Source organism: Chanos chanos, chromosome 5 (genome assembly GCF_902362185.1).
Source record: "Chanos chanos chromosome 5, fChaCha1.1, whole genome shotgun sequence".
Classification (NCBI taxonomy): domain Eukaryota; kingdom Metazoa; phylum Chordata; class Actinopteri; order Gonorynchiformes; family Chanidae; genus Chanos; species Chanos chanos.
In genome coordinates, this window is record NC_044499.1 from 40,524,620 (window position 1) to 40,593,314 (window position 68,695).

Sequence of the window (68,695 nt, forward strand, 5' to 3'; positions counted from 1 at the left end):
AAAGTTGAAGTGTGTGATCAGTCAAAGGGAGTTAGAGAGAGGGAGAAAGCATGCCAGAACTATACTTCAGAAGTCACAAACAAAAGAAAATAACAAGCGGCCATCGAATTGTGCGTGAAACACAGTGTACATTTAAATTACAAAACAACATACAACAGTAGGACTTAAGAATGCCCAGATGCCAGCTTTACTGTGAATCATTCTTGCGTGGCGACCGAAGATGCGTCTTTGGTGGCCCTATGAGCAGTACGATGCGCAGATCCAGGGAGAACTTCTTTTCGTTGTCGCTTTAAGATCTTCGGGACTTCGTCGCTTGTCCGATGATCTTGAAGGGTTCGTGATTTAGTTAATCGACGTTTTAAGTGAAAGGGGATCCGGTCGTCTTTTCTTCCGTCGAATACTGTGTGGGTTATAGTATATGTAACCGGTGAAGTTCAAGTTGCAACTGCGCGAGAGGTTAAAGCTTTGGCCAGAAGTTCGAAACAAATGTCTCGCTTAGTTGTTTCTTTGTTCTTGTTCTCTGCAGAGAAACGGTGTCTCTTTTTGCGGGCCTGGCAACCCCTACAACATAGTGGTTAGAATATAAATTGTTACGTTGTCTGCTGTGGCTAGTGTCCTGTAGTTACTACTATCAGCTGTTCAAATAAATTGCACAATATGTTTTCAACTTGGTAAAGAAAAACAAAAACTCAAGCAAATATTTGTAACATGCAATATCTTTATTGATAAGTATGAACATTTCAAAAGGCATTTTCATCACTAGAACCCTGATATAGGAATGTGCATTGTATGTTATGCCCAGAATATCGAAAATATTTGAATATTAATGATTGAAGTCATTTCACCCTAACTAATGATATTAAAATGTTCTGAATATCCAACAGAAACAAATGCACATTTGAATTAATCAAGAAGACACATTGTACACTTTACTCAAAAAGTTAAAACACACCCTACAATACATTTCAAGATACACAAGGCACTATCTTGGGTTAAATATTGTCGGTCTTGGTTTTAAAACACAAATTCTGATTGCACAAGACACAGTCAGACAAAAAGACAGACTGACTTAAGACCTAGTAATAATCCTGAATGCAGACGTAAAGGCTCCTTTAAAGTACAACATAAATTGAGCCAGCCCTGCCTCGAGGGTGTGTGCTAAATTAGTGCTCTGGTAAAGAGCACAGAGAGGAGCAGAACCATCAGAGATCCACCCAGACCAGATGCCTTGGATACTCGCACTAACTCTCGGACCTGGACATCCAAAACATCTGTAGAGGACACAAGAGGGATGAAGCTTAAAAAGAGAGATATAAAACTACATAAAATCTATTACACAGATTGTCAAGAATAGGTGAGTGTTAAGAAAAATGCTAAAAATAATATCTCTAGTAGTAACTTCAAAAGGAATAACAAATACTATACACTATACAAATAAAATTATATTCCATTATAGTTTAGTGACGTTAATTGATATATTGGCTTATCGGCATTATCCAGATCTGAGCTGAAATTACAAAGTCAAGTAAGAGGATGAAGGAAGGAGAGTGAGTCCTTACAAATATATATGTGTGTGTGTGTGTGACATTATGTTGTAGCCTAGGTTTGTTCAATCACAAATTAATTGTATTTTTTTTTTTCAGTATTGACAGACATATTTTCTTAGCTTAACTACAACTTGTACCTTGGTGACAGGCAGACACGGGTCTGTGTGGCTGTGAAGATTTTTATGATGCTGTAAGGCAGAGTGATACATATGGTAATACATCCAAGTGCTGTCTTACTGTATATATCAGCACTCATGGAATGCCTCTTATCTAGTCAACTAATACAACCAGAACTGTTTTACTATCTTTTGGTCCCTCTTGGGCTGCTACTTGACTTAACCTGATGTAGACTGAAGTAGCGCAAGTGAGTAGAGTGATGCTTATTAAACATTGATTTGACATTACAAGTCATTGATAAATCTATTTTGATAATGAAGTCAGTGCTATTGAAGTCTGAAATTCCTCCGTAAATGCTGGACATTGGAGCCAACTACACTAATCAGAATTTTTCCACAGCGTGTAATAATATCCTGGACAGAGCAGGATGCTAGTAGGGGCACTCTGTCTTGCATTAAGTGTGTCTCTGAAATTCAGATTTACCAAGAGAAACAAGACAGAGACATGACATACCAAATAGATTATTCTCGGTATGCTCTAAAGTGTCCAACTCCACTTTTACAGCCTTCCTGGTAGGTTACACAGTCAGTGGTATTATGCTACCCATTCCTCAAGCTCATTGTCTATCAGCAGAGTTGAATGTCACTAAGCAATATTCTGCTCTATTCTTTTTTTTTTAGTATGCTCTATCAGCTGTTGGGAAGTTAAACTCACGTATTTTCTGTACATTATCAGCTTTTTTTTTTTTTACATAATTTATTTTTAAATGCATTTCTAATCTCTGATAGCTCAGAGCCCTCAAATTTAGGGGATGGCGATGGTGGTTTGTAAGTGTGCATAGTTTCAATATCCCACGAGAATTTATACCTTTTTTAGCCTTGTTGTAACATGTTTGATGGTTACCTGTTTTTTCGTTTGACCATATCAGTGGTCCCATAGAAAGAGAAATACTGTCATGGATGTCCACAGATCTGCGCCCTCTCTGGTGGTATCCAGGATAACAGTGCTGAAAGTGACATTCATTAAAAACAGGTCACATTAAGTCCTCATTTGCCTGAGTACTGCCGTTCTTGTGTTTTAGTTGGTGAAGCTTATGACACCACTAGAGGGAAGCACAGCCTGTTTTTTTTTCAGGCATCCAAGCCAGCTTCAGGTTTTTACAAAGAGACCACAGTTATGATAAAGCTTGAACTGTATTCTGACATCTGCTGCATACTGAGCCCTTTGGTCTGATCACTGATTCATGCCCAGAGGTTCCTGCATACAAACATAGATCTGTCTGTGTGTGTGTGTATGTGTGTTTTAAGACAAAATACCAAAAAACTAAGTAATGCTAGAACAAATGTACATTTTTCTTTCGGTGCAGAAATGTGCTGACTGGCTTAGAACACCCAAACAACCTAGAACTCATTCTGCAGTGATATTCTTCTCATATATTCTAAAGTGCGATTTGTAAACCCACCGCTGTACAATCGTTGCCCTCCAGCAAACACAGGTGAATGTTACAGTGGAGGAAGACCTTGGAGGAGTTTGTAGTGAATGTGAACATCCTGAAGGAAAAACGACTTGTTGTGGAGACACCATTTTGCAACAGTTCCACTGTATTGTCAGCAGGATTTGGACACCTGACACAAATGAAAAAAACAAAGGATGAGGAAGCAGAAGAAGAGGAACTGCAAGTTGAACAATGGATGGATTAACAGTGAAAGGATTCAAGTCTTGACTGATAAGACACACAAGTGACTTGAGAATAGAAAGTCATGTTAGTGATAAAGACAGTCATATAAACCAATGGATATGGAATGGTATAACAGAGGGAGCAGGGATAAAAGGGTGTTGAGATAGAACATAGAAGGGAGAAGTCAAAAGCAAACATATAGTAGCGCTAAGCTCTAAACTCCAATCATCTTTCACACAGCTCCATTTAATAATCTACTCTTCAGATTAATATAAGTAATAAACACAAATTAGTCTGACAGCCCAAGCTTCACAAGAAGTAGACTGCTAAAAGTATGACATGTTGTCCTCACTCTCCAATGATGAGGTCCCAACGGATGTGGTAATTAGGGTCATTAACTGGGGTTGCCCAGCAGGTGTCCATCACTGTCGAAATCTGCCGACTATCCACCCCATCCACACGCACAGCTACGTAGATTCGCTGGTTCACCTCCACATTCACACTCCCAGTGAAAGGGTGAGAAAACCCTGCATCTTGATAGGGAATCATTCGCACCTGGTATCTCCCCTGGCCGCTTGGGAGTTTCTTGTGTATAATGCTGTGTTAAAGTATTTGACATAAAATGAGAATAGCGAGAAACAGAAGTCTAGCCTGCAGTAGTGTTCGATATAATTCGTAATTTGCACTAAAGGGTTTGTTTTTCACCTCTCCAGTGGGTTGATGTCTATGTTCATAGAGAGGGACTGGGTGAGCGGATATTCACAGCAGAAACGTAGATTTAAGCGTCTCTCTCTGCTGATAGGACCATCAGCTGAGTCTGCCACACCCTGGATGGAGTTCTTGTAGATGAAGTGGGTTCCATTGCTCTGTTTAGTAGGAAGAACACTTTTCAAATTTTCATTGACTAGTATACGACAATAACACAACAATGTTCAATTTTCAACATAAAGTGTTGTCTGTGCGAATGGTGTGTGGTGTACCATCAGGGTTGTCCCACAGATATTGGCATCGTTATCAAACTGGAATTCCACTCTGCCATCTCTGATGGTTCCTGTACAGGTAGGGTCATTGAGATGCAGAATGCTTGCTGGGAAACCAGCCTCAAAGAGCTGGCAGCGAGACAGAGACATTGAGCCTGAACTGCTGGCACAAGACTCAATGGAACCTGAAACATAGGGAAAAAGTAAGAACATAATAATAGCTTAATAATATGCCTAAGAGCTTAATATAAGCCTAAATAGCAGTAAGTCAGGCACACTGCTGGACAAATGTTACCATATGTTTCAGGGTCAGATCGCTCCAGGTCCTCATTACAGAAGCAGCCATAGACACCATTTTTCTCACCACACCACTCATCCTCTGTACAGTTCAGATCAGCACAAGGATCCAGAACAGCTACAGGGAGAGAGAGAGAGAGAGAGAGAGAGAAACAGGGAGAAATACACAAATAAATATACTGAGCTACAAACTATAGCAAGAAACAGACAGCAGACGACTTTTCAGAAGTTCAGCAGATGTGTGGAGCAGCAACGTTTGTGAATAAGACCGATGCATAAGTCTTAGGGAAAGAAAAGAGATAAGGATCGACTCAGTTGTAAAACCAGAGAAATTTCCAGGGCTTACAGCAGTGCAGATCAGCACGCCATTCTGGGATCTGGAGCCCTAAGACGGAACATGCTGCCTCATAGGCCTCCACAGCTGAGCAGAGCATGCCATTGGCAGGTGTGTAGAGGCACAGGTCATACACACAAGACATGAGGTACGGTGCAGGGTCAACATGCAGATGGCAGTTCTGGAAGGGCCCGCTAGTGTTGGTGATGATGGCACAGAGCTGGGTATACTCGTCCACAAAGGGGCATTCGTTGTCATCAGCAGTTCGGTCACTTGCCCCACAGCTGGAAAAGACAAAGTGTGTTCAGGGGTTTTAGGATGTGTTTTTGTGAAATCTATGAAATCACCTCAAAATTCAAGAAGCTGTATTATTTTTGTGATAGGACTCAGAAGATTAAGCACTACATGGAGAAATTTAAACCATTCATTCATTGATTCAACCAATCATTTGCCCATTTACATATTATGGGGGCTTTTATATTTACATACAAGTATTTTTTTTTTCATATATTGTGATTTGCATTTACATATTCTGATTTCCATTTATATATTCTGTGTCAGCTTTATATATTAAAAATTTATACTTATATATTCAGATACAATGTGTATACATGTATTCATTTACAGTATTTGCAGAGGAAAAGGAAACTCAAACTCTAAAGTGGGGTAAAAATGTGTTAAAGAAAGCCTTTCACCCTGGACTGCTGGTGTCCGATTTCCAGCTGTGACCAAAGGCAATATCACTCGATGCCTGGTCTCCATTGGGAAGAACCTTGTCATCTGTTGAGTTACCGTTGTAATTGCCACACATTCCACACACAGAACCACCATGATTTGCACTTAGTCTGACAAGGAGGGTGCTATGACCATCAAAGTGGACCATAAGCTCACTAGATGCATTCAGAATCACAAAGCCTCGCTCTTGGGACACCTCTACCAAAGAGCCCACCAGGAAGGAGGGTGAATCATTTGTATCTCCATTAACCTGGAGCAAGAAAACAAGAGACAGAGAACAAGAGAGAGAATGAGCAAAATTGTGCGCTTGTTAATGTAAAAATCCTGGAGATTTCCAACAAATCAAAAGTTTAAATATATGTCAGTCACTTTGGATGTATCAGTACCTTCACTTTCCGATTTTGTCCAATGGTGATATGCGTCTGCTCTGCACCATTAGAGAGCCACACATCCACCACAGACACAAAGGACACGACCATGTTCCCACGGTGCCTGTTGGTAGCCACTACACGGAATGCTAGTCCACTGTCGCTAGTGTTCCCACAGGTCTGAGCAATCTCATAGGAGCAAGTGCCCTGAAATATTTTTCTGACATGTAACTTCTCCCAGGCGCAAAACAGCAGACACCGCAATATGCTCCAATAACAGCCAAACACTTTTATATACTTTGCTCGTGCTTCCCTACCTGAAAATGAACCACAGCACCATCAAAGGTGATATAGTGAGGGTCTCCCCAGACTGTGCAGGTGGCCATGTTTCCATAGCAACCAAGCTTGCCATTTCTTATTGTGCACTCTTGTGCTGGGGAGCAGGATGAAGCTGAGCAGCGCAGGTCATTAGGGGCAAAGCACTCACAACGCTGAGAGCAGCCTGGAGTCCAAAACTGCTCCCCAATCTGAAAAACATAAAACAATTTTGGTGACCCCAACATTCATGACAGACGCATGAAGTTCATTTTTTTACTGGCCTGGATCTCTCCTAAACTTACATCAAAGTAGAATCCATCGTACAAACAGCCACACTGTTCCACTGGCACACAGCGTCCACCACTCCTCACATAGCCGTCATCACAGAAACAGCCCTCTGAGCATGTCCGCTCACAGCTGGCATCGATGCTGCTGGCACAAGTATGTCCACAATCTGTGCCACACACTTCATAATGGCTGTTTTCTGGACATTCCATTCCTGCAAACAGTCAGGCACTCTTGTCATGTACAAGAATAACGGGCTAACAGAGTACGTACGTATATGCATTTGATAAACCAAGTACACATAAGCAACAACTCTGGTGTTAAGTAAGCAACTCAAGGTGTCGTAAATTAAGCAAAAACTTACGGACTGCAAAATAAGAAACACCTCATGACTTGTAAAGACAGACAGAATTGCAAAGTCTGCTCTGGTTAAGTCCACTACAGACATCAGTAGATATCACTATCACTGCTGTTGTGATGAGTGAACACTCTCAGGTCACTTACTGCAAGTGGTGTTTTCTCTCCAAGAGTAGATCCTTGCATTCACAGACTGGCAGGCACTCACATATGTTTGAATTGAGCGGCAAAGGACATCTTCTCTGTTCCCAGAGAGACACACATCAAAGACACAGTCGTTGATGTAGGGCTGAGGATCTACATGGTCATGGCAGAAGCTCAAGGGCCCATTGTCAGCCCTGAGAATCTCACAATGGGTTTGTGCCCAGGTCTGGTCGTGGCATGATGGGCAGGAGTCTCCACATCCATCATTACATGGAATGCCATCATCAACCCTCCAGTCCTCTCCAAATTCATGAGCAGAGGAAGCAAGTTCACCAGATTGGGTGAGAAAATCATCATCCCGCTGGCCATTGAAGTTTCCGCACAAGCCACATGTGACCCCACTGTAGTTGGCAGGGACTGTGATCTGAACTGTCCATGAGCCATCATAGCTCACACTCAGGCCAAAGTCAGTTGAAACAAATGTGTTCTGTCCACTTGCATAAATAGATACACGACCACCATCTAACAGGACAGGCAGGTTCCTGGTCTCTCCGTCAACCTGTAGAACCAAATCAAAAATATTTGTTAACAGTGGATGACTTTATTAACAAGTTATTTTTTGCTGCTCTGAAATATTTAACGTATACAAACATCAGGTTTTTTATTACATTAATCGATTTATTTTATTCTATTTTCAAATTGAAAAGTAGACATTTTGGTCATACGCTAAGGAAATTCTCTTCATATTATGTACGTATGCAAAGTATGCAAATAGCATGCATAAGAAATTCTCTTCCCAGTATGCAAAGGCTGAAATGTTTGTGTCATCTAGTTTTAAACACTAATAAGGATAGATTTACTCCTTTTTGACAAGTCATTCCAAAGAGGAATTCTAGAAGCTGCCTGAAAAACCACACAATCTTTATCTGCACACAAATTGCTGATTCCCCCAACTTACCTCCACAGTGCCACGCATATCTCGGGTTACGTGTACTATGTGTCCTGAGACATTTACAAAAATCTCAACTGTGATGGACACTGGCAGCCCATGCCATGGCTCATTCTTTGCATCCACTTTGAAGAATGGTAGCAACCCAGTGTCATTACAAATGGTTGCTAGAACATAGCGGCATGTACCCTGGAAGTCAAACGCCCGCCCATCAAATGACGAGTAGTGGGGGTCTCCTGAGGCAGCGCAGGTGGCATGGGGACGAGGGTGACAGCCATAATCGCCCTCTTCAATACGACAGGTCTCCTGTTCACTGCAAGCAGAAGGACTGCAAGAAACATACCCTGTAGCTCCATTGCATTCACAAAGAGACTGGCACTCCTCACCATGCCAGAACCTTTCGCCTCCTTGCCGATAACGCCCAGCGTGGTGACAGCCGCAGCCCATGGGTGGCACACAACTGTCTCCATTCAGCAAGAGTCCATCATTACACTGACAGCCCTCTTGACAATCTTGTGTGCACTGGTATGGAAAGGATAGACTGGGGCAGGTGGCAGGGCAGGATGTCCCACACAATTCATAGTGACTGTTAGGTGGACACGTGGGCTCTGATTGTACACACAAAGAAAAAACAGGTTAAAGAGGGTTGTACCTCCCTTTGTGAATATTTCAGAAATATATAAACATGTCTAGCTTTTAATTTCATTAATAGAAGAATAGAAGAAACATAGATTTAAAAATTCCTACAAAATATTTCTACAGACCACAGTTGGTAATATTCCGCCACTCTCCCACTGGATGGGCATTTTGTTGGCAAAGTAGAGTATATCCATGCAAGGCTTCACACAGGGCCTCCTTGGCACCTCCTGTTTCTGCCAGAGCCTCAATGCACTCCTCAAACCGCTGCCAAGGGTCAAGTCTGCTATTACACTGCGAGAATGGCCCAATGGGTGAGATCATGATGCTGCAGAGTTCATGGAACTGGCTATTGTTCTGGAAATGTCCTGGCTCCCAGATGCCTCTCTGTTCTTCACAATGAGCTGAGAGGGAGCCGTCTCTCCAGCTGTTTCCAAACTCCCGTGAGTTGTTCATCAGAGCCCCATTTGGGCTGTAGAACTCATCCTCAATGTCCCCATTCAGATTCCCACATAGACCTCCCAGGGTGCCATTGTAGGTCCCCGGAGCAGTGATACGAACTATATGCGGCCAGTCAGCTCGCACAGTCACACCAAAAGTTGTCTCAACCACAACACCCCTCACACTGCTGTGGTAGATGCGAATCTGACCAGAGCCAATACTGAAGGGCAGACCAACCCACTGACCATCCACCTGCGAAGAAAACGCACAACAAAACTGCATTATGCACAAAATACAGCTTAACTAGGCAGTTTAAAGAGCAAGGCATGAACAAATATAATTCTTTTGCACATGAACATAAAGATGTCCTTTAATGAAATTTGTCTAGTTACTTACTCCTTCAGATTTATAAAATGTGAAAAAGAGATTAACTGCTCCTGACCTGTGTCCTCCCACCATCCTCCATCTCCACGGAAATCTGTGTACCTTCTGCCTCAAACCTCAATACCCTTGCAAAACCCTGGTTGCCTCTAGGAACTTTTTCCACGGTGAGCTGGAAGTGAGGCAGTGATGATGGGCCCATGACCCTGGCAAGAGTCAGGCTGCAAGCCCCAGGGTAACTGAAGGTCAGTCCATCAAATGTACGATATGAGCCCAGGCCCTCCACCCAGCAGGTAGAGTACATGATGGGTCTGCAGCTTCTTTCTCCGTCATAGATCACACACTGTTCCTGTGGGCTACACTGGTGAGCAGAACAACTCATCACCCCATGATTACAGACACAGAGTCTCCCACAGTCCTCGTCCAACAACACTGTTTGGCCTGCTGTGTAGTAAAGGCCCTCAAAGGTGCAACCACAAAGAGCTGAAGGAACACATTCCCCTGCACTCCGAACAAACCCCCCATCACAAACACAGCTCTCCTGGTTTGGTAGGGGGCAGTTAAGATGGGCAGTAGGGTTGTTACAGGTTGCAGGGCAGCCTGTGCCTTGGGACTCAAAGTGGCTGTTGGCAGGACAAGGGATTTCTGAGGAAGGCAGAGATAAAATGTTTAAATGCTTAGTATGTTGTGTTTGCAAAGTATTTTATTACTATATTTTCAAGAGTCTTGTCCAAGGTTGCGACTAAGATTAACAAACATCATTGCTGCTCCTCTCCTTTTTGGACAACATAAACAGATCATGTGCAAGGTGAGCAGTTCCAAATAGTGACTTCTTTAATTACTTCTGTCATCTTGCACCCCTGTTATGTAACAATAAAACAATAAGACATAATGTTCCAGCATTAACTTTAAGTACTTGCTGCAGTCATGTTTTGGAGAAACCACACAGCTCTGTCGGAGTACCCATACAATGCAACAGTGTTATTACTTTTATTACTCTAGTTGCAATCTTATTGACTACAGAATTTCACCCTCCATTTGCAGCTCTATTAATTTAGGCTTGCCATAATAAGAGTTGAAATATCTGATGAAACCATGGAATTCATATGGCGTAAATTTTTGTGATACATTTTTCGCATCTGTTTCTGATTATTCCGTCATCCATAGTTGATCAGTGGAAACATTTTTATGTGTGATTTTATTTTTTTGCACAGGAATATTCATTGCCATTTTTGGTGTTCTCTTAAGCACACCAAAATATAAGCACTACTTGTGCCAGTTTGACTGAGTGTAGTCTTCTTTCTTTAAACCACAAAACTCTCATTCCATACTTCTCTTTAACCTTCCATCCCTTCACAGATCTATCAATCTGTATTATAACAATTCTTAAATACTGTCATGTTTTTGGGAATGTAGTTCTTTTTTTGTCTATGTGGGGTCCTCAGTCTTAGTTTTGGTTCCTGTTTAGTTCATTATTGTTGTATTGTTTGCACCTGTTTCTTGTTCTGTCTGTCTATTTAAGCCCTCTTGTAAGCTCTGAGTATTTTTTTGTGTGTTTTCTTGGATTGCCTCCTGTTGCTGAACCTGTTTTTGCCTGTTTTGTTGGACAAAGATTCTGCCTGCCGTTTTCCCTAGGTTTGACATTGGTTTTCTCTGCTTACTGGTTTTGACTTCTGTCTGGATTTGTTTTCTGATTTTTGGCTGACCCCCTCGGATACCTCAGCCCAGATTTACCTAATAAAAGGAACCATGTTGCTGAATCACCTTTGTCTTGCTCTCTGTATTTGGGTCTACCACTTGGTGGCACAAGGGTAAGGCCCTGGGCTTCCATGCCAGAGCCTCAAGGTTTGATTCCCAGCTCAATTGTTACAAAATACTCTAAACTCAATAATTTCTTTTTATGCATGCTACAAAGCTCTAATCCATCCCCTTTTCTATACTTCCACTCTTCTGTCTACTGCATTATCTATAACATCCATTATTTACAATTTAATATACTACCAAAAGTGTTGCCATTACTTTACTAAAACAATGAGTATTTAATATATTCTTACATGTATCTATCACAACACCCTTCTTCTTCACCCACCTGCTCACTCACACCACTGCACTTTTTAAACTAATCCCTGCTGTCTATTCAACAATAAATGTGCATCACAAGTTGTTTACATTATTAACTTGTATTTGAATTTGGACTTTAACTAAAAGAGCACATACTCTTTGTGCATTTGATGTCAAAAGGACAGTCATCACCTACCACAGAAGCCTTGTCCTCTCCAAAGTTCTGGCTGAATGCCCAGCTGTTGGCACTGAGCAGAATATACACTGAGGGCTTGACACAGGATTGGCTGGTAACCACCACCCACACAAAGATCATATACACAGTTTTCAACAAAATTCTCTGGTGCCAGTTGAGAATGACATGGGCTGAATGGGCCTGAGGGGTCGCTAAGGATCCCACAGTGGGCTGCATTATTATACAGGCTTCTCTGGGCAGCACTGCAGGCTGCACAGGCCAGACCAGAACAACTGACGTCCTGGCAGTCAGGGTCTGTGTCTCCAGAAACTCTCCAACTATTGGCGAAGTCCACATCGGAGCTCAAGATTTCCCCGGCTCGTGTTCGAAAGTCATCTCCCGGGTTGTGGTTGAAGTTGCCACAGAGGCCACAAGTGGCATTCTGGTAGTCATAAGGTACAGAGATTCTCACGTAGTGATTTGCATCATATGTGACTACGAGGCCAAAATCTGTGCTTACAGCCAAGGAGAAACCAGACTGGTAAACCTGAACTGAGCCATTACGGAGGGTGAATGGAACTGAAGCAAAGCTCCCGTTTACCTGAAAGTAAATTTAATAATTTCAGACAAATTGACAGAAAATACATTTTTGACAGGTTGTCAGGTTTACTAGTTTTTAAATAATGTATTACATCTGACCTTAGCTTGATAACTGTAACCTTTGACCAGCTCAATGTTTTCACCGTAGACAAACACTCTGACCATTCGTGTCCATGATACATGTGTGCTACCACGATGCTCATTCTTGCCCTCAATTCGATAGTATGGAAGTCCACCACCACAAGCCTGTATGAAAACATGTTTTTGTTACATTTTTTAATCACAAACATATTGTAAGTCATGCACAGTAGGAAGACTGCAAAAAATCACTCTGACATTTTGGTGCAGTCTATACATAAAACTTAAAATGGCATTTCAGGGTAATCATGTTATAAATAAAATGCTATATTAGTGTTAATATAGCAACCAGAAAAAAATGGGAGATAACTATTACACTGCTGGGGAGGGGGAGCTATATAAATAAATGCTTTGTCTAAAGAACCAAGTAATGGAACACAGCTTACCTCAGACAGTATGTATGTGCAAGTGCCCTGGAAATGGAATATCCGGTTGTCGAACGTGTAGTAGTGAGGGTCACCAGATATGGTGCATGTTTTGCGTGGAATATTCTGGCAAGCGTACTGGAAAGCAGCTGGACGACATGCTTGGGAGAAAGTGCAGGGCTGATGGATGCACTGCAAGGCCCTGTTCATGCAGGTACACTTCTGCTGGCAGGTGGCATCACTCCAGAAGGAGTCTCCCTGCTGCACAGCTAAACCTGATGAAAGAGAAAGGAGTCCATTTTAGCTACGTTCAAGGTGAGCGTTTCTTAGACGGTAGGTTACTGTAAAGACGTTTTTACTGGTCTCTGTTTCCATTGTTTTAATGTACTGGAAACAATAGCAAGAAATAGAAGAAATTTTGATCTACAGGTCTTACACATATTTTTTTATTATATTACTCTTATTTTGCATTGAATTATTCTTCCTTTAGATCTCATGTCATAATACGTAAAGATTTTCATATATGGATAGTTTCTAGAATCATTAAACACCAAAAACATGTCTGTTCACATAAATGGAAATCAATTACCATTAAATACACAGCCCCTAGATCCATGATCTGTCCGAAAAGCCCATCTGCCGGGGACATTGACATTGCTGGTGTGCCTTAAATTTGTGAAATTGGTTTGAAATGGTCGAGTTATGACAAAGTGGTGTGCAGAGTCACGTGTGTCATAACCTGCCTAAAAATGTTGAACCAAAAACAATATTTAAGTTAAAACATTTTTCTTGGTCTTACTTTACATATCAAAACCTTCAGTTATCTGATACTGTGTGATACTTACTTCCACCAAATGATATGTTGGTGCAATCACACCATAGTTCATTAAGACAAAAGACAGATTACCACCTGAAATGAGAACAACTTGGAAGGAGGCTTCCTGCAAAACCAAGAACACAATGCAGAGACAAAACAGCTTAGACAGTTACATCTAAAATTTACATGGACATCTTTTGGAAGCTACCCTTTCACACAAACTAACATTATATGCTACTCCATCACAACAGAAGGCCATTTTGGCTTCAGCATCTGTTTGAATGGGCTGGTGTTTTTTGTGTTTCATGCCCCCCCCCCTTACTCCCACCTTATTTTCACCTTATTCTAAAACCATATATTTTGATTTTTAATAGAGCTTAAAAAGGGAATTCTCTAGTGGCATAATGAATTGTGTGAGGTTCATTAAATTCAATGATCTTTGCCATTTTCATCCCAACCAGAATACTTTAAATTTTATGGTATGGACATGACCACACTGGGAATACAGAGGTTTGTTTGTCTTAACTTGGTGATCTGCATGCGTTTTGGATTTAGTATTAGAATGGACATGCAAGTTTGTGATCTCCTGTGAGACTGTTGATTGTTATAGATAAGAGCATCAAAATCAGGGGTTGACAGTGCAAAAGAATTGGTTGGATGTACAGAAACATTAAATGTCATTCACGAAAGTTAATCAGCATTATGGAGGCAAAGTTTCATGGACTGTTTTCATGCTGAACATGGGTGCAAACTTTGATGCACCATATAAAGACTGCATTTATTGCAGTAGGAGAAAGACATCTCCATAATTTAAGAGCACAGTAGGAAAATGGGAGAAAGCTCTCCACATGTTTGGCTTTTTCAAACCCTAAAGTAAAATTAATATTGTAGAAATCCTCTTAGTGGGACACGGTCAGGGTTGCCCCTGACAACCTGTCCAAACAATATTATTATTTATTTGTTAGCATTATGTGTGGTATTTGAGGGTATGATCAACACAAACTTGATTACATCATTATCCTTTACATATAGGAGCAGATTAAGATCAAGGCCAACTAATGAAAGAACAGAAAATTAATATACACATGCACACAATCATTCAAGTTATACACAATTTTTAGATACATTTAAAGCCCAAAGTGGTAACTTGCCGTGTCAGTCGTGGGATAGTACGGTACCCTGTCCCATGTTGCAACAAAAACAAAAGAGGCATTGAAGCTCAGATCAGGAAAGTATTGGTTTATGTCTTCAGTAGCCTGTGTGAGAATGCTGCCAGATATATACTGTCGATAGGAAATTGTTCCTTTTTGACGGGTATCTATGTCTGCCCAGAACGGAGCAATGATATCCCTGTTGCCATTAGCTGGGAACTGATATGGAATCCAATAGCTAAAAGGATGATCAAAGGTCAGGTGTCCATTATTATTGACCTGAAATTGAGAAAATACTATTGGAGATTAAAATGCCTGAACTAAAATTTTACTAAAAATATCCAAATAGAAAAAGTGTAATATGGAAATAAATTTTGTCTGTAGTATAGCAAGATATGTCCACACATATATTTTCTTCTGTGCATGATCTCCTATTTTGTTGGAAGCATGGTGATTGATGTTGCCTTTGTTTGAAAAAAATATAACCAATAATAACGGCGATTACTTTATAATCTTAGTCATTCGCACAAAAAGTAGCATTGTGATGGCTGCATCTCAAGGTGACAGTGCCATGCCCAACCAAGTGGCCACAAACAACAAGCTTTGGCCTTCCAAAGCACCAACAAAGTCACATGGTGTTTGGTGAGAAATCTAGAGGAGGCAAGGCTGGCATCTCATCAGGAGGCTCATCAACTCCCAGCTAAAAGGACAAGTCTGAGAAGGGGTTCTGCCTCTTGTGCAGCATGCTGCTTGCCAGGTAGCACAGGGGAAGAGCTCTTACCTCCTGTACTAGAGCCTCAAGTTCAAGACCCCTACTGAATAGTCACCAAAACACAGTTGTCTGCCTGCCACACTCAAACCACCTGAGCACCATCCCCCTCACCCATTTGGCCTTGCACCAATTTTGAAATAAAGCAGCCCTCCCAAGGTTAAAAAAGAGAGCCTGTCTCCTCATTTTCCTGTGACAAGCATAAATATAATGGGTAGGATAAATCATGACTTGGCTTGAGAACCATGTTTATTCAAAGATTGAGTCTGTTTAAAAGCTTTAATGTTTTTAGTTATTCACACTGCAACACTGAGTCCCGGAACACTTATAGTAGGTCTGTGCATGAAATGGGCCTCTTTAATCAATAAGATATATTAGGTTATGTGTGACGTTGCAAATAATGTTTTAAAAGCTAACAACTTCATTTAGTCTTACTTTATAATTAGTTTTATCATGATTGTAAAAACTATGTCAAACAAATAAAATGTCTGGTAAACCCACAGCATAGTAACACTGTAGGTAATGTATGTTATTCTGTCAGGCTTAATTATTAAAATAAATTATATGACGAGTACTCACATATATCTGGTTGTATGTATGCCCGAAATAGACAAATGGCTGTAATAGGTGGATAAGGGATGAACTTCCATCAAGCATGCGAGTATTCTCTGTATCTCCAATACCAAATGGGTAAAACGTATCTGAAAGACAGAAGGAAAAATACCGCCACCCCCCCCCTCCATAAAAAAGGTTCACTTAATTTTTCACCAATCAGTGCTTAGTAACCTTTGCCAGGACTATGTGAGCGTATGCTACTGGTGATAGATAATGATACATCAAAATTGAAATCTCTTTCTTGAGGAAACTGCAATTGTGACAGACATTATTCAGAGCAAACATTGTCTTTGTTTGATTCCTAAGGACTAAAAGCATTTATGGATCAGGTTTTAAACCATATTCACAGCTGAGGATATTTCTTCACTGTTTCAGACCAGTTCTTCACAAACGCATCCAACAGTATTAAGTAAACAAAAGCTCAGTGATCTTGTCCTTCATTTCAGCCAGATGAGGACATGTAACATGTCACAAATAAGAATGCTGGTGACATTCAGCAGATAAATGGCACTGATGGTGATATATCAGATATCTTGCTCTGATGTGAAAATTTTTGAATTTGTCCATTATTTGCACAGCCACCCATAGGTTACTAGCTGAATTGTCTTTGATTTGACTATGTTCAATAATAGCTAATCTGGCTCTCATTGTACTGTGGAGAACAGATTGCAATACTCCTATGTATGATATGTATTCAGCTTGTTTTTGTTTGTTTGTTTGTTTGCTTGTTTGACCTACCAAAAGTTGTATTTGATGTTGTGAATGCCTGAGCTGTTGAAGCAGTGGCGCTGAGTGGTGGAACTGTAGAGGGGATGGCACTAACATCTGAAAACAGGGATGTGTATTATAACTAAGAAAAAATGCTGTTGGAAATCAATATCAGACTTATGAGGGCATTCGCCTTAGAAAGAAAAGATTTAGAGTAAAGAGATATTGATAACATCACAGATGTTTCTTAGCACAGCCAAGAACTGAAGGAATCATGCAAAATGAATCTGATGAAATGGGGAATTTTTTTTTAAAAAAAGGAAGTATGATCACAACAATATTCAGACATTACACTGTGAATTATTTTCTTTGCTTCAGTGAAAATACATTAAATCATGTTAAAGCCAACTTTGATGTGTGATTCCTATAGGAATGTGAGAGGTTACAGAATTGGAAAGAGTTCCAATACCTGATGCAAGGCGGGTTGCTACAGAGACAACAAAATTCTTTAATATATCAAGGGGAACATTGTCAAAAACATGACTGCATTTGCTAAAAAAAACAAACAAAAGAAATGGCACCAGGAAAGGACAGCAGTGCTTAAAATATTACGCCCACCAACAAACACAAATGGACATTTAAAAGGATAGATTCTAAAAAACACACACAACCTCAGAATGGCCCTTATCCCGAATATGTACCTCTGTCATTCAGTCTCAACAAAACAGTATGCTGTGAGCCTTACAAATTTGATATCAATGTCAGTGCTGTCATTTGGAAATGCTAAGTGGGGGATGTAAGATTCTGGTCCAATGAGCCTTCAATGCGCATTGCGTGTTTAACTGAACCGTTAAACATGGATCTGTTATGCTAAGAGTATCCATCTTGTATGCGTCATCATGTCTGGCTATAACTATGCATTGCAATATGGGATCCCCATTGAGGAAAAGATGTTTCTGGCAGGATTTAATTTGGAATCCAGGTCTTCCAAAGAATTTGAGGTAAAAATCTGGCATTAGGAGAATGTAATTGTATTGTAAATGTTTCCACATTTAAGGTAAGCATCAGCACTGACAGTGATACAAAATTGACATCATTAGTGTCAAACAACACAATGCAGAAGTGTGAAACACAGGAAACTCCCTCATATGAATCCCAGTGAGTATATTATATTTTAATACATTTTCTTTTATGACTATATTACAACTATGATGCACTAGTTAAATGGTTTCGCTTTCTCCTCAAAACTCCACTTGGAGATTTTTTATGTTATACGGCAATTTTGTCCTGGTCTCACTTTCAGTGTCTCCCTGTGTTTTCCTGACTTCCATCTTGTCATGATAATCTTTATTTTAAGCTAGATATTCTTTATATTTCGCTGTTATGGTGTGACCCAGCATTCAGTTACTCTGAAATAAAATCCAGAAAAGCAGCTGAGTTAGACTGCTATGGTAATTTCTTGCCAGATTTCCTCCATATGTAACAGTTCCAGAATTTTAGGTTAAAAATAAAAATAGCAGAAATGTAGTCTTTTAGTTTCGATTCTTGCTGTTCCAAAGAATCAGGAGAACATAATTATACTGGGAGTGTTTACGTATTTTAAGGTAAGCATCAATACTGATAGGGGACAACATCCTCCTATAAAAGTTTTAAAAAAATCCAGTTCTGCAAAACAAAAATACCTTAATCTACTTTATTTGAAGGTATGTCGGAGACGCTTCGATTTTGATTGCAGAAATGGTGCATTATTGCATTAAACTAAGAAGAAACTATAAGATTACCTGTACAGTATGCCAGCCAGCAGCCTACAGGTCTGACAAATTCGTAGACGTAGTAATTGCCAGGACAGGCTTTCACTCGAATAGGATAGGAGGCAAACTGACAACAGTTGTTGTTCCAGTGCCCACAGACCTGCCGAGTGACCACTCCATCTTGTATTTGTGGGTGAGGGCTTGTGATCCACAGAGGGGCATGGGTGCCACATCTGTTCATATCAACACACCATTCAGGCATCTGGACACTTATCCCATGATAAAAAAGCCGGTACCAGCCCCTCCAATTTCTGTTGTCACAATAGGGATTTGTGTTGTTGGTGTTGTTGGTTGCTCTCCATGGCTCATCAAGAGAGGTATAGTTCATGCATGGATCAGAACTCAAGCTGACAGTACCTTATACAAGATGAATGCAAAACATTATTGGTATCAGATTACACAGTGCAAAAGTGATGTGTTAATAGCTGAAACAACATGAGTCAGGGCTGATACATGATTGATGTGGATAGTATCAAACAACACAATGCAGAAGTGGGATGAATATAGGACAGTCCCTCATATGAATCCCAGTGTGAAAGAAATATGAAAGATAGCAATAATCTACCAGAATTAGTGGTGCTGTCTGTTGTGGGTGCCTCAGTAGTTGGCCTGCTGTCGAAAGCCAAAGTAGTTGGAGATGTGGAACTGGTAGCTACAAGAAAATATAATTGGAATTTGAAAGGAGTTCAAAATAACCACCACTCTTTATGTGTCATTGGTCTAAAAAACTCCAATACAACAAGCCATCAGCAGCTTTGACATTACTGTGATTTCATGAATTAAATCACAATAATGACAATAAGAGAACATGTTTCCAGATCAAGCAAAAGGTAAATGATTGAATCCATGATAATAACATGTTGTTCCCCCACAGGCGGGTAAGGTAGGATATCCATTTCAAGGCTTAAAGGAAATACTGACACTTGTGTTAATAGTTGAAGCAAAAATGTGTATGGGTCAGAACTGGAGCTGACAGTAAATGACCAGTAAAAGGCCTTATATCATTAGTGTCAAATAACACAATGGAAATGTGAAATAAACATGACAGTCCCTCATATGAATCCCAGTGTGAAAGAAATATGAAACATAGTAATAATCTACCAGAATCAGTGGTGCTGTCGGTTGTGAGTGCCTCAGCAGTTGGCCAGTTGTCAAAAGCCAAAGTAGTTGGAGATGTGGAACTGGTAGCTACAAGAAAATATAATTGGAATTTGAAAGGAGTTCAAAATAACCACCACTCTTTATGTGTCATTGGTCTAAAAAACTCCAATACAACAAGCCATCAGCAGCTTTGTCATTACTGTGATTTCATGAACTAAATCACAATAATGACAATAAGAGAACATGTTTCCAGATCAAGCAAAAGGTAAATGATTGACTCCATGATAACAGCATGTTGTTCCCCCACAGACGGATAAGGTAGGATATCCATTTCAAGACTTAAAGGAAATACTGACACTTGTGTTAATAGTTGAAGCAAAAATGTGTATGGGTCAGAACTGGAGCTGACAGTAAATGACCAGTAAAAGGCCTTATATCATTAGTGTCAAATAACACAATGGAAATGTGAAATAAACATAACAGTCCCTCGTATGAATCCCAGTGTGAAAGAAATATGAAAGATAGTAATAATCTACCAGAATCAGTGGTGCTGTCGGTTGTGAGTGCCTCAGCAGTTGGCCAGTTGTCAAAAGCTGAAGCAGTGGAAGATGTGGAACTGGTAGCTACAAGAAAATATAACATTTTCAGACAGATATAAATGGATTTTGAAAGGAATTCAAAACAACCACTTCTCTTTACATGTTAATGATTTAAAAAGTTCAGTTTTGTGAGACACTAACAGCTTTGTCATTGTGATTTCACATATGAAATGATAACATGTCAGAAACAATAAAAAAAGAAATGGTCATGTCCATGATAATGGCATGTTGTCTCCCTACAGGTGGGGAAGGGTGAATGGCAATTGAAAGATTTGAAGCATTAAGCAATGCTAAATCAGGCTAATGCAGTATAACCTCCTCAAGAATTTACTCCTTTACTCCTGTGACTGGACATGTGAATGACAAGTAGGAATGTTTCAAGTTTTCTATTGTCTGCTGCCAGTAAAGAGGTGCCCATCCCTGAATGCTGTTTGTGGAACAGGTTTTTTTGTGATTTCTCAGAAGTGGGAGCATATTGTTGTCAAACAACACTATGATTAGTTACAGGGTTATTGAGTAGAAAACATTGTCAAATGTTGTTGCACATTCCTTCCTCATAGTACTTTTTGAGAATCTTTGTTTATTTAGTTTGTATGTGTTTATTTAGAGTTGTAGGCTTATTATGAATGAGAGAGAAAATAGGTGACACAGAAAATATGGTACTGTACTTTAACCCAACTTCTGTTTGAAATAATCCTGTCGATATTTAAAGTGATTACATAATATACCAGGAGAAAAAATGGAAATTGTAACCATTGTCACACACAAGTGTATTTAGATGATGGATAGCATAAATGTTGTTGAATACTTAAATATGAATATGAATGATGGATGGCATAGATGTAATTTAATATTTGAACATGACTATAATTACCAGTTTGCCCACTGATCAGATCACCTATTGATGGAAGAGTGAAATTAGAACAGTGCAGTATTCACACAACACTGGACAAGCCCTGAAGCCATGGGATACGCACTATGCCTTTAGGCTGAAATATTTTTCATTGATTTTTGGTTATATTAGTTTAAACAGATAAATGAGAAGTTTAGTTTAAACAGATAAATGAGAACAACAAACAAACAAACAAACAAACAAAAACTTACCAGCCATTAGAAGCAATAATGGCAGCCAAAATGGGATTGCACACCCCATTGTGATGGCTGACGTTTTCACACTAAGTGAGAAAAAAAGAGACTCTGATGAAGATTATGATACAGACTAGACTATGACTATGATTTAACTGCTGAATCAGATATTTAAAGTGATCATTAAAAAACAATTTGCCAAAGGTAAAGTTTGTTAATATGATGCATCTAATCCGTGAATCATATACAGGCATGCAGTAATTATGAATTCTTAAGATAAACTACAGTCAAAGATAAAATGTCAACTGACAAGGCACAGTCGAAGAAATGGCATTTCACAAGATTACAGGGTAACTTAATTCTGATGCATAATGAACATTCATGCAAAGGCTTGCCATGAAGCAAAAAAGTGCAGTAAGGGTAAAATACACACCAATGTCATTAATCCCCAAACAAATGACTTTTAGTTTCTAATTAACAAGACCAATTTTTTTTACAAATGAATCGCAATGTAGATTTCTCTAGAGCAAAAAAGAAGGACTTACCTGATATTCAAGTGAAGCACTGTACCACTGCAACAGGAAACTGTATAGTTTCTGCTATGGTACCTGTATCTGCTTCTGCTGTCTCTGAGCTCAGCATCAGGTATTAACCTTTACTGATAAATGTGGGTGGAGCCTGCCTGTACTGATGTCATTGGTAAGTTGGTATGAAAGGGTATGTTTGGAATGTATTAATGTCTTTGTACTGGTGTCATAAAAGTAATTTGCTTAAAGAGTTTAGGGAATTTATTTGTCTCCACACAATGGAACTAACCAAGAGCTTGTTATTATGTGCTTGAAACATGAAACATGATGAATATAGCAGGCCTTGAATGGATCACTAACATTCATCTGAAAAGCCGCTGTATAACAGATTCAGCTTAATCCTTGTATTTAGTATATTTCTGTACTAGCGGTTTGTAGTTTGGAGTCCAAGTAGTGAAGCTGCAGGAACCCTCTATTTTTTTTTTTTTTTTTTGTATGATATTTTTTCTTCCCTAAAGCTACATGAGGAGCAATAATCCTAGCTGTTATCATTTTGAACGTACAAAAGAAACATAAATCAGATTCAGGATTTTGCCTTTGCAATGGCAGAAGTCACATGCTTTCAGATTTTTTTAACTAATGAAGCTAGTTCAGTGTATAGTTAGTACAGTGTATAGTAAAGACTATCCTCATTAAAATTTCAGAGAAAAATAAACTTCATAGACAAAAATAAATACATGTAAATTTAACACACTAATTTTAACACACTAATGTTAAAATATTGATAATATTACTGTTTTAACACCTCAAAGTCACAAAAATTGTCTCACCATACCGACAACACCTCCTACTGCAATTGAAAATTACTGTATGGAGGTCCAACCTCCTCAAGCCCCCTCAATGATGTCCATTATAAACGGTTGTTATGCCAGCAGCCCATGAGTCCTGGCTTTTAACATGGGGGTGAATGGCAGTAATGGAGGATGAATCTCCCTTTGGGTGGGTCTAGCCAGAGGCTCTGGACTTACCAGTTAACATCGGTGAATCAGCGGACTTGACTGTGCTGGTGAATACCCAGTCAGGGGGTTATTGGAGGGGGTTATTAATGATATCATGCAAGAATCTTGCCTTGTGTCATTAGTCATACAGCAAAGATAAGATTTGTCGTGTTTAGTTGAGAAGTTTCTTTCTGTTGAAAGCTAGCTTTGTTGATTGCTAATAAAGCCACAATGGAAATAGAGGATGTTGTCCATGTTATATTAAATACACCATTTCACTCGTTGGACTACCGTGAGAAGGTCAGGGTCAAAACAGCAGGGGAGATAAGTTCTAAAAATCACCCGATGAAGATGTAATAACCGCTTTCACACCACAGCTTGGCCACCTATATCCCAGTTACACCAGTTACAATGCTAGCAAGCTTCTATCAGTGCTTACTGTGCTGTTTTTTTTCTTTTTTCTTTTTTTGCATGTCTTTTAGGTAGTCAGCTCACTAGTTTTAGATCAAAACTCCTTACTGCTGCTTTAAATGTGTCTGGGTCAGTGTTAATTCTGGCAGGTGAATTTGATTTAGTCGTAGTTTTAGTCTTTTGACTAAAATACATTAGTTTTTGTCATATTTTAATCATTTGATCATTATTAGTTTTAGTCTAGTTTTAGTCAACGAAACTGGGCATGTTTTGGTCAAATTTTAGTCAAATGCATTTGTCACAGTTTTGTCAATTTGCATTTTTTTTTTAATTAAATCATAACAGTGATTTCATCAAGCACAGATATTCTTAGGCTTTCTATCTGTATGCAAGTCATAACTAAGGGAACAAATACATGTAAATGTGTAATTTCAGAAAACAAGCATTTACTGAGAGGAACGACTTTGCCTACAAGCCACATTGTTTAAAGACAAACTTTGCCTCTCTCCTGCCCTGACCTTCCTGTCCAGCACTCTTTTTTTTTTTTTTGGCTGTTTTCATGTGGATGCAGCAGTAAGTTATATCTAGTGCTCTCTTCCTATGAGCAGGACTCATCTGACGAGCTCATTTAACTTGTAATATTATAACGACAACTGCATTGCTTGTTCATTCTCTAACTTTATTGTTTCATTAGTATTCATCAACAAAAATGGTAATATATTTATCTCACAGTTTTTCTTTTCAAGGTGCATTTTTATTTAGTTATCGTCTCATAATTTTCGTCGACGAAATTAACACCGGTCTGGGTTTTACTTGTCTGCATATGCCCTTACCAACACACCACAACCACCACCACAACCAGTCTTCACCAGGCACACCTTTCTTCCTCCCCTACTTTTACAACCACCAGCCACCACTTGTCAGAACAGATGAATGTAATCTTGGACAAGGTTAAAAATGCCTTGTTTGACAGGTTTGAGGGTGTGCAATGATACCGATAAAACTGACATGCACTCATTAAAACTTTATGTAGTGGTCTAAAGTGTGGTGAGACAGAAGTCATTAAACAACATCTTTATACTTTAACACCTGTAGGCCTAATTTGTTCACCTGACTTTTACGAGCTTCTTAGTCCAATTTTGGTTTTGGAAACTAGACTGCTTTTTGTCATGTTTCATTGTGAGTACTTCATGCTAACCCTCACACTTATGATGATATTCAACTGATTCAGAATAACAAATTACTAGGGATGTCCCGATCCGATCTTAAAGATCGGTATCGGGACCGATCAAGGCATTTTTTAACTGATCGGTATTGGTTTTACTGAGCACGACCCTAGACCAATCCTTTGTTTTACGTCAGCTGTCACACAGGTGTCGTAAACGTAGAGCATAATTTGTGGCAGGAAGCAGCTGAAATGTCTGCAGTGTGGACATGTTTTAAATTGGGAAACGAAAGCAGTCCAAGCCACTTGTAATGTTTGCACACAGAGCTGCGTTCAGTAGACTACTACCACTTTGATACGGCACCTAAAAAATAGACACTCAGCGGAATACAGTGAGTTCACTCAGGTAACTCAGGCAAAGGCTGCTCCGAGGCAACACACATTGGAGGATATACTTTTAAAAGGAGAGAGAAATTTCCTCGAGACAGCGACAAAGCCAAAAAGATTACCGAGAGGGTAATTGAATTAATCGCTTTGTATGACCAGCCCATATGGTAGCGAGTACAGAGGTGCTTTCAAATTCAGCAAATTGAGGCAAACGTTCCCAGCGAACGGGTTTTTTTTAACTTTTTAAATTTGAACGTTTTTTAGGTCAGCAATCTCCGATGACATAAATCCTCAAGGCTATTAATAACAAGCAAGGTATCATTTCAAAATTGAAACTCCTAACGCTTTAGCTGTATGTGATGTATGCGAGTTAGCCTAAACTAATGACCACAGAGAGCAATACAGTCACTTAACTAACGCTGTTGATAACGATAGCATACAAAAAAGAGACTTTCAGAAAAAGTATCAACGTAACTGACAGACAATTTAACCATTTGAATTATTGTAAGATTAAATAACATCGAACACTTGCGCACATTTTCTGGTATAACTCCCACAGTACGCCTTACCCTCTCGACACTGCATTTCAGACACTGCTCCACCGATGCTTTACAAGGTTTACTTCGTTATTTCATAAAATAAAAAAAAGTAATTAAAAAGAAATTAAGGCGCAACTTGGCTGCAGGCAATTTTTTTCTTAATGCATTTGCTATTCAGTTGTCACGTATATACAATGAGTTGGTTTTAATAACTTTAATGTACTTGAAATGTGCACTGTTCAACTGTATTACCTAGGAAAATATAAATATCGGATCGGGACTCTGAATCGGCAGATACTCAATATTATATTACTCGGATCGGGATTGGGGGCAAAAAAACTTGATCGGGACATCCCTACAAACTACCGCATGTTGCATGCTGTTTCTCAAACTGAGATGATTAAATAGGTACCTAGGATCACAGCTATCCCAAGTTTACTGGGAATGTCCTTTTCTTATAGATGAGGCTTACAGTCTGAACAATACAAGTGGACACCTGTTAGGGATTGCATATCTGTTATGGAAACAACTAACATCTGACTTGAAAGCTAAATACTGAAAGTGCATTACTACTATGACTCACGAGTCATGGAAACATGAGCTCAGACCCCTCCTTATGTTGCATGATGCCAAGAAGTGCTCATCTGTCTTAAGCATAGCAATGCAATTGGTGCCATGTTTTTAAAGTAGTGACTGACAGACTGTTTACTGTGTAAAGCTCCAGGTTTATTTATTAGAAAATGAAAGAGAAAGTATTTCACACCAACTCTGTTGACCTTTTCCTGATATACTTTAAATCTGATTTCCATTGCACTGTCAAAGCTCTGGGGAGGGATGAACATTTTCTTATTCACAATTACAAAGCTACAAAGTCATTAGAGAGGAATCCAAGAATGACAGGTGCAGTAGAGTTTGCTGCCTTGCTTGTGGCTTGCTGCATATTAATTGCACTTAAGTCATGCGCTTGTCACCCAAACATACCTGTTTTTGTTAAAGCTAAGCAATCTGTTCAACAGCGTTTCCCCATGTTCTCACGGCATATTTATCTTTCAGTACCTTCAAACTACTCGCAAACTATTCAAATGCATTCAATACATTGTTTTCTGCTTCTGTTAGAACACATTCACTCTTGCAAGACTATTAATTATTTGGGTTCACATTGTTATTTATTTGTATTGTCTTTTGGAATATTCTTATATTATTTTTTGTATGTTATATTTACCTCTGTGTCCCATGGTATATTGTGTTACTGAGGATTTTTGAAAATTTTGTGAGCAGAAACAATTAAATGCCTTTATTTCTTATGAAATTAATTAAATCATAAAGTCATAATATTGGTGGCTTCTGTATTTTCAAAGTGTTTTGGATTTCATGGGATTGTCATCCCTCTCTATTTTTTGGTTCATCTTTTTACTATCTCTTAAATATAAGAAGAGAATCTCAAGTTCACAAATAGATCTTGAATTTCTGAGGCCAGTTCTATTTGAAAATCAGTATAGGTTATTGAAAATACCAGGAAAATGTGTATTAGGTCTAACATTTATCAGTGCATTGAAAATTGTTAAAATTAAAGTATTGCTTTTGAGAAAATATTGAATAAGATGGAAATTTGGTCATGTTAATTACTCCACTGAGAAATTTTTTGACATAACATTATCGACTCCTCTTTCAATGTACACTGACCATTAAGATCTGTCAAATATTTGGTTTCACATTGTTACATTATTAGAGTTAGACATGGTTAACACGATTGTGTAAACCCTTCTGTATAACTTATACCTGTCACCTGTGTCACCTGTCAAAGAAAAAAACTCTGCCGATCACCCACACATACCTGTTTTTGACAAAGTGATTTAAATGACAACCTGTTTATCGACATACCATACTTTGCTTTCACTTTACACACGTTTTGTAATGATGCACTTGTCAGAACCAATTCATAACCAGACATGCAAAAACGACATTACATAACAAGTGATTCCAATGTGAACAACTGTGTTTTATCCCAAGGCAGACTTACATGGTAAAATTGTGGCAGTGACTGGTTGAGTTTTAATATCGTCACAAGTTTAATACTTTTTATATCGAAAAAAGTATATAGCAGGATTCCTACCGCTGTGGGGAAAACAGGATTCAAAAAGGCATAAAGGCCAATAAGACCTCATTTCCTGTTTATTGTAGTATTGTTTTAAACTGCTCATTGCAAAAGGGGGCAAGATTTGTTTGTTGCCTGAGGTGATGTGTGGAAAGGTGGGTGATCTAGGTATATGATAGTGATAGTGCTGACAGTTGGCGTTTTTCATGCCGCCATATTGGAAAGTAACAGGCGGTAAACTTACTTCTAGTCAACAATGGCTACCGTTGGCAAAAATGTGTTTGTCTCTCTGTTGTTCTCCAGATCTTTGGGAAATCTACCAAAATTCTGGCTCTCAAAAGTTGCTGAAACAGTGGATACATATTGCAAAACAAAACGATCCAAACTAGATTGTGGATATAAACTGTTCCATGAACAGGTTATCTTTAATCATGATTGCAATGTCAGCTAGCTATGGAGAGATGGCGTTAGATCAAGCCACCTAGCAGTTTGTAAAAAGCATTTCAATAAAGCTGTGTAGTGAAATTGTCCAATGGTTCATTGTCATAACATATACCATGGTAGTTTAGTATTTGTTCATGTTTGTTCCACGCATGTTCATTTGGTATAGCCCAGCGTAGTAGATGGTAGTGTCGTAATACAAGCGCGGTTTTACAGGTCACTTAAAAAGAATGAGGAGCCGCATAAACTGGAGGTGCAGCGAAGCTAACATTAAATCTGTTAGGGGTAAAAGGATCAAGAGCACGGAATTAATTATTGGTTGCATCAGTCTATTGAAAGAGAAGCTTTGGCTAAAACAATACTGAAAAGACATGCAACAAATGGATATTATGTTGTCCATAGAATGCACCAGTAATCGACAAATGAACGCTATGCACCATTTGTTTAGTGCCAAGTAACAGTAATCTCTGTATGACCTGAGTGATTTTTTGCACATCTTTCAGTGTTAATGGCAAACGAATCTTCCTGTATGGACTACACAAACAATATATTAAAGCAGCAGTAAGGAGTCTTAACCTAAAGAGCTAGCTACCTAAAAGGCACGCAGAAATTTAGACAATAGACAGCCAAGCTGGCATATCGTGCTATAAAAGCTTCTTGTGTATGTCTATCTTTCACAATCGATGGAGTATTAGGACCACACTGAGGGGGGGATTCTGATATTTCGGGAATATTACGAGAATATTACATAATATTACGCGAATAAAGGCTTAATTTAATGAGAATGAAGTCGTAATTTTACGAGAAAACAAAGTCACAATATTTTGAGAATAAAATTGTAATTTCAGGCTACGTGTTATTTCAAATGGGAAATAGAGGAGCAGCCTTTCACCTGCGTTAAAATGAGGAATGTGGAGCATCTTGTGATGTTATACTTTATTACAGGTTTCACACATAATGACGAAAGTACAGTACTTAATCTTTCGGTGCATCAGCACCACATTATCATCAGGCTGACACCTAAGACAAACAGCAGTAGCCAGAAGCAGGTTCAGGCTGCCATTGACTGTCCTCTTGCCCATTTGTGGTTGCTGGTAAAATATGTTCCTAAAAATTATGTTTTTTTCTCGTAAAATTATGACTTCATTCGCATTAAATTATGACTTTATTTGTGTAATGTTATGAATATTTCTCAATTACGACTTTATGCTTTATTTTTTTCCCTCACAGTGGCCCTAATACTCCATCATATTCACATGAACATATCATCAAAGTGAATTTGTAGAAATTCCAAAACTGGAACTAAAAACTAGTTGCCCATAAAAACATACTTGAGAAAGCAATAGGGAGGATGGCTAACTGGAAGTAAATATACCTCCTTTTGGCTCAGACCGGAAAGACTGTATTCATTACGTGAAAAAGGCCTATGGCATGAAATGAATGCGGAGGGCAGAGAAATTAATGGGTCATGTTTGCTACATATGTCCTTAGATCCCTGCTGCACCCAAAACTGCATACTACATGCTGCACACTAAAGTTGCACTCAAGTATGCACAGCAGGAGTAGGCACTATAAGATTGTAGACAGAAAGAATGATACAGTTTGGACACGCTAATGAGGTTATCCAGTCGCGCCATATTTTTGTGCACGAGTTTTCTAAAGCCTTGTTTGTACTCGCTGTTGCCACCCTTGCGCATGGGGGTGCGCACCAGAAGTGACATCAAAATGATGTCAAGGCGGTGTGCTTTGGTGTCATTTCGGCTGGTCGTGCGCCTCTCAATTTTTGTAACCTGGCGCACGTGTGGCTCAGTTTGCACATATGCAAAACGTGTATGTGAGCATGTCCATCTTTAGAACAGAATAATCTTTATTGTCATTATACTCAGTTACAATGAAATTTCACATGGCTTCTCTCAATGTGGTTAAAAAAATAAGACACATAAATAAACAAATAAATAAAGCAGTACCAGAAAAACAGCAGTAAGAGCAGCTTAATGTTTGAAAAAAAAAAAAAAACTACAACAAAAAAAACCCCAGTGGTATTAACAACTTAATGTTTAAGAAAGTGGCACTTGTGCAAGTACAACTTTTAAGAGAAATGGAAGACAGTGGATAAATTACAAATTATATTTACACATTTACGAAATTACAGCGGTTATAAATTGTGTCTGTGGTAACAGTCTATGGGGGTTGAGTTGGGTGTATGTGTGGGTCCATGCCAGCTGTTTTGACACAGTGACTCCAAGGGACTTTAGGTTTCCCACGCTTTCTCCTGTTTCTCCATGTATATGGAGGGGGAGGTGGACTCTCTCCCTTGTTCTCTTGAAGTCAATGACCATCTCCTTTGTCTTCGAGGTGTTGAGTACCAGGTCGTTGTCCTTACACCACTCAGCCAGATGTTCCACTTCAAGCCTGTAGGCCATCTCATTGTCGGAAATCAGCCCAACTATTGTAGTGTCGTCTGTGAATTTAATTATGGAGTTGGAGGTGTGAATGGGGGTGCAGTCGGGGTGTGTGAAGAGTGTGAAGAGCATAGGACACAGCCCTGTGGGCAGGGTTCCTGTTAGCCGATAATTACCAGTTTTTGCCTGGTAAAAAAACAAAACAAAAAAATAACAAAAAAAAAACAAATGACAAATTCAAAACTTGTTGGTCAAAATGCCCAATAATAATGCTCATACAGAATGTATGAGAGTGAAGCGGCTTATACGCATTGCAAACTGCAAAGACACTTTGGAGACGTTTGATTTCAAGTCAGCAGCAGAGCACTTTGCTGCAATGAAAAACAGAAGAAAATAAAATATTATCTGGTAGCCTATAGGCTACATTTGATGCCAAGTAGGCCTAGCCGTCTTTTTAAACAGGCCACAGATGTTACAGGTTACAGATTTTTCGTAATAGCGTACATTTTAGTGGCTAACTGATTTGAGGTAGTCATCATTCCTTTGCCAACCTAGGTGTACATTACATTTGTGTTTGTAACTTAGACTGCTATTGAAACATGACCGGTAAGTTAAAAATTTGTCCGGTAAAATAAATTCTCTCCAGACACGGGACTGGCAAGATAGAATCCTTGCGGAATCCCCACCTGTGGGGTTCTGGTGTTTAGGATGAGGTTGGAAGAGGTGTATTTACCAATCCTGACTTGCTGTGGTCGGTCTGTGAGGAAGCCCATGACCCACGAGCACAGCAAGGATCCAAGGCCCAGGTTGTTTAGTATGCTGACCAGTTTTTGAGGGATGACAGTGTTAAATGCAGAGCTAAAGTCCACAAATAGCATCCTCACATAACTGCTAGGTTCCTCTAAGTGTGTCAGAGCAGTGTGGAGAGCTGTTGTAATGGCATCCTCTGTGGAGTGGTTTTCCCAGTCGGCAAACTGGTGCTTTTCCAGATCAGGTGCGATGATGGCCCTGATGTGTGCGAGCATGAATTTCTTAAAACACTTCATGGCTATGGGTGTTAGCGTCACTGGGCGATAGTCAGACAATTCACAGATGGTTTTTTGGGCACTGGAATGATGGCATCTTAGAGGCATTTCTACAATTAGTGGCGCAGCCAGAAATTTCCTTTCAGACAGACCTCGGTAAAAGTGATCGGGTATGACTTTCACAGTCCATCACTAGCCTACACATGCTTTATAGCCTACTGCTGAACTGAATGACATCGCAGCTGTAGCATACTCAATAACCAAGCCAGTCCAGTCTCCCATTCTTTGTTTGCATTGAAACGGAATATGTAGTAATCAACAAAATATAGCTGCATTTTTATTCATCAAGCACTCTTTAACCAGAAGTAGCATAACACACATGCCCTGTCACAAGAAATGCACAATATAATGCTGTCACAACACTGGTTGGGTTTCCATCCAACTATTTAATGAAAATTAATGCTTAAATTTTGCCTCAAATCTTTTAAGTCGCATAAGAAATTTATTTGCTGGAAAGAGGTGATTAGCGTAGGGTAAGATTATACTGGTTGATGGAAACTGATTTTAGTCGCATCAGCAAGGAGTTGTTGAGATTTTATCACATATTTCCATGAACAAACCACCTTCTTTTGCATTCTTTTACGTCTTCTTATTGCTACTCCAGCTGTGTAGATTGCTCCCTTAACATGTACTATACTTGAGGTGCTTTGAAGCAATTTAGGTGTGTTACAAAGCATAGGTGAATGTTGCATTTTTCACAATAGACATAGTTGGGCATATGGTCCACCATGTCGAAACTATATCTCTTGCAAGGGTCTTACTTCCTGAGCTTGGTGTGATGGTCGTTTCGCTTGAACTTGTTCTAAACCGTACTTGGTCTGCCTTGTTTTGTGTGCATTGATGGCTTCTGCATTCTCACTAGACACTGGGCAATGTTCATCTTGAAGTGGAGGAGATCCAGAACATCTTTTGGGGGGATGCTGGACTTCTTGGCATCGTTCCTGTATTCAGACTAACTGTTCACCACAGTGTAAGATTATAGTGACGTCTGAACAGACATGGTTCATGATAGGAGAACTGTTTAACCTGATGGTCTTATTACCACAGATACAAAGAAAGCTTCACACCTTTGGCGCCGCGTTACTGTTGGAGCCAAGAGCAATTGATTGAGGCAAAATACAACCGGTAATGGGCGAATGGCAGCCGTCACAGACAAAAGGGGAATTTAGCATTAACACCTAGATTCTGATTTGCATCAAGCAACGTTGTACACCTATTGTCTGTTTGCTTCATGGTATAAAAGGCCGATCACGGTAACAGTTTTCTGAGTTAAGCTGCGGCGCAAGCGGACTTGCTGCCGGGTTCCACCACCACCAAATAAAGCTTTTCTCCAAGCGCGTTTTTGCTCCGGTTCGTTTACTTGTAAAATCACAAGAAAATCCAACAACAGCAAAGTCAAAAGCATGTGTTATCATTCTCAGTGTCCCCTTTTTGGAATGGATTTCTGTTCTGTAGAGACTGATAAGTTGATCAAGCAGCTCAACACCACCCATTGCTTCATTATACAATTTCACCACCTGCGGGCGTTTGACCGTCACATACTCTCCTTTTTGTCCCGCCTCTGCACCTCATCCAGTTCTCCTACTCCAAGAAAATTTGAGGCCATCAGAACAGACTGGTTATCGAACCATTTGACCAGTGCAACTTTGCCATCTCAGCTCACGACTTCATCACAACTCCCTCTTACCTTTCTTGACATGTCTTTGTCAGACAACAGTGGTGGCTTTGCAAACCGCCAGACTCTTGCTGTTCCTGCAGCATGGATTTCTTTCTCAGCAAGTAACTCCAGCACATTGTAAGTGGTGAAGAAATTGTCACAGTACAGCTTGTGGTAGGGACTATGAATTCTCTGGCTTAGGTGGTACACCACTGCAGCTCCAAGTCCCAGTTGCTTCCTGGCTTCTCTGGAGAGTTCCATAGTATCACCTTGGTGGAGAAGGAAATCATATGCAGTACCACTTTGGCCACAGAGGAAACAGATCTTAACACCCCATGGATGTGTTTTTTCTTGCACATATTGCTTCACAGAAAGAGCTCCTTGGAATGGTACCATTTGTTCATCAATGCAGAGATTTTCTTCCAGTGGCAGTTCCAAGCATTGTCTACGAATGGCATCGTAAAGTAGACATACCTTGATGAAGACATCATGATTTTCTGCAGGCTTTTGAAGATGTGAGTGCAACTGGAATATCTCGGCTAATGGTATTTCTGAAAAGACCAATTTCTATATCAGACTCCCAATGCATAGAAACTCTGGGAAACTTCATCACTCCCATTGCCAGATGGAGGCCAATTAGGGTTCTGATTTCATCTGCGCAGACATGTTTGAAGCCCACTGTGCCAATTTGCACAGCATATATGTTGGTATTATCAGCCATCAGGTCAAACATCTCAAGAGATATATACTTTGTGAAGTGCTCATATGGCTTCAGATGTCCAGTAATTTCTAATGGAGGCATTTCCAGTGTAGTTTGGATGGTTGAAAATGGCCTATGGCACCATTTAATCTCATGTTTACTGGTGAGTGCCATGCCACTTAGTTCTCCCTGCTCCTCTATCTGTGCTGCCTGAACATCATCCTTTCCATTCTCCTCCACCTCCTCTGCCTGCATATCCTCTCCTGTTTCAACCTCAGCTGCTACCTCAAGTTCTTCTACAATTAATGGAACATCTGCACTGTCTCCGTGTTCCCCTGAAGTCCGTGATTGAAACGTATGTCTTAAACATTTTCATCTAATTCACAGATTTCATACTCTTAATTTAACACTTGTTTGCTTTAATAAGTGATTATTTTGAATCATAAGTAAGTTCCAGGTAAGTACTGTATTATTTCCGTATTATTTTTTTACATACCAACTGACACAACCCTGTCTGCTTTTTCCTCATTTCCTGAAACCAGGGACTTGTTTCTCACAGTTTTCCGTCACACTGAAGTTCAAGACACTGCAAGAGTGTATACTCCAGAAGTAAAACATGATTAAATAATACTTACTTTTTTTTTCAACAATAAGAAAAAAATATTTACTGCAAAAACACATTTTATTAACACAATGACAGGGATAACTTCATAATCAATTTATGCTAAAACTGCTGTGCATCATATTTGTGTCTGTTTAGACCTAATGTCCACCTGGAAGGACATTTTAAAAAATCCTCTGTTCTAAACATTGGAGATATAATGAAATAAACTTTTATTCTGTCAAGATTACATTCACTTCAAAACTGCAAGGTCAACATGAATATACATTAACTTTTAAAATGTGAAAAAGATTCTCTTACTCCTGTCCTGTCTGCTTGCCATGCTTGTCCTCTGAAGTGCCTCACACGTTCCCACGGCAATTTATAAGTAACAACTTAATTCTAATTGGTCGGTTAGACTCTGCTTTGTTGCTAGGCAGAGGTCAAAATTTGAAATGTTGCACTTCCATTGGATTACACTAAAAAACATGTTATGTCCAAGGGATTAAATAGAATACTTGAAGATCATCTAAGACATAATATGTTTAAGAGATTAAATGAATCTGTGCATTTGCTTGTCTATTCTTATAAGCAATTTCAAGAGCAAGTCCAGGAAACATATTTCTAAGGCAGAGTGCGAATTATACAATGACAGTCGGGGGGGTCAACTTTTTCTCCAGGGCATAAAGGGAACCCAGTACAGCGCAGGAGTATGGAGTGAACTGAAGTCTTACAATCCTTGCAGTATCTTGCTTGTTTAACGTAATGTCTGCAGTCTGCGCTCTCAAGATTCTGGACTATGAGTCATTCCAAGAGTTAAAAAGAAGTCTGCTGGCAACCGAGCCTTTTCCTACCGCCCTCCCTTCCTCTGGAATGGTTTACCTATAGAAGTTAGAGAGGCAAACTCTCTCCATACCTTTAAAATGAGACTAAAGATTTATCTATTTTCTTGAACTTATGCATAATATAATTTTGATTTGACTTTGTTATAGACATGTAAAGCCCTTTGAGACTATAAATAGAGATATTGGGCTCTAAATAAACTTATTATTATTATTATTATTATTATTATTATTATTATTATCATAAATCAAATCCATTACACCAGCTCATGGGGCATGTGCCACATGACAACTTTTGTATTCAGGGTTCACCAACAAACTATTCTAGAGCAAAACTAGTCTTTGTTTCAGTCTTTGAATTAGCCTAATGCAAAAGATTCTATCAAATCACCTTAAAATTACCTTTAAAAAGTGACCACAGAGGTTTGGGTTGACTCTCCTGGGTTTTCCTCCCTGTCACCCACAATGCTGAAAGACACCATCCAGCTTTTACCTAGGACATCACAAATGGAGTAGGGTCAAAGATCTCCAAAAGGTGGTCCGCTGACATCCACAAAAAGAAGAGGGAACAGACTCCTTGCGCAGAGGCTGTTGCAAGATTTCCTGTCCATGTCATTAACTGCTGAAAATCCCCTCTCACATTCGGCAGAAGTAGCCAAGTACGTCTTACTGGCAATCCGAAGTCTCTTCAGAGTCTCCCCCTCCTGTGTCCCTTGTAGTTTAAACTCTCTAAAGTCCTCAATTGCTTCTCTGGTTGGTTCACCCAGGAGTTTAGCCATCTTGTGCACCTTAGTCTCACCAAAAAAGACAAGCTCCTCACGCTTTTATGGCCAGCTGGACTTCTCAAGGGGCCTCAGTAAGTGAACACGGTCGTCACTTGGCATATTAGTTGATAACAGCAGGGTACGATTGTTGTGCATCCCATCAGTTTCTGAAAGTACTATTTGCCTAAATATCTGGTATGTTGGCATACATCTTTAAGTGCTGTCTCCTTTCTAACTCACCTCTTTGTGAGGTCCTGCCTGTTCACTGTCCTCTTGCCCTCCTCCTGCCTGCTGACTGTCAGTAAAAAAAGTAAAGTGCATTAAACAAGCTAGATAGCTAGCTAGTTACATTAACCTACAGTGTCTCCACTAAATGAGTGAGCCACTGCAGTGATGGGAGTGAGGCAGGCAGGCGTCACGTTCAACTCAGAGCCACATATAAAGTAATACTTTAATGTGTTTCACATTATAGTTTTCTTTCATTACGAAATTCATATGAAAAAAAAGGGTAGTGAACTCGATCTTAATTTCTGAGAATAAACTTAAAGGTTAGAAAAAACGGGATCTTTTATCTTAATGCATCATCATTGAGTGCAATGCACAATAAAAAGTTAAGCATACAGGTAATTCAACAGAATCACAAAGCCCAGAAACACTCAGCCGATAAGTTACGTTTTTGTTTACTGTTTAGAAGTCTCGAATATGCACTCTAAATCCATATCAATAGTGATATAATCACAAAAATAGCTTATGTGTATAGCTCGTACTCCAAAACGGATATCCTCTTTTCACCACCTCCACCCACCACTCGACAATCACACGCCTCAATGCTAACTAATATTTAATTACCCCCACCCCGCAAAAAGATCACATTTAGGAGCCTTGTCTCTAATTCCACAACGCTGGATGAAATGGCATTAAGAGAACGGATTTTACAATTAATAGGCTGTTCGTGGTTAATGTTAAGTATTGCTAATTTTATCCAGCATCCTAGGCTAATCTGTTATCTGTTAATGTTCCCCAAGTCTACTAATTTAGTGGGGGATAATCCGCTAACATGCTTTATTGCATGTGTTAATTTGATTCAGATGTGCTGATAGTGTGCAATCTGATTTTTTAAAGTATTACACTTTAAAAGTGCATCACAAACAGTCTATTCTGCTGCAACTCTACTGCGCTGTTAGTATTTACTCTACACATGTGATTTTTTTTTTTACGTTGCTTTAATCATGGGATATGGTGTAATTAGGCGAACTGTTGTCTGTGTCAATAAATGTATATCGTTAAAGCACTGTGTTGGTATATGATCACGTTTGTCTTTGATAATGTATGAAGAAAAAAATCTTTAGGTAATCAATGTTTACTTGTTAACTACATTGTTGTTGGGACAACACTTGTGATCCCCGAACGGTAAAGCTAGCTAGCTCCTAAAGCTAGCAAGGTTAGCTTCTGCTCACCTTGTGAAATTGATGATGCATAAGTGGCTTGCTATGTAGTCCTGTTATTTTTCACTGTTGGCAGAGGGGTGGCAACAGACATATTCTAGAGATATAATGAGTTTCAGTCTTTACGGAGACCACATACACATGCATTTATTGAACTGAATCAAGTCTTAATTAGGGGTGTCAGGCCCCTCCAATACCCCCATAATTGGAACCCTGTTCTGGGGTATATGTTGGGTATTTCCCCTGTAATGTGAATGCATAACTCCACTTAACAATGCAGTAACTTAGAATTTCTAGTTTTACTGAGTGTATATGCTTTAAGACTGTGTGTGAAATGAAGGAGGAGTGCTTCAGTTGTAAAGTTGTCAGTTCAAATACAATGTACAAATACAAGATACATTCAGTTCAAATACAATGTACAATAAGCTGTCAACTTGATAAGGAAAAAGTAAAATCTACAGTATATTTGTATCACGTCATATCTTTATTGAGAGGTGCAAACATTTCAAAAGGTAGTTTCATCACTAGAACCCTGCTATTGGAATATGTATTGTATGTTATCTAGAAGATTTGAATACAAATGGTTAAAGTAAGTTCACCTAACTAGTGATGATAAAAATGCTCTGTAAATTCAAAAGGAATGAATGCACATTTGAATGAATCAAAGATACATTGCCCAGATTATCTAAAAAGTTAGAAGTTAAAATACAGCCCTAAGTGAGATAACTTCAAGACACACAGGGTCCTGCGACAGGTTTTAAGACACAAATATTGAGTGCACAAGACACAGTCAAGGGGTCAGAATATAGACTGATACAGGTCTGAGTAATTAATCTCAAGTGAATACAGAAGTAAAGGTAATTTCGAAGGAAAATAAAAAAATTGAGCCAGCCCTGCCTCAAGGGTGTGTGCTAAATTAGTGCTCCGGTAATGAGCACAGAGAAGAGCAGAACCATCAGAGATCCACACAGACCAGATGCCTTGGATACTCGCACTAACTCTCGGACCTGGACATCCAAAACATCTGTAGAGGACACAAGAGGGATGAAGCTCAAAAAGAGAGATATAAAAATACTTCATATAAAGTACATGAACAAATTAGGGGAGCTTAAGAATAGGTGTGTGTCGAAGCCAAATACCATATTCACAAACATGCAAATGGTTCCTTCAATAAAATACCCAGAGACCTCATATTTTACAGAAATTGATCTTGATACGTTCTAGAATGTCTGCTTTTAGCTTTGCATTTTTATACACATTCCTTTATCTGTCTTGGTCAAACTTTTTTAGGATTTCTTCTTTTTAACCTCATTTATTTACCTGGTGATAAATTGTTTATCTGATTAGTTTTCAGTCGCCAAATTTAAGGGATGGGGATGGTGGTGTTGGTGGCTGGCGTGTCAGTGTGCGTAGTTTCAATATCTCACAAGAATGTATCATTTTTTCCTAAAGTTTCGTATTTTATCTGTGTCTCTAGAGGGATGATGGCAGGGTTCTGTGTGTATATTTTATATTTTAGGTTACTGTTGTCCAGCATAAGGGTTTAGACTCCTGTTGTTCAACTATACTATTTGGGATACTTTTCAAAGCTTTTTAGTTTTACTGGTGGGATAAGACAAAAAATATATGTGACAACCATAAATGGCAATGAATTTACATCTAAAATTAAACTTTTCTTTTACTTTATAACCACTTCTGGTTTAAATCCCACCCAACACTGGTTTCTATTCCAATATAGATTCAGAATGAGCTTATCATTCCAGCAAATTTACATACAGACACAAACACCAGCCCCATCAGACACCCTAAACAAAGAATAATGTGTGTGTGTGTGTGTGAGTGTGTGTGTGCGCGTGCACGTGTATGCGTGTGTGTTTTTGTGTGTATAAATGTGTGTTTGTGTGCATGTGTGTGGGGGAGGGGTGGTGATACTGTAAGATCATTACCTTACTGTTTACTATGTGCCATGCATCATAACTTTTTACTTAGTGTTCCACTAATAAGTAAATCTTCTTGTTTGAATTTAGATTCCACTGATAAAAGAGTCAGATAAATAAAAATAATCTAAAGGGAAATAAGCCTTCTTGGAACATGTTTGATGGTTACCTGTGTTTCCATTTGACCATGTGAGTGGTCCCATAGAAAGAGAAATACTGTCATGGAAGTCCACAGATCTGCGCGCTCTCAGGTGGTATCCAGGATAACAGTGCTGAAAGAGACATTCAGGAAAAACAGGTCACATAAAGTCCTCATTTGCCCAAGGCTAGGTTCAGTGAAACACTGCGAATTTTGCACTGCGAAATTTTGCACTGGGGGCTTGAACGCCAAAAACAGCAAGCAAGTCACCTAGCTCAAAAGTGTGAGTGCTTTAATGATGGTCTACAGTGGTCTACTTGCCCCGACCAGAGCCGTTGAGAGAGTTTTTTAGACTGCTCTGGCCCCATATTTTAATGTCACTTCTGCAAATTTCGCACCCATTCAAATTCAATTCAAATTCAATAAGAGCGATGCAAAATTTGCTGCAGTAGAAGCGTACCGTAAGTATTGCTATTCTTGTGTTTGAGTTGGTGAAGCTTATGACAGCACTAGAGGGAAACACAGCCTGTTTGTTTCAGGCCAGCTTCAGGTTTTTGCTAAGAGACCACAGTTATGAAAAAGCTTGAGCTGTATTCTGACATCTGCTGCATACTGAGCCCTTTGGTCTGATCACTGATTCACACCCAGAGGTTCCTGCATACATACATCGATCTGTCTGTGTGTGTGTGTGTGTGTATGTGTGTGTGTGTTTTAAGACAAAATAACAAAAGACTAAATGATGCTAGAACAAATGTACATTTTTCTTTTGGTGCAGAAATGTGTTGACTGGCTTAGAACACCCAAACAACCTAGAACTCATTGTGCCGTGATATTCTTCTCAGATATTCTAAAGTGTGATTTGTAAACCCACCGCTGTACAATCGTTGCCCTCCAGCAAACACAGGTGAATGTTACAGTGGAGGAAGACCTTGGAGGAGTTTGTGGTGAATGTAAACATCCTGAAGGAAAAACGACTTGTTGTGGAGACACCATTTTGCAACAGTTCCACTGTATTGTCAGCAGGATTTGGACACCTGACACAAATGAAAAAACAAAGGATGAGGAAGCAGAAGGAGAGGAACGGCAAGTTGAACAATGGATGGATTAACAGTGAAAGGATTCAAGTCTTGACTGATAGAACACACGAGTGACTTGAGAATAGAAAGTCATGTTATAAAGACAGTCATATAAACCAATGGATATGGAATGGTATAACAGAGGGAGCAGGGATAAAAGGGTGTTGAGATAGAACATAGAAGGGAGAAGTCAAAAGCAAACATATAGTAGCGCTAAGCTCTAAACTACAATCATCTTTCACACAGCTCCATTTAATAATCTACTCTTCAGATTAATATAAGTAATAAACACAAATTAGTCTGACAGCCCAAGCTTCACAAGAAGTAGACTGCTAAAAGTATGACATGTTGTCCTCACTCTCCAATGATGAGGTCCCAACGGATGTGGTAATTAGGGTCATTAACTGGGGTTGCCCAGCAGGTGTCCATCACTGTCGAAATCTGCCGACTATCCACCCCATCCACACGTACAGCTACGTAGATTCGCTGGTTCACCTCCACATTCACACTCCCAGTGAAAGGGTGAGAAAACCCAGCATCTTGATAGGGAATCATTCGCACCTGGTATCTCCCCTGCCCGCTTGGGAGTTTCTTGTGTATAATGCTGTGTTAAAGTATTTGACATAAAATGAGAATAGCGAGAAACAGAAGTCTAGCCTGCAGTAGTGTTCAATATAATTCGTAATTTGCACTAAAGGGTTTGTTTTTCACCTCTCCAGTGGGTTGATGTCTATGTTCATAGAGAGGGACTGGGTGAGCGGATATTCACAGCAGAAACGTAGATTTAAGCGTCTCTCTCTGCTGATAGGACCATCAGCTGAGTCTGCCACACCCTGGATGGAGTTCTTGTAGATGAAGTGGGTTCCATTGCTCTGTTTAGTAGGAAGAACACTTTTCAAATTTTCATTGACTAGTATACGACAATAACACAACAATGTTCAATTTTCAACATAAAGTGTTGTCTGTGCGAATGGTGTGTGGTGTACCATCAGGGTTGTCCCACAGATATTGGCATCGTTATCAAACTGGAATTCCACTCTGCCATCTCTGATGGTTCCTGTACAGGTAGGGTCATTGAGATGCAGAATGCTTGCTGGGAAACCAGCCTCAAAGAGCTGGCAGCGAGACAGAGACATTGAGCCTGAACTGCTGGCACAAGACTCAATGGAACCTGAAACATAGGGAAAAAGTAAGAACATAATAGTAGCTTAATAATATGCCTAAGAGCTTAATAATAAGCCTAAATAGCAGTAAGTCAGGCACACTGCTGGACAAATGTTACCATATGTTTCAGGGTCAGATCGCTCCAGGTCCTCATTACAGAAGCAGCCATAGACACCATTTTTCTCACCACACCACTCATCCTCTGTACAGTTCAGATCAGCACAAGGATCCAGAACAGCTACAGGGAGAGAGAGAGAGAGAGAGAGAAACAGGGAGAAATACACAAATAAATATACTGAGCTACAAACTATAGCAAGAAACAGACAGCAGACGACTTTTCAGAAGTTCAGCAGATGTGCGGAGCAGCAACGTTTGTGAATAAGACCGATGCATAAGTCTTAGGGAAAGAAAAGAGATAAGGATCGACTCAGTTGTAAAACCAGAGAAATTTCCAGGGCTTACAGCAGTGCAGATCAGCACGCCATTCTGGGATCTGGAGCCCTAAGACGGAACATGCTGCCTCATAGGCCTCCACAGCTGAGCAGAGCATGCCATTGGCAGGTGTGTAGAGGCACAGGTCATACACACAAGACATGAGGTACGGTGCAGGGTCAACATGCAGATGGCAGTTCTGGAAGGGCCCGCTAGTGTTGGTGATGATGGCACAGAGCTGGGTATACTCGTCCACAAAGGGGCATTCGTTGTCATCAGCAGTTCGGTCACTTGCCCCACAGCTGGAAAAGACAAAGTGTGTTCAGGGGTTTTAGGATATGTTTTTGTGAAATCTATGAAATCACCTCAAAATTCAAGAAGCTGTATTATTTTTGTGATAGGACTCAGAAGATTAAGCACTACATGGAGAAATTTAAACCATTCATTCATTGATTCAACCAATCATTTGCCCATTTACATATTATGGGGGCTTTTATATTTACATACAAGTATTTTTTTTCATATATTGTGATTTGCATTTACATATTCTGATTTCCATTTATATATTCTGTGTCAGCTTTATATATTAAAAATTTATACTTATATATTCAGATACAATGTGTATACATGTATTCATTTACAGTATTTGCAGAGGAAAAGGAAACTCAAACTCTAAAGTGGGGTAAAAATGTGTTAAAGAAAGCCTTTCACCCTGGACTGCTGGTGTCCGATTTCCAGCTGTGACCAAAGGCAATATCACTCGATGCCTGGTCTCCATTGGGAAGAACCTTGTCATCTGTTGAGTTACCGTTGTAATTGCCACACATTCCACACACAGAACCACCATGATTTGCACTTAGTCTGACAAGGAGGGTGCTATGACCATCAAAGTGGACCATAAGCTCACTAGATGCATTCAGAATCACAAAGCCTCGCTCTTGGGACACCTCTACCAAAGAGCCCACCAGGAAGGAGGGTGAATCATTTGTATCTCCATTAACCTGGAGCAAGAAAACAAGAGACAGAGAACAAGAGAGAGAATGAGCAAAATTGTGCGCTTGTTAATGTAAAAATCCTGGAGATTTCCAACAAATCAAAAGTTTAAATATATGTCAGTCACTTTGGATGTATCAGTACCTTCACTCTCCGATTTTGTCCAATGGTGATATGCGTCTGCTCTGCACCTTTAGAGAGCCACACATCCACCACAGACACAAAGGACACGACCATGTTCCCACGGTGCCTGTTGGTAGCCACTACACGGAATGCTAGTCCACTGTCGCTAGTGTTCCCACAGGTCTGAGCAATCTCATAGGAGCAAGTGCCCTGAAATATTTTTCTGACATGTAACTTCTCCCAGGCACAAAACAGCAGACACCACAATATGCTCCAATAACAGCCAAACACTTTTATATACTTTGCTCGTGCTTCCCTACCTGAAAATGAACCACAGCACCATCAAAGGTGATATAGTGAGGGTCTCCCCAGACTGTGCAGGTGGCCATGTTTCCATAGCAGCCTAGCTTGCCATTTCTTATTGTGCACTCTTGTGCTGGGGAGCAGGATGAAGCTGAGCAGCGCAGGTCATTAGGGGCAAAGCACTCACAACGCTGAGAGCAGCCTGGAGTCCAAAACTGCTCCCCAATCTGAAAAACATAAAACAATTTTGGTGACCCCAACATTCATGACAGACGCATGAAGTTCATTTTTTTACTGGCCTGGATCTCTCCTAAACTTACATCAAAGTAGAATCCATCGTACAAACAGCCACACTGTTCCACTGGCACACAGCGTCCACCACTCCTCACATAGCCGTCATCACAGAAACAGCCCTCCGAGCATGTCCGCTCACAGCTGGCATCGATGCTGCTGGCACAAGTATGTCCACAATCTGTGCCACACACTTCATAATGGCTGTTTTCTGGACATTCCATTCCTGCAAACAGTCAGGCACTCTTGTCATGTACAAGAATAACAGGCTAACAGAATACGCACGTATATGGATTTGATAAACCAAGTACACATAAGCAACAACTCTTGTGTTAAGTAAGCAACTCCAGGTGTCGTAAACTAAGCAAAAACTTACGAACTGCAAAATAAGCAACACCTCATGACAGACAGAATTGCAAAGTCTGCTCTGGTTAAGTCCACTACAGACATCAGTAGATATCACTATCACTGCTGTTGTGATGAGTGAACACTCTCAGGTCACTTACTGCAAGTGGTGTTTTCTCTCCAAGAGTAGATCCTTGCATTCGCAGACTGGCAGGCACTCACATATGTTTGAATTGAGCGGCAAAGGACATTTTCTCTGTTCCCAGAGAGACACACATCAAAGACACAGTCGTTTATGTAGGGCTGAGGATCTACATGGTCATGGCAGAAGCTCAAGGGCCCATTGTCAGCCCTGAGAATCTCACAATGGGTTTGTGCCCAGGTCTGGTCGTGGCATGATGGGCAGGAGTCTCCACATCCATCATTACATGGAATGCCATCATCAACCCTCCAGTCCTCTCCAAATTCATGAGCAGAGGAAGCAAGTTCACCAGATTGGGTGAGAAAATCATCATCCCGCTGGCCATTGAAGTTTCCGCACAAGCCACATGTGACTCCACTGTAGTTGGCAGGGACTGTGATCTGAACTGTCCATGAGCCATCATAGCTCACACTCAGGCCAAAGTCAGTTGAAACAAATGTGTTCTGTCCACTTGCATAAATAGATACACGACCACCATCTAACAGGACAGGCAGGTTCCTGGTCTCTCCATCAACCTGTAGAACCAAATCAGAAATATTTGTTAACAGTGGATGACTTTATTAACAAGTTATTTTTTGCTGCTCCGAAATATTTAATGTATACAAACATCAGGTTTTTTATTACATTAATCGATTTATTTTATTCTATTTTCAAATTGAAAAGTAGACATTTTGGTCATACGCTAAGGAAATTCTCTTCATATTATGTACGTATGCAAAATATGCAAATAGCATGCATAAGAAATTCTCTTCCCAGTATGCAAAGGCTGAAATGTTTGTGTCATCTAGTTTTAAACACTAATAAGGATAGATTTACTCCTTTTTGACAAGTCATTCCAAAGAGGAATTCTAGAAGCTGCCTGAAAAACCACATAATCTTTATCTGCACTCTGCATAAATTGCTGATTCCCCCAACTTACCTCCACAGTGCCACGCATATCTCGGGTTACGTGTACTATGTGTCCTGAGACATTTACAAAAATCTCAACTGTGATGGACACTGGCAGCCCATGCCATGGCTCATTCTTTGCATCCACTTTGAAGAATGGTAGCAACCCAGTGTCATTACAAATGGTTGCTAGAACATAGCGGCATGTACCCTGGAAGTCAAACGCCCGCCCATCAAATGACGAGTAGTGGGGGTCTCCTGAGGCAGCGCAGGTGGCATGGGGACGAGGGTGACAGCCATAATCGCCCTCTTCAATACGACAGGTCTCCTGTTCACTGCAAGCAGAAGGACTGCAAGAAACATACCCTGTAGCTCCATTGCATTCACAAAGAGACTGGCACTCCTCACCATGCCAGAACCTTTCGCCTCCTTGCCGATAACGCCCAGCGTGGTGACAGCCGCAGCCCATGGGTGGCACACAACTGTCTCCATTCAGCAAGAGTCCATCATTACACTGACAGCCCTCTTGACAATCTTGTGTGCACTGGTATGGAAAGGATAGACTGGGGCAGGTGGCAGGGCAGGATGTCCCACACAATTCATAGTGACTGTTAGGTGGACACGTGGGCTCTGATTGTACACACAAAGAAAAAACAGGTTAAGGAGGGTTGTACCTCCCTTTGTGAATATTTCAGAAATATATAAACATGTCTAGCTTTTAATTTCATTAATAGAAGAATAGAAGAAACATAGATTTAAAAATTCCTACAAAATATTTCTACAGACCACAGTTGGTAATATTCCGCCACTCTCCCACTGGATGGGCATTTTGTTGGCAAAGTAGAGTATATCCTCGCAAGGCTTCACACAGGGCCTCCTTGGCACCTCCTGTTTCTGCCAGAGCCTCAATGCACTCCTCAAACCGCTGCCAAGGGTCAAGTCTGCTATTACACTGCGAGAATGGCCCAATGGGTGAGATCATGATGCTGCAGAGTTCATGGAACTGGCTATTGTTCTGGAAATGTCCTGGCTCCCAGATGCCTCTCTGTTCTTCACAATGAGCTGAGAGGGAGCCGTCTCTCCAGCTGTTTCCAAACTCCCGTGAGTTGTTCATCAGAGCCCCATTTGGGCTGTAGAACTCATCCTCAATGTCCCCATTCAGATTCCCACATAGACCTCCCAGGGTGCCATTGTAGGTCCCCGGAGCAGTGATACGAACTATATGCGGCCAGTCAGCTCGCACAGTCACACCAAAAGTTGTCTCAACCACAACACCCCTCACACTGCTGTGGTAGATGCGAATCTGACCAGAGCCAATACTGAAAGGCAGACCAACCCACTGACCATCCACCTGCGAAGAAAACGCACAACAAAACTGCATTATGCACAAAATACAGCTTAACTAGGCAGTTTAAAGAGCAAGGCATAAACAAATATAATTCTTTTGCACATGAAAATAAAGATGTGCTTTAATGAAATTTGTCTAGTTACTTACTCCTTCAGATTTATAAAATGTGAAAAAGAGATTAACTGCTCCTGACCTGTGTCCTCCCACCATCCTCCATCTCCACGGAAATCTGTGTACCTTCTGCCTCAAACCTCAGTACCCTTGCAAAACCCTGGTTGCCTCTAGGAACTTTTTCCACCGTGAGCTGGAAGTGAGGCAGTGATGATGGGCCCATGACCCTGGCAAGAGTCAGGCTGCAAGCCCCAGGGTAACTGAAGGTCAGTCCATCAAATGTACGATATGAGCCCAGGCCCTCCACCCAGCAGGTAGAGTAGGTGATGGGTCTGCAGCTTCTTTCTCCGTCATAGATCACACACTGTTCCTGTGGGCTACACTGGTGAGCAGAACAACTCATCACCCCATGATTACAGACACAGAGTCTCCCACAGTCCTCGTCCAACAACACTGTTTGGCCTGCTGTGTAGTAAAGGCCCTCAAAGGTGCAACCACAAAGAGCTGAAGGAACACATTCCCCTGCACTCCGGACAAACCCCCCATCACAAACACAGCTCTCCTGGTTTGGTAGGGGGCAGTTAAGATGGGCAGTAGGGTTGTTACAGGTTGCAGGGCAGCCTGTGCCTTGGGACTCAAAGTGGCTGTTGGCAGGACAAGGGATTTCTGAGGAAGGCAGAGATAAAATGTTTAAATGCTTAGTATGTTGTGTTTGCAAAGTATTTTATTACTATATTTTCAACAGTCTTGTCCAAGGTTGCGACTAAGATTAACAAACATCATTGCTGCTCCTCTCCTTTTTGGACAACTTAAATAGATCATGTGCAAGGTGAGCAGTTCCAAACAGCGACTTCTCTAATTACTTCAGTCATTTTGGTACAGTCATCTCACACCCCTGTCATGTAACAATAAAACACTGTTCCTTCATTAACTTTAAGTACTTGCTGCAGTTATGTTTTGGAGAAACCACACAGAGTAAAGTAAGTAAGAGTAAAATAGTCATCCATTTACAATTTACCAAAACAGTTGGCAGTTTAACTCTACTTTGAGTACTTTTTTTTAGCAAGAGTACTCCTACTTTTACGCCCCCCCCCCCCCCCCCCCCGGCTTCTTTCTTTATACCACAAAACTATCATTCTATACTTCTCTTTAACCTTCCATCCCCCACATAGTTATCAATCTGTATTAGAACAACTTTTAAATTCTCTAGACTCAATCATTTCTTTTTACGCATGCTACAAGGCTCTAATCTATCCCCTTCTCTACACTTCTACTCTTCTGTCTACTGCATTATCTATAACAACCATTATTTACAATTAAATCTACTACTAAAATGGTTGCCATTACTGTACCTTCCTTAAATGTCTTAGGGATCAAAATGTATCCTATTACTCTCTCTTCTTTATTCTTCTATCCATCTCTTCATCACTCTATCAAAATTGTCTCCATTCTTTTACCTTCCCATCCCACCATCCCCTCTGTTGCTTTATTAAAACTGTGAGTATTTAATATATTCTTACATGTATCTATCACGACACCCTTGTTCTGTACCCATCCGCTCACCCACACTATTGCACATACTCTTTGTGCATTTAATGTCAAAAGCACAGCCATCACCTACCACAGAAGCCCTGTCTCCTCCATGACCTTGGCTGGATGCCCAGCTGTTGGCACTGAGCAGAATATACATTGAGGGCTTGACACAAGATAGGCTGGTAACCACCACCCACGCAAAGATCATAGATACAGTTTTCAACAAAATTCTCTGGTGCCAGTTGAGAATGACATGGACTGAATGGGCCTGAGGGGTCGCTAAGGATCCCACAGTGGGCTGCATTATTATACAGGCTTCTCTGGGCAGCACTGCAGGCTGCACAGGCCAGTCCAGAACAACGGACGTCCTGGCAGTCAGGATCGGTGTCTCCAGAAGCTCTCCAACTGTTGGCAAAGTCCACATCTGAGCTCAAGATTTCCCCCGCTCGTGTTCGAAAGTCATCTCCTGGATGGTTGTTGAAGTTACCACAGAGGCCACAAGTGGCATTCTGGTAGTCATAAGGTACAGAGATTCTCACGTAGTGATTTGCATCATATGTGACTACGAGGCCAAAATCTGTGCTTACAGCCAAGGAGAAACCAGACTGGTAAACCTGAACTGAGCCATTACGGAGGGTGAATGGAACTGAAGCAAAGCTCCCGTTTACCTGAAAGTAAATTTAATAATTTCAGACAAATTGACAGAAAATACATTTTTGACAGGTTGTCAGGTTTACTAGTTTTTAAATAATGTATTACATCTGACCTTAGCTTGATAACTGTAACCTTTGACCAGCTCAATGTTTTCATCGTAGACAAACACTCTGACCATTCGTGTCCATGACACATGTGTGCTACCACGATGCTCATTCTTGCCCTCAATTCGATAGTATGGAAGTCCACCACCACAAGCCTGTATGAAAACATGTTTTTGTTACATTTTTTTAATCACAAACTTATTGTAGGTCTTGCTCAGTAGGAAGACTGCAAAAAATCATTCTGACATTTCAGTGCCGTATATACATAAAACTTAAAATGGCATTTCAGGGTAATCATGTTATAAATAAAATGCTATATTAGTGTTAATATAGCAACCAGAAAAAATCGGAGATAACTATTATGCTGCTGGGGGAGGGGGGGTGTATAAATAAATGCTTTATGTAAATAAATTCTCTGTCTGCAAGTATCTTAGAAACAAATTTCTCAGAATCTAAATGTCTGCTGGTAAGGCCTCTTGTAGTACTAGGCATGAGTTTTACTAGAGGGAGACAGGAGCAAGTAATGGAACACAGCTTACCTCAGACAGTATGTATGTGCAAGTGCCCTGGAAATGGAATATCCGGTTGTCGAATGTGTAGTAGTGAGGGTCACCAGATATGGTGCATGTTTTGCGTTGAATATTCTGGCAAGCGTACTGGAAAGCAGCTGGACGACATGCTTGGGAGAAAGTGCAGGGCTGATGGATGCACTGCAAGGCCCTGTTCATGCAGGTACACTTCTGCTGGCAGGTGGCATCACTCCAGAAGGAGTCTCCCTGCTGCACAGCTAAACCTGATGAAACAAAAATCAAAGGCGTCCATTTTAGCTATGCCCTGGTTGAGTTTATCTTACACAGTGGATTACTGTAAAGAGATAATCTAATTGCATAGTTTAAGAGCACAGGAAATACTAGCAACAACATGGAAGAAAATTAGAAAATTTATACTTTTTAATACACTTTCTTTAATCTTGCATTAAATTACTCTTCTCCAAAAGTCATGCAGTAACATGGCAGAATTTTCATTTGTGGAAAGCTCTACGATCATTAAACACTAAAAATGTGTCCGTTCTCTTTAAATGGACATCAATTACCATTAAATACACAGCCTCTGAATCCGTGGTCTGTCCGAAAAGCCCATCTGCCTGGGACATTGACATTGCTGGTGTGCCTTAAATTTGTGAAATTGGATTGAAATGACCCAGGAATTGAAAAGTGGTATGCAGAGTCACTCGTGTCATAGCCTGCCTAAAAATTTTGAAATAAAAAGAGCATTTAAATTAAAACTTTTTTTTTTGCTCCAATTCTACTAGGAATGCACAGAATCCAAGATTTGGTTTTGGATTCGGCCGAATATTCTGTTTTTTTAGGGGTTCGGATTCGGCAGAACCTTATACCATTTGATATCATTTTTTGACCGAACTGAACCCTACGCATGTAATGAGAGTGGATGCAAGTGATGATGGGCAGCTGTTTGCATTTGGCGGTTCAGTAGTATAGACGTGCAGTACAAATGGAAATCACAACCAAAAAAAGTAGTGTGTGGTATTTCAGGTCAAAAGAAGGCAATTCAGATAACCTGTGCCCACCGCCGACCTCTGTGACAAGTGAGAGGCTGTTCAGTACCGATGGTGACATTCGCTCTGACGGTCGCAACCGACCGTCACCATTCCATGCGGAGCGTCTTATTTTCCTAAAAGGAAACGCTCGTTTCATGTGTTAAACTAGTGTTAAGATTAGGTTTTGAGATCTGACAGATTTCTCGTCGGACAAAATTTTCAGTTAATGTTTCTTTCAATGTCGTACCTAATGTTTTCAAATGAAGAAATCACGTATCCTACAGTTCCAAAAAGTCCAAAAATGACTTTACTTTCAAGATGAAACATTATCGTGTTTCTGAGTGTGAGCATTCAGCTGTTTTTGGTTAGTAAATGCAAAATCCTAGCAAAAGTTATAGTTAGCCCACTCTTTTTTTAAATCATGATTAAAATGATAACTGCATTGATAACATTTATTGGTGATTGCTTATTCTACGGTTGTTCTTGGTGTTTACTGCATTTATGTATGTGTAACTGAAATGGGATTCAGTTTTCGGATTCAGATTCGGTATTCGGCCAAACCCTAAAAATCAAGATTGGGTGCATCCCTAAACTTTACATGACAAAATTTTCAGTTATCTGTCACTATGAATCACTTACCTGCACCGAACGATGTGTTGGTGCAATCACACCGTAATTCATTAGGATAAAGGAGAAATGATCATCTGAGATGACGACAACTTGGAAGGATGTTTCCTGAAAAATTCAGTTGCATAACAAAGAAGCAAAAGGCTTTATCCAGTTGCAATAATGTGAATTCCAGGTCTTTAACAAGCTTTAGTTAGGTAAAGAATTCCTTTTCTTACCCCTCACAAAACAGCAGAAAACTGGCTTTAAATGCATCTCCATTCATTTTTTAAGAGCATTCAAGGAAAAAAGCACCCTCTAGTGGCACAATAAATGGCATGAGCTCAATTTCAATTGTTCAGTTGAGTCTCTGTCAGCTCCAGAGTATTTGTATTATAGACAGTATATTAAGTAAAGTAGTCACATGAACCTGTCCAGTAAAAGCCCCTCATTGTTCACCCCCCACTGGATCGATCAAATTCTAGACCTACTGGCAGCAGGAGGCCTCATCAGAGTTTACTGAATTTGTAGTCTCCCTTTCATTCTCTTCAATGTCACTTGAGGAGAAATCTAAAATCGTAGAATCTGAGACAGTGTAACATCCATCTCAGGGTAGCGAACTGAAAAGCACCACATTGGGAGTTTTGGTCTATTGTGTTTTGAGACAGAAATTTGCTAACATTGCACAGCAAAACCCTGTGTTGTCCATGCCTATTGTTGTCCACGCCTATAGGACTTTTGAGGGATCATACAAACTGATGGCTCTGGTCTACTTCGGGACACTTATAATGTACTACTGTCTCTCAGTGTTGTTCTATTAAGCAATACTGACCTTTCATAGACAGTTAATCTCCTTTTCACTTAAACATCTAAGGAATAGGCATACTGGTTGTATTTGCCACTCAAGGGCCTCACAACAAAAGAAGCCATTAGAATGACTTTATTGTCTGAAAAAATCTCAAACTCACATTCGCTGCTGAACAAATCCACTAATTCCTGTTGGCCCCTTCCGCATTCATGAACAGAGAGTAAAACCAAAACAACTAACAAGTTTCAAACTGAGCTGATTCTGTTCTCTTGGAGCCCTGACCATAATCTGCAAGTGACCCTGTGCCTTTGAACAAATGTTTCAGCATGTCATATCACAATCCCTCTCTTTACTGACTGGGGGTAACTGTTTTAGTCACCTTGACAGAAGTGGCATCTTGAGATCATGAATAATCCAGCATTGAAAATTTGTTTAGGAAAAAATGTTTTACTTTTTTAAAATGTTGCATCCTAATTTATAACATTTTTTCAAGGATTTTGTCAGTGAGAATTTGTATTCTTCAGGCCAGATTTCCTTTGTAAAGTAAGTATATTACATTACGTTCCACAACTCCCTGAGAAAAGGCATTCATGGAGTTCAGCATTGCTGAAGAGTTATACATGAAATGAGTCATGTGGTTGTATATAAAGATTATTATCAACACCAAAATGTGTTAAAGGTTGTCTAAAATCTTTGGATTTTGCACCTTAATATTTTGCTTGGTGTCTATTAATGCATCAAAAAATTGATTTATGAAGCTAATGATGACTAGCAGAAGTGAAATATTTAGCTGAGGTGATATTATCATTGTGGTGTGATGTTTAAACTATTCAAAGTCATAAACCTGAATTGTTTTGATACAAACACAATTGTATAATATAAATGGGCACATCTTTGAGTTTCAACATGATTGTTCTTCGTGATTGGCAAAGATCTGATTACATCAATATCCTTAATGTGTAGGACAGATCACATAGCCAGATGGCAAAAGAATGGATCAACTGTCTACACATGGAGATTAGCAATCATTCAAGCTCTACACTGTTGTCAAATACATGTAAAGACCACAGTGTTCACTTACCGTGCCAGAATAGGAATAGTACGCCACCTTGTCCCATGTTGCGATGAAAACAAAAGAGGCATTGAAGCTCAGATTAGGAAAGTACTGGTTTATATCTTGCGTGGCCTGTCTGAGAACACTTCCCGAAGTGTACTGTCGGTAGGAGATAACTCCATTTCCACGGTTGTCTATGTCTGTCCAGAAAGGAGCAATGATGTCTCTACCAGAATGAGCAGGAAAGTGAAATGGAGTATAACTGTACCATGCCTGATTAAAGGTCAGGTGTCCATTATTATTGACCTGAAATTGAGAAAATGCCATTAGAAACAATAATACATACATCAAAATTTTAGTAAAAATATTCCAATTTGTAGTATGTGTAATATGGCCACACATTCTGTCTCTGATTTTAACAACACAAGTCAGGATGTATTTTGCATGCGATCTCCTGTTTTATTGAGATAATTCTGACAGATAGTAGTTTAATGTTGGAGAGCTATGGATTACATCTGAATGCATTTGAATTCTTTAATGTTTTGAATTATTAATACCTTTGAAACAGCTATTATTAAAACATACATTGACAGTTTACTGAGGATAAAGGAAATATTTATCAGGGTGTATTATGGTATGTGTGCCTTATTTCGTTTTACCTACCTACAAATATTATGGTAACAAAGTGAAACATGAAAAATGTCTTCATAAGCAACAACATAGAGTATCATTGTCTGTTACTCTATAGTGAACTTAGGTTATTCTCTCTGCTGACTGAATTTAACTATGTGATAAATGCTCACATATATTTGGTGGTACGTTTGCCCGAAGAAAATAAATGGCTGCAACAGATAGATAACAGATGAACTTCCATCATCTATGCGGCCATTCACTGTGTCTCCAATCCCAAATGGGTAAAATGCATCTGAAAGACAAGAAGAAAAATAATTTTAAAAAAGGAAGAAATGATTAACATACCAATGCAGCAATCACTGCTCAGTAGCCTTAACGAGGCTATGTTTAGGATAAGCTGTGGGTGATAAATAACATTCCAACAAAACACTTGCTTGGGGGACCTGCAATTGTGACATACCTTGTCCCCGATTTTTTATTCAATGCTCAACAAAACCTGTCTGACAGAGCACTCAGACCTACCATAAGTCTCAGTTGATGTTGTGGTGAGTTGCTCAGTTGGTGGAGTAGTGATAAGAGGTGGAACAGTAGTTGGTTGACTGCCAACATCTGAAAAAGAGAACCAGGGAAAATTGAGGTTAGTTACTCAATTATCAGTTATATCAAACAATGGAAATCAGTAATGTGGCAGCAAAAATAGTTTTTTAAATTGAAAAATAATGAATAGATAGGCCAGCTTCTGTCATCACAGACTACTTTTAATATGTAGAGAACTGTCCATTGCAGGAAAGATTTTTCATGCAAATTTAGCGTCTCTTGAAACAGATACAAAATTGTTTTAAAAAGTAGGCAGGATCTCAATGATATCCTTAGATTCCATTCTGATTTAAAATACATAAAATACTGCTATAAAACAAATAAAGGACACATTGAAGTCAGCTTTGATATGTGATTCCTAGAGCATCATGAAAGATGTAGCAGATTTAGAAAGAGTTCCCAATTACTGATGTCTGAATTGCAGGTGGGACAGTTACAGAAACAGTAAAAGGGAACAGTGTAACAGTGCTTACAATTTAAGGTCCCCAACAAAAGACCGACATTTAACACGATAGATTCTAAAAACACAGGACAACAGCCTCAAAATAATCCCAGTACTGAATATGCTCCTTTGTAATTGTCTCAGCAAAAACACTATGCCATAAGTCTAACAACATTTTTATCCAGAGTAGTGCACATTGCCTGCCCCCAGAGGATAAACACGGCAATGGATCTCTTATGCTATGAACATCCATCTTGTGTGAGCCTTGAGGTTTTGTTAACACTCTACACTGATATATGGGATAACCATCATCACCACCAAAACCTGTACTGCAAAAAATGATATTCATTTAGAGTGCAGTTCTCACAGTAATATGCTCTATTCCTGAAATACATCTGAAATACAAAAGGGAATGCTTTCTGGGAGATCAAGGTCAAGTTCATTGTCAAAGTGGTAAAATGTCTGTGCTTACAATGAGTAGTTGTTTTTTGTGGACCATCTGAGATAATCTGAGTGAAATGTTGAACCGCTCAAGCATTGAGAAAATACAGGGGAAATTTTGCATTTCTGTGCAGGAATGTAACACAGGAGTTACACAGTAAAAATACGGCCATAAACAGTGAAATACAGAGGGCAGTAAAAACTGTACAAACACAGTCATCATCTACATTTAGAAATGTACACAATGCCTTCCTGACTAAAATGCTGCCAGGAAACAATTGTAATTTCACAGTAACATTTTCTGAAGTGTGGTATGTTGGGGTGCACCTAATTGCCTTAAATGGCCTTGCACTTCATGTCAGCGATCCTACAATGGACAGTGATAACCAGACCCAGCTATTCCCACAAGATGGTTGTCCACATGAGTGTCTACACATGTCCACCACATCTAAAATTTGTTAACAGGAACTATAAGTGTAAGGCTTCCCCCGGGTTTCTCAAAAGAATAATGCATCTTAATGAAGGAAAGAGTAAAGGGTCACCCATCACACCATATCACTCTCATCCACTGTTGAGCAACCCAAGATCTTTGATCATTACATCAACTCATTGGTTGTTATGTGCTGGTCTAGCACTCTAATACTGAAACGTACTTTTGTCAAGTTCAGCATATATGGTATTTGTTGTCTCTGCTCTGAGAGGTGTAGATCTTATGGTTTTGTGATCATCTTTGAGACCCATTTTAGGATCTGTCTACCTGTTCATACGTCTCACCATCATGATTCACAACACCATTCCTCTCGATACATTAAATCTTTTTGCATTTTCAATAAATAATGCACCTGCCGTACCATCACTAAGTTTTTTTGTCATATTAGCTTTCTCTCATCTCCCCCCTAGACATTGACCTATTGCAGTGTTTCTTATAAGAAACCTTTTATAGGTGAAACATATCAATAGTTAAAATCAAAATGAACATGCTTTTAATTATGATTCCCCTAGCTTCCCTATGCAGTGTAATGGTGCCTATACTAATTAAAAAAAACACACAATGAGAGTACAGTATATTTTAATACATTTTCTTATATACTATATTACAACTGTGATGCACTAGTTTTGCTTTCTCCTCAAAACTCCATTTGGAGATTTTTGAAGTTATACAGCAATTTTGTCCTGGTCTCACTCTCAGTGTCTCTCTGTGTTTGCCTGACTTCCATCTTGTCTTGACAATCTTTATTTTAAACTAGATATTCTTTATATTTCTCTGTTATGGTGTGGCCCAGCATTCAGTTACTCTGAAATAAAATCCAGCAAACCAGCTGAGTTATACTGCTATGGTAATTTGTGATCATCAAATACAAGTTTACATATTTTTAAGGTAAGCATCAATACTGATAGGGGACAACATCCTCCTATAAAAGATTAAAAAAAATCCAGCCCTGCAAAACAAAAATACCATAATCTACTTTATTGAAGGTATGTCGGAGACGCTTCGATTTTGATTGCAGAAATGGTGCATTATTGCATTAAACTAAGAAGAAACTGTAAGATTACCTGTACAGTATGCCAGCCAGCAGCCTATAGGTCTGACAAATTCGTAGACGTAGTAATTACCAGGACAGGCTTTCACTCGAATAGGATAGGAGGCAAACTGACAACAGTTGTTGTTCCAGTGCCCACAGACCTGCCGAGTGACCACTCCATCTTGTATTTGAGGATGAGGGCTAGTGATCCACAGAGGGGCATGGGTGCCACATCTGTTCATATCAACACACCATTCAGGCATCTGGACACTTATCCCATGATAAAAAAGCCGGTACCAGCCCCTCCAATTTCTGTTGTCACAATGGAGATTTGTGTTGTTGGTGTTGATGGTTGCTCTCCATGGCTCATCAAGAGAGGTATAGTCCATGCATGGATCAGAACTCAAGCTGACAGTACCTTATACAAGATGAATGCAAAACATTATTGGTATCAGATTACACAGTGCAAAAGTGATGTGTTAATAGCTGAAACAACATGAGTCAGGGCTGATACATGATTGATGTGGATAGTATCAAACAACACAATGCAGAAGTGGGTTGAATATAGGACAGTCCCTCATATGAATCCCAGTGTGAAAGAAATATGAAAGATAGTAATAATCTACCAGAATTAGTGGTGCTGTCTGTTGTGGGTGCCTCAGTGGTTGGCCTGCTGTCAAAAGCCGAAGTAGTTGGAGATGTGGGACTGGTAGCTACAAGAAAATATAATTGGAATTTGAAAGGAGTTCAAAATAACCACCACTCTTTATGTGTCATTGGTCTAAAAAACTCCAATACAACAAGTCATCAGCAGCTTTGTCATTATTGTGATTTCATGAATTAAATCACAATAATGACAATAAGAGAACATGTTTCCGGATCAAGCAAAAGGTAAATGATTGAATCCATGATAATAGCATGTTGTTCCCCCACAGACGGGTAAGGTAGGATATCCATTTCAAGGCTTAAAGGAAATACTGACACTTGTGTTAATAGTTGAAGCAAAAATGTGTATGGGTCAGAACTGGAGCTGACAGTAAATGGCCAGTAAAAGGCCTTATATCATTAGTGTCAAATAACACAATGGAAATGTGAAATAAACATGACAGTCCCTCGTATGAATCCCAGTGTGAAAGAAATACGAAAGATAGTAATAATCTACCAGAATCAGTGGTGCTGTCGGTTGTGAGTGCCTCAGCAGTTGTCCAGTTGTCAAAAGCTGAAGCAGTGGAAGATGTGGAACTGGTAGCTACAAGAAAATATAATTGGAATTTGAAAGGAGTTCAAAATAACCACCACTCTTTATGTGTCATTGGTCTAAAAAACTCCAATACAACAAGCCATCAGCAGCTTTGACATTACTGTGATTTCATGAATTAAATCACAGTAATGACAATAAGAGAACATGTTTCCAGATCAAGCAAAAGGTAAATGATTGAATCCATGATAATAACATGTTGTTCCCCCACAGGCGGGTAAGGTAGGATATCCATTTCAAGGCTTAAAGGAAATACTGACACTTGTGTTAATAGTTGAAGCAAAAATGTGAATGGATCAGAACTGGAGCTGACAGTAAAAGACCAGTAAAAGGCCTTATATCATTAGTGTCAAATAACACAATGGAAATGTGAAATAAACATGACAGTCCCTCACATGAATCCCAGTGTGAAAGAAATACGAAAGATAGTAATAATCTACCAGAATCAGTGGTGCTGTCGGTTGTGAGTGCCTCAGCAGTTGTCCAGTTGTCAAAAGCTGAAGTAGTGGAAGATGTGGTACTGGTAGCTACAACAAAATATAATTGGAATTTGAAAGGAGTTCAAAATAACCACCACTCTTTATGTGTCATTGGTCTAAAAAACTCTAATACAACAAGTCATCAGCAGCTTTGATATTACTGTGATTTCATGAATTAAATCACAATAATGACAATAAGAGAACATGTTTCCAGATCAAGCAAAAGGTAAATGATTGAATCCATGATAATAACATGTTGTTCCCCCACAGGCAGGTAAGGTAGGATATCCATTTCAAGGCTTAAAGGAAATACTGACACTTGTGTTAATAGTTGAAGCAAAAATGTGTATGGGTCAGAACTGGAGCTGACAGTAAATGACCAGTAAAAGGCCTTATATCATTAGTGTCAAATAACACAATGGAAATGTGAAATAAACATGACAGTCCCTCACATGAATCCCAGTGTGAAAGAAATATGAAAGATAGTAATAATCTACCAGAATCAGTGGTGCTGTCGGTTGTGAGTGCCTCAGCAGTTGTCCAGTTGTCAAAAGCTGAAGCAGTGGAAGATGTGGAACTGGTAGCTACAAGAAAATATAACATTTTCAGACAGATATAAATAGATTTTGAAAGGAATTCAAAACAACCACTTCTCTTTACATGTTAATGATTTAAAAAGTTCAGTTTTGTGAGACACTAACAGCTTTGTCATTGTGATTTCACATATGAAATGAGAAAATATCGGAAACAATAAAAAGAGAAATGGTCATGTCCATGATAATAGCATGTTGTCTCCCTACAGGTGGGGAAGGGTGAATGGCAATTGAAAGATTTGAAGCATTAAACAATGCTAAATCAGGCTAATGCAGTATAACCTCCTCAAGAATTTACTCCTTTGCTCCTGTGACTGGACATGTGAATGACAAGTAGGAATGTTTCAAGTTTTCTATTGTCTGCTGCCAGTAAAGAGGCGCCCATCCCTGAATGCTGTTTGTGGAACAGGTTTTTTTGTGATTTCTCAGAAGTGGGAGTATATTGTTGTCAAACAATACGGTGATTAGTTACAGGGTTATTGAGTAGAAAACATTGTCAAATGTTGTTGCACATTCCTTCTTCATAGTACTTTTTAAGAATCTTTGTTTATTTAGTTTGTATGTGTTCATTTAGAGTTGTAGGCTTATTATGAATGAGAGAGAAAATAGGTGACACAGAAAATATGGTACTATACTTTAACCCAACTTCTGTTTGAAATAATCCTGTGGATATTTAAAGTGATTACATAATATACCAGGAGAAAAAGTAGAAATTGTAACCATTGTCACACACAAGTGTTTTTAGAGGATGGAGAGCGTAAATATTGTAGAATATTTTAATATGAATATGTATGATAGATGGCAAAAATATATTTAAATATGAATATAATTACCAGTTTGCCCATTGCTCAGGTCACCTATTGATAGAAGAGTGAAATAAGAACAGTGAAGTATTCACACAACACTGGATAAGCCCTGAAGCCACAGAATATGCACTATGCCTTTAGGCTGAAAAATTTTTCATTGATTTTTGGCAGTGGTTATATTAGTTTAAATAGATAAACGGGAACAACAAACAAACAAAAACTTACCAGCCATTAGAAGCAATAATGGCAACCAAAGTGGGATTGCACACCCCATTGTGATGGCTGACGTTTTCACACTTAATGAGAAAAAAGAGACCCCGATGAAGAGTATGACACAGACTAGACTATGATGTAACTGCTGAATTAGTTATTTAAAGTGATTATAAAAAAAGCTAATTACAAGTCCAACAATGAAATTTATAAAAACATAAATTGATTTTGCAACAACAACAGCAGCAAAAGCAGTTGTAATAATAGCAATAATAATAATAATAATAATAATAACAATAATAATAATTTGCCAAAAGCAAAGTTTGTTAATATGATGCATCTAATCTATGAATCATATGTAAGCACACAGTGATTATGAATTCTTGAGACTACAGTCAATGATAAAATGTCAACTGATAAGGCACAGTCAAAGAAATGTAATTTCATGTGATTCCGTGCTGACTTAATTGTGATGCATAATGAACATTTATGCAAAGGCTTACCATGAAGCAAAAAAGTCCAGAAACAGTAATATACACACCTATGTCATTAATCCCCAAACAACTGACTTTTAGTTTCTAATTAAAGACACAGAATGTGTACTAATGGGCGAGCAAATTTGTAAATATCTGTAGAGCATGAAAGATGGACTTACCTGATATAAAAGTGAAGCACTGCACCACTGCTACAAGAAACTGGACAGTTTCTGCAATGGTACCTGCATCTGCTTGAGCTCAGCATCAGGTATCAACCTTTATTGATAAGTGTGGGCGTGGCTTGCCTGGAGTCAGCGTGACACTACATACAATACCATGGTCCTTTTCTTCTGTTCTTTATGACTGTATATGACGGGGTATGTTTGGAACTTCCTCATACTGGCTTAAGAAAAGTAAAAGTAAAGGTATTCTTTTTCTTAGGGAGGAAATTTCTTGCTCCTGGTTACTTCAACACAAATGTCACTATAGTCTTGCTGTCTGTAAAAAAGTTTTTTTCTCAGAGAATATTGACACCTGCAAAATCTAGTAGCAGCGACCCCTGCTTAATACAGCATAGTTACTTGGTAATCTCATGACAAAAGGCAAGGGGCATACACATTCAGGCATTCATTTAAAAAGCTGCTTACCCCAATTGGGGTTGCAGGGGGTGCTGGAGCCTATACCAGTGCTCATTGGGCAAAAGGTGGGGAAATACTCCAGATAGGTCACCACTCCATCACAGGACAGACAAACACACATACCTAGGTGTAATTTAGTGTCTCCAATTTGCATATCCTGCATGTCTTTGGACTGTGGGAGGCAATCAGTGCTTCTGGAGGAAACCCAAACAGACACAGGCGACCTGCAACTATGCAACTTGCACAACATGCAAACTTCACACAGAAAGGACCCTGGCTGCCCTGCCAGGAACTGAACCCAGACCCTTCTTGCTGTGAGGTAACAGCGCTATCCACTACACCACCATGCTGCCCCACATTCACCCAATATTCTTTAAACAAAAACAAAATCTAATGGATATAGAAGGCTTTTTTTTTTTACGAAAACAGCTGTAACTGATTAATTTTTTAGCTTCTCCTGACTAAATTTAGTTCCTGTTTAGTAGGTGCCTTTGAGGTTGCAATTTGGTGGGCTTTCTCCTTAAGGTTGCACTATAGCAGGTAGCACTATTTTGCATTTGTCAATTATACATACAACATTACATACAAAATGCATGTAAAATTTGTCAGTTGCCTGTTACAAGGTGGCACTATAATGAAGTAATTACTGAAATTATTCATAATTCCTTGGCCTCTTAATAAGTCCGATACTTTATATACTTATTCTTGGATCACTCTAATAGAGCTTGCAAATCTCATAGTTGTTTCAAAGTCGTTGCTTAATCCTTGTACTTTTTTAATTGGTGTATAAGGGTTTGTGGTTTGGGGTCCAAGTAGAGAAGCGAAAGAAAGAAAGAAAGAAAGAAAGAAAGAAAGAAAGAAAGAAAGAAAGAAAGAATCACACATGGCGAACAGACCAACAACAAGGCCGCAAGAGACATCTCTGCCAGAATAACTAAATGTAATCTCACACAAGGTTAAAAATACCTTGTTCGACAGGTTTGAAAGCTGAGATGATGCTACAAAAATTCACATGAACCTGTTTAAACTTTGTTTAATGGCTGAAGGTGTGGAGGTGAGACAGAAGTGTATAATTGACATCTGTCTATTTCAAAATTTGTAAGCCTGTTATGTCCGATCAATCTAATAATAATAATAATAATAATAATAATAATAATATTTATTTAGAGCCCAATATCACTATTTATAGTCTCAAAGGGCTTTACATGTCTATAACAAAGTCAAATCAAAATTATATCATGCATAATCTAATTCTTTTGTTGTAATGACATATGTTAGACAGCCCACATAATTTGGTGATATTCTGCGTCCAGTTGTCACTATCATATACAAGCTAGGTCAGTTGCTATTTAGAATGGGAAACACATCGCAGACAAAAGATGCTCCTTAACCTGACTTTTATGATTGTCTTGGACCAAGATTTTTTTTTTTTTTTTGGAAGCTAGACAATTCTGCATTACTTCTGTCATTGTGAGTACATCATGCAATCCCTCACCTTAAGTACAATATTTGGCTAATAAAAAAATAACACACTGTCTTCAGTTGTATAAAGATCACACCTATCTAAAGGTTACTAGTAAGGTCTGTCTCTTACAGGTGTGGCATACAGTCTGAGGCATAGAGGTGGACACCTGTTAATCCTTGAACATATGTTGTAGAAACATCTAAAATTTGACTGGAAAGAGGAGTAAGCAAGACAAAATATTGAAGATGTGTAACCACCATGAGTCTAGACTCTAGAGGCATGAGCTCAGACTTCTTAGACTGCATGATACCATGAAGTGGTCTGAACTGTCTAAATTAACATGGTGCAAGTGATGCTTTGTTTTTAAAGCAGTGGTTGAGAGACTGTACACTGTCTGGTATGTTTTGAGCTTATTTCCAGGAAATGAAAGAGAAAACATTGCACTGATTTACTGTTAAACCCATGTTTCACTGTGTTGTCATAGTACTAAGAACTCTTTTAAAATTTCCAAATACTTCGACTCTCCATGCTGTTCAGATAATGTTCTCTGGGGTTTTTTCCCCCTACTGCATTCTTTCCTTCAAACAGTTCTGTTGATGGGAATTTGATGCGTTCCTTTCTAGTCAGATTTTTGGATTATGTTTCCACAACCAAAGATAATTCAACATGCTCAGTAATCAACAGGTGTTGACTTGTACAGCTCAGACTATACAATTCATATGAAAGAAAAAGACATTTTAAGTTTAGGATAGCTCGAGTTAGACATTTTTGCCAAGAGTAATTTATGTGGTACATGCTGTCTCTGTCTTTAAGTTGCTCTTGGCAAGTCTGAATTTCAGAAACACACTAAATGTGAGATCATTCAGAAGCATTAGTGATTCTTTTTTAAGTTACTACTCATGCGTTTCCAAATAAGGCACTGGTCTTTGGGCACACCTTCAGTCTCCCTCTATTTTATGGGCTAAGGACTAAGGTTTCCTAATTTTCAAATATAAGGCTGCAATTCCCTGCCAACCCCACCAAAACATTTATAGCCTATAAGCCAAGAATAGCAGGCACAACAGAGTTTTGCTGTCTAAGATGCAAGTCAAGAAATAAAAGAAACATTGGCATTAGTATTGCTTTGGTTGAGCCACCCAGGTTTTCAAATGCTCTTCTTTTGTCCTCACTGTAATTCCTTGTGCCTCACCACCTGTCACATGTATTTCAGTCTCCTGCTAGTGACCCAGTCATACCTGTTTGTGATAAACAGATCTAAAACAACAACCTGTCTTCTCATGACATATTCATCTTTCAGTCTTGGGATGTTTTTGTTTTGGTTACAGTTCTTGTCATCACTATTTCAGCTTCAATGACTTGCAAAAACAATATATGGACAAATGAAAACAACTGACTGACAACTGATTACTGGCAAACTATCCAAATGCAACCGGTATAAAAATGTTTTCCTCTAAAAATGAACATTCACTACCACAAAGTCATTAATTATTTCATTTCATATGGTGATCTACTCACAATGTTATTTTTAAAAATGCTATTTGCTTAGTTCTGTGCCCCCTGGTAAGTATAGTGTGCTCATGACAATATTTGGATATTTTGTCATCAGAAACAATTAAAAGGCTGTATTCCTAATGAAGTTAATTCAGGTGTCATAACATGGGTGCCTTCTGTATTTTCACACGTGTATTGGATTTCCGGGGATTTCTTCTTGTTTGTTTATCTCGTCTTCCTGAGTGGGTGAGGAGGCTGTCAGATCAACAAATAGATCTGCATACTTCCTTATGTCACCATGGTTCTTGTCTATAAACATGATGAGAGCCTCACATGCTCACAAATGCTCAAAATTCCAGCACATGGTGTGCTCTGAACTTTGAAATCAGATAACCAAAACCAGTTCTGTTTGAAAATAAGTACAGACCGTGGAAAACATCAGGAAAAATGTGCAGTAGGCCTCATGTTTATCAGTACATTTCTGCAAAACTGAATTTGGGGAAGTAGGACATAAATAGGACAGAAATTTCAGTGATGTTTATTATTCATTTAGGAAACTATTCTATTTGTCATCCAGTCAGCCACACCTATTTAAATGTATGCTCACCATTCAGAGCTATGAATTTTGTGGTGTTCTGCTCTTAAATCACTGAAGTTGGACATGATCAACATTTTTCCCAATCACTTTGTAAATTATTTTTAACTTTAACGCCCTGTTAGTTACATTCTAGACACCTGCTTGTCATGCACACACACACACCTGTTTTTCACAAAGAACTTAAACAACATCCTGTTTGTTGGCACCCACCTCATTGTTGTTACATACTAAACTTTAAGTTTAGGGGGGATTTTGCTTTTATAAAAACACTTCATTTATGTCATTTCAGCTTAAGCATCATTTCAGCTTCAGTGGTTGCAAAATAGCTTTACTACATGAGTGATTCAATTGTGAATGACTGCATTCAAACCACTGGCAAACTATTCTGTTATTTTCAGTATAGCATTGTCTCCACTGTTTAAAATGTATGTTCACCATTGTGCAACTATGAATTATTTGGGAGGAGATTCATTTAATTTTGGAAATTTGGCTCTAGCTATGTCTCTGGCAACCAACCACAGGTGTCAAAAGCCTTTTTGCTTTCAAAGCAGTTTGTAGGTTGTTATGTATAGTGATCTTTTACTGTCAGTTGTAGGATGTGTGAGTAAGTTTGTGGCAATACAGTTCTGTGTGATAAATTAACAGCTGACTGTACTTGTACTGTAACTGTTAAGTAGTTGCATGCTATGCACAATACATTTAATAGGACTGACTATGGAAGATAAACAGCTTCTGAGACCTGAACAAACTATGCTCTAATTACTGAATTTCTAAATTTAAAAAACAACAACAATAACAACAACAACAGCAACAACATGGAAAATAACCAGTCTGTTCATCAATATTGGTAAAAAAAAATCTGTAGATCAGTGCAGAAATAGGTATGTTAAAAAGATGAGTGATCGTCTGGAAATACATTTAGAGTTCAATGGAAATATTTTATCGTAGCCAAATATGATTAAGCAATATCAAACAAGAGGGAGTGCTTGTATACTGTATATAAACACGGCTGTGATTCGGTCATAGGCACTTCACCGCAGCCATACTGATAAACAGTATAACAGCATGACCTCAAGTGTGATATTGCTTTTATACAACAGTTCTACAAACAAGGCATTCATCAAAAAACAATCATTTGGGACAACAAATTATGTTTTGTTTTTTGGGGGGGGGGGGGGGGGGGGTGGTTTTGTTGTTTATTCGGCTCCGCCAGCTAAAATAGCTCCTTCAGGATTACATTTACACATGTTGTCAAGCAACACATAAACAGTTTCTTGACTGCAGGTTAGTTAGCTAGCTGGCTACCTGCTTTTCACATAAAAAGACAAGCTAGTTGCTGTCTTTCATACCTGACAGCAAGCTCGCCAGCTACTTTTTATCATATATGGGTGGGCTAGATATACGGTAGGCTTGCTAGCTAGATATTGTTTATCATACCCAACTGCAGGCTGGCTTGGTTCTTTTTTATCAAACACGGAAATGTATCCACATTTGCGCTGTCCATAAATGCGAATTGGTGTAATCAACGATTGTATCAGAACATCTGTGAAGCGAAGTGATACATAATTGTAAAATGTCCCAGTGCTGTTATACTCTATATCAGCACTCTATGGAATGCTCTTGTCCAATCAAATTACTTGACCGGAACTAACTGTTGTATAATGGTCAATGCACAACTTAAAAGACACCTAACCACTCTAAAAATGATAACCAATCACCAATCTAAAACAGAACACATTATGTTTCTTATTTGCCTTTTGATTTGTCTAGTTTTTGTTTTGTCTGTTGTTTTCTGTTTCCACTTGGGAAATTCACTTAGGTCAAAAACACTGCTTTGGAAAATTTACTTTAAAATATGGCATGTGAAGGGAGACAAAGATTCTACAAGTGAGTAAATCCTTTAATTAGAATTATCTTTGCAACTACCATAATCATAAAATTTAGTATGTAAATGTGCAGATTAGATGTTTAAGTGAACTATTATAAAAAAACCACTTGTAATGGTAAAACCTGGTAATTACTACTGGTCAGAACATACATACACAGTCTGAATGCACTTCTATTTAATGAAAAAGGTTGTAACTGTAAAAGGAACATATTACATTTGCTTTTATGAACTTAGACTTGATATCATTCCTGAAATATTAATACAATTTCAGGGTGTACTGGAAAATGCCATTTAGGTACATGCCTTCACATAGAATTCTGGTAACTATTACACACATAAAGTACATTACTAACGAGAATCTGCCCAGGCTTCAGTCTTGAATAGTGTTTACTGGAACATCATATCTATTTAAGACACCAGTAAGATCTGCTTAATTCAGTTTTTCTGTATTCATAAGTCTAGTGATGAATTTAGATGGGATATTACAGAATAGTTCCATTTATTAAATAGTTTAGATAGTATTAAATAGAATACTAGTCACATTTTCTTTCACTCCATTTGCTTAGACTAATTTGATATGAACAACTCTTTACATAAATGAAGATACTTAAAAAATATATAAGATATATGGGTTTTAGTAAGAAACAGACAGGCAGTTTCTACACATTTTATTTAAATACCCAAAATATGTAACAATGTCAATATAATTTTCCCCAAAAAGAAACTAATAGGATAAAAGAATTTCCTCACAAACATAACAAGGTTTCAAAACACAGAGAGACAGTGAAAGTGAGAAGATGTTTATTTAAAGTTCTATAAGGGTGCAAGCAATATTCATCTGCAGAGAGGGCATGCCAAAACCAGACACTTTTTTAAGTGTATGTGCTGGAGCTGTAAATGTTAGCACTTCAGATTTTGGTTGTGAGGTTAGTTTACTTTCTTCTCCTTCTCTCTCATATTTCAGTGATTCATGAAATTTGTCAACTTCTTGTCGTGCTCTAACAAAACTTATAGCCTGGGAACGTTTAATGTTTCCTAGCCTTGGCAAAGAAGACACCGGTAACATCATCCACACCCACACACATGTCTGGCGGTAGAGTGTAAATGCTGAGGTGTTGCAGCTCATACCCAGTGGCTCTCAGGCTAGCACACACCTGAGCCTCATCCAGTGGCACAACAGGTATACGTACCCCTTGTGCTCCTAGGTAGAATGTCTGCTCCAGGGCGCCGATGAGCAGGAGATGGCCTCCCTTCCGGAGCAGGCTAGAGAGGTGACCAAGGGCTCTGTTAAAGGAAGCCAGGTCAGGGCTTGCAGACTCCAGGCAGAAGCAAGAGACCAGACAGTCAGCTCCAGTGGGGGGCAAAGCATCTGGAGGTAACGGGTAGGGCTGATGTACATCAACAGGCAGCACATCTGTTACCACGGAACGAAGACGTTCTGCTTTCTTGTTCCATGCTTCTGGGCTAGAAACAAGAGGATTAGGAGATGAACAAAATTCATTAAGTGACAGGCCGTAACCCTCCTTCTTAAAAAAAAAAAAAAAGCTTCAGCAATAGTTTTAATGGATGATGTCATGTTGCCCTTTTAGAGGAAATTGAGATCGGTTGGAAAGTAAAAATCTTTTTTATATACTATGATTTCTCTGTAATGTCCCAGTGACTGGTGGCAAAATGATCTGTCTTGCCACTCTTACAATCACTAATTCTCTAACTTCTAATTTTCTGGAATATCCCTTTCAGCTGAAGTCACAACAGTCCAGCATTTTATGTTTTATACAAACTTAGTAAAACTATACTCGATGGTGAAATATCTGTAAAAGTGTACTAGATGGTATGTTTTGTACCTCACCTTCGCCCCTCCAGTTT

General features: G+C 39.3%; 2 protein-coding genes across 2 annotated transcripts in view; both read right to left on the reverse strand.

Annotated features, from left to right (window-relative positions):
- Positions 1–1,158: 1,158 nt before the first annotated feature.
- Positions 1,159–60,295, reverse strand: LOC115812532 (alpha-tectorin). Its single transcript, XM_030775010.1, has 30 exons — positions 60,289–60,295; positions 56,958–57,345; positions 54,095–54,221; positions 53,319–53,597; positions 51,463–51,558; positions 50,374–50,512; positions 18,748–19,134; positions 16,223–16,344; positions 14,871–15,153; positions 13,752–13,843; positions 13,496–13,649; positions 12,928–13,181; positions 12,503–12,649; positions 11,825–12,404; positions 9,629–10,212; positions 8,874–9,438; positions 8,119–8,717; positions 7,164–7,719; positions 6,677–6,873; positions 6,374–6,583; positions 6,075–6,263; positions 5,649–5,938; positions 4,966–5,237; positions 4,618–4,737; positions 4,323–4,507; positions 4,048–4,208; positions 3,695–3,940; positions 3,127–3,289; positions 2,568–2,670; positions 1,159–1,271 (listed from the first exon to the last, which is right to left on the reverse strand). Exons 1-30 carry the CDS (start codon positions 60,293–60,295, stop codon positions 1,159–1,161), a joined length of 7,608 nt encoding a protein of 2,535 aa, XP_030630870.1.
- Positions 60,296–67,854: 7,559 nt separating this feature from the next.
- pnmt (phenylethanolamine N-methyltransferase) overlaps positions 67,855–68,695 on the reverse strand; it is a 1,470-nt gene continuing 629 nt past the window's right edge. The window contains exons 2-3 of the mRNA XM_030775011.1: positions 68,679–68,695; positions 67,855–68,293 (exon numbers count right to left, since the gene is read on the reverse strand). The exon at positions 68,679–68,695 is cut by the window's right edge and continues 191 nt beyond it. Of these exons, the coding sequence (XP_030630871.1) occupies positions 67,855–68,293; positions 68,679–68,695 (456 nt within the window). The remainder of the gene's footprint in view (positions 68,294–68,678) is intronic.

Excerpts from the sequence above, each read along its gene's own strand:
- LOC115812532 (XM_030775010.1), bottom strand. Across the intron at positions 6,874-7,163 it reads GAGAGAAAACACCACTTGCA|GAATGGAATGTCCAGAAAAC; the intron begins GTAAGTGACCTG and ends GACTGTTTGCAG. Across the intron at positions 4,738-4,965 it reads GCGTGCTGATCTGCACTGCT|CTGTTCTGGATCCTTGTGCT; the intron begins GTAAGCCCTGGA and ends CTCTCCCTGTAG.